The following is a 62,007-nucleotide window of genomic DNA, read 5'->3' as shown; positions in this document are numbered from 1 at the left end:
CATTCACAACTCTTACAGTAGCAAGCATGCAAACTGTGATCACCCAGGGCAAAAGTTCATTGGGTTAAATTGGGGTTCAACGATATAAAAAGACGCACTGCCAAATGATAATTCTTATTGAACAGGATATGATTACAAAGCAATATCTCAGTTTTAAGAAATTTAAGTGCATTTAAACCAGAAATATTTCATTCGTGATAATGACGAATTTGACATGAAAATTGAATCCTTTACCAAAAATAAATCATTTTTAATGCAAATCTGCAAAAAGTCTGTTTTGAGTATAGCAATGAAAAATTTGGAGGACAAAAGAATTTCTTTTGCAGATGACACTTTGATTACAAATTGAGATCTTGCGACAAACATCGCTGTAAATATGCAGAAACCTTCAACATAGTTTTGAAAGCTTTGCAAGAAACATTCCATAGAATCAGTTTTTTAGAGCAAGATATCAAGAAGCATTGAATAAAGTTTTAACTGAAAATTTTGGAGAAGTTTGTAACAGCAGCAATTAAGTCAAATAGGTATCCAGGCTACTTTTGCAGGCCATTTCAAATATATCGGAATGCCACGAAAATAGGGTTTTGTTCTACAATTATTAATTATTATTCTTTTACAGCCATAAAGTACTTAAATTTTATTTTAATATATTACGTTTTTTTGAAAGATGACCATTTTCGCATATTTAAGGTCATTGTCTGTAACAAAAAAATTCATTCCGATTCTAAGCTTTTTTCACGGTGAAAGATTTAATATTTGGACAAAACAATTGCAGTTTCTGATTTATGCATATTTTGTAACAAAAAATGATTGCATGCTAGAAATCATGCTTGCTATCATTTTTAATTTGCAGGATAAAATATTAATAAAACAAATGTTGCATCACATAACAGGTTACTACTAATAACAGCTTTCGAGAGATTTCGTAACCATTAAAGTCTCTTTCAAGCCATTTCTTCAACTTATAACTTTCGTTTTAATCTCTCCTTCATGTTATTTAATCCTCAGTTATTTGATGTTCATATTTTAAAATCAATGAGTAATTGATTATATGTGTTCAAATACATTTATTTATGGAAAAAAAAACCAAAAACCCATATTTTGATGTATGAAATGACAATATCTTGAAAACAAATCAAATCGCGATGAATACGATGTATTCAATTCTATTTATCAATTCTATTTCAAATGAAATAGTTTCATAAGAAAAAAACAAAAGATTATAAGTTGAAGAATGCATGGTTTGAAATATTCTTAATGGTTACGAAATCCCTCGAAAGCTGTTATCAGTAAATACTAGTATTCACCAATCTGTTATGCAATGCAACATTTTTTTCACACTTAATCCTGCAAATGAAAAATAAAAGTGCAACGAACTCCTAAAAGACAGTAAAAGAATGAGAGTTTCATGAACAAAGCTAATGAATGTTGAACGGAAAATTAATGATCAGTCTCGGTAAATTCAAGAAGTTATAATGCTAAAATACTATTCATCATAAAGAAAAATAAATTGTATGATCTTGTTAGGAATCTTAAAATGTATCAAATATTAGCATACTTGAACTAAAAATCGGACATTTTGTTTATAAACACGTACATTTAGTAGTTTTTGAACTTTCGAAATTGTTTTCAACGAATTTTCCCTCCTTTCCTTTTCGCAGAAAATAAATTCATTTAAAGAGGAAGAGGTGTAGTAGCATTTACTTCACTATAAATTTTATAACAAGAATGCTTATATAAAGTGAACGTGAAAAAAGCTTGCATCCTATTCCAAAAGGTAAAACCTTTGTATTTTTTGTTTAAAATCGTTCAAACTTAGTCCAACATCGCTGCTACCTAAAAAATTTAAACTGACATGAAATTTAAAAGAAACAGATTTGCTGCCATCATAATAAGTCCAAAAACATAACTGTGTGTAGATTAAATTAAGTGAAATAAACAACTTACATATAAATAGTGTTTTTTACATTGTTCAAATCATTCCTTCTGTTTAATAGAGTTTGCTTTGTACAAGTACTTTTTCGTACTGTAGCATTGAGCACAGGCTTGAACAGATATTTTATAGTTGATTTATAAATCCAAGACGTTCCAGTGACAGTATACAATTAACGTGTACAATTGAGGGAGTCAACAAGATTCCAGTTCCCAGAAAGGATGTCTATTATAGGCTTGCTTATGGGTAACTGGAATCTTACTGACTCCCTCAAGGGTCTACTTTAACTGTTTTATTATACCTATGCAAACAATTAATCAATAAAAGTTTATATAAATATAATTGTAATTATGCTTGTGTCTAACAATTTATAATTACATCTACCGAGTAAGATTCCATCTGTTTCAAATGAAAACTTATAATAAATTCTTAGCTTCATAGAAACAGCCAGACTGAAATCTACATGTCCAATGTATCGATGGGTCGAGACCTACAGCGAATTAAGAAAAATCACGGACAGCACGAAATAATTATGATGATGTCAGACTAAAATTCCGATAGGAAACGAATTGCACGAATCTCCAAAGATAGCATTTTATTGTTTAATTAAAGAATTAAATTGTTAAGTTTCCGAATATGGTGTATTAGTTAATCTAACTAACGCACCTTTGGCAAGGATTCAGTTTGTTTTGCAGGAAAATAATCTGTTTGCGGTAATTTTCAAAAAATCAGCAAAATTAATTGAATTACTCTTATAAAGTGTAAAATAAGTAAAGGTTTAATAAAGACGAATGTTTGTTCCCATTGGGTAAAAAGTTTAATTGTTTTCTGAATTGTTTGTACGAACCGTCATTTATGACGTCATATACTAGTAGTACTATGAGCGCTAATTTTTGAAAAACTATGAAAGTAAATAGATATTTTATTACTTTTGCTCGAATGTCATATGAACGTCCTTTTGATACACTTTCTCATAGGTGTTTTTTTGTGTGTACTAGTATGACATCTTTATTTATGCTTGTAGTAAATATACATGTATACACGTGGTATTGTTGTTTCAAAAATTGTCCATGCGTTATGTATCTTTAGACGACTAACTATATAATGTCTACTGTCACACTGTCTACTTTTCTATTCAAAATTTTTTAAACAATTTAGAGATATTAATTTACGTTGAAGAATTTGTTTATCAATCGTTGTAAAATAAATGAAGTTCAGCTTCAGGGTTCTTTTGAGCAATGTGGCGAAGAGGACTAACATGAAAGTACACACTGTTTGATCTTTCAAACTTACTTTTCATAGAGCATGACATGAAGGTCTTCTTTTTAAATGATAAACGTAACTATGATATTTGTGGCAACCCTTTTCAGTGGTTTAGTAGATATTTGTGTAAAAGTTACCAGAAAGTGAATTATAAAGATGTATCATCATCTAGCTTAAGTGTTAATGCTGAACTGCAAAAAGGATATGTACTTTGACCCCTTCTGTTTTTAATTTATTACAATGATGTTGCACAAAATAAGTTGCCCTTTTGTAGATTATACGCAGTTGATATATCAAATCAATCCAGGATACGGATAAAAACTTAGGAAATATAAATATAGCGTTTTCAATCAAGACCTTAAAGGGGCATGGTTACGATTTTGGTCAAATTCTATCTTTATATTTTTTATTATTTACAATGCTTTGGAAATGCATTCATAATGATCAAATAAAATTTGAGAGTCGATCGTAGAGGTAAAAGCGAGATTCAAGGCTCAAAATTCTTCGTTATGTAAACAAGGCTCGTGCCTTGTTTTTGTTTACATAGGTTCAATATACAAGTAAAAATCTTTCCCCAGCATATTTGTCTATCTTTTTATTTATTTTAAGCATAGATAAACAGTTCCTAACGTTTAACAAATTCGTTTTAGGTTTAAAACAGAAATTTTTACTTCAACGTTCAAAATGTAAACAAACGGTTTGTGTACATAGCAAAGAATTTCAAGCATTGTAACTCGCTTAAAACTCAACAAATGACACTCAAATTTTGGTTGCCTATTAAACATGCCTTTCTCAGGCATTGTAAATATTAAAATCGGAAAAATAATTTTTGACCAAAATCGTGACCATGCCCCTTTAAGATATTGGAAAACCGGTCTGATGATTGGTTACTTAAAAATCCTAATAAAACCAAAGTTGTTATTTTTTAACAAATCAAAACGTAATGAAATCCAATAATTGTTTTTTTTAAAAGATATTCAAATTAATTTTTTTCTTATAAACATCAAGTCTTACGTTGGCTGATCATGATGATTTGAAATGGTATGTGTACATCAATTATATAATATAGTAAAAAACAAGGACTACTCATGAAAACTTTTTTTTTTAGACAGAGACAAATTATCAGAATTGTATCTTACTTTTGTAATACCAATATTGAATAAGCTTCTGTCGTAAGGGGTGGTTGCTCTTCCACAGAAATTGAAAAGATTACACCACTTTTACTGATCGATGCATCCACGCCACAAGAAGATGAATATGTATTTGGGTTTTTTGGGGTGGCTGAGATCTAGAGATTTAGCGATGTTACTAAATGCGCTAATCTAAATGCAAAAATTTATTGCACCTTAATAATGTGTTCAATACATGTAGCTGTGAAATCTGTCCATTTGTCTAAAATGCCTCTAAGCTTAGAAGGTCGATCACCGTAAACGAACTCTCGCATGGAATGGGATGTTTTGCAAGTACATAAACTTAAGGTGAACTGTTTTATATTCATCGTACTAAAACCAAATGATGCTTTCTTTGTTTTCTTGTGTGCGTATGTAGCGTCATTTCTGCCTTAAGGTAGGGTACACATACTACCATGCGTTCCATTTAAAAACAAGTATTTTCACTATCATGTTTAATGGTCACAACACTTTTTAATATGATTATTTCTACATGCAATATAATTTATCAATTTGTTTTAGAAGCAGTATTAAAAAATTACAACCCATACACATTTGCTATTAAATAACAGAAAAGAAGAACTGCCAACATAAGATCATCAGTACAATGTGTAACAGCTTTTCATTAATCGTAATTTGATTTCAATTTAAAACAAAGAACTACAAATGTATATATGATATGAGTTGAATTTGGCCCCCATAATTCGCCAATTTTTAAGTATTTCGGGAACAATAAAATGTTATGTTATTTTTTAGAAGAGTTGATATAAAATATATTTTCCACCTATTTATTTGATTTATCTGCACTCACTTGCAGGATATGACCTCAGAAGTGACGCTATTTCTATAATTCAATCAAAATCAGTCAAAATTTGACATTTTTGTTATCTATTAAACCCCTGTCACACCGGAGCTGCGTCCTCACTGCGATCCCGCTGCGTCCTTAAATAATGTAAAACGCCAATGTAAACGCAGTAGAGTCTCTTACAGCGCCGTAACAACGCAACGGCATCTTCGTCCGTCGCGGTGAGATCGCCTTGAACATTTTAGAACGCCATGAGACGGCGTGCACTTTGAACATGCACAAAGTACGCGCCGTGGCTCTGCGTTCTGATAAACACGCCGTAGAAGCGTAGTGAGGTCGCCGTGACAGCGCCGTAAGCGCGCTCAAGGAACGCAGCTAATCGCAATGTAGACGCAGTGATAAGTCACTTGCGCGGGCACGGAGACCTCACGGAGTCCTTTGGGATCTCACTGCGTCTCTATCGCGCTCTCACTGCGCATCCACAACGTTTTTGATTTGACTACGTTCACACAGCGACCCCAAAGAGCTGTTGCTGCATTCATTGCGCTCTCGTGACGTTTCTTCTGCGTTTATACCGCGCTCCCGTGGCGTTACTAGTGCGTTGTCATCAAGACCACAAAAACTCGAACAATGGCTGTTGTATAATAGCAAGCGATGTAATAATTATCAAACTGGATGTAGATGACTATGTAAAAAGTAGCATTTGCTAATATATTAAGACCTATCGATGGACGTAGATGGAATTCATGCCATTTAGTGTTGATGTTTTCACATCTTTTCAATGTTTTTCTAACAACTAATAGCGGATCTTTTTTGTAGACCTGACTACTAAGAGTTGTGTCCTAGTCCTTCACAAATTGTTTAGAAGTAGTTATGTTTCATTACAATGTACCTGTTCATAAAATCAAAACAATTTTTTTAATCATTTATTTACTAGTTGTAAATTCTTGTTTGTTCCCCATACAATTGTACAAATTGATATTAAACAACCAAGAAGTAAAGAACATCTTGTGCACACAGTCAGCGCGCAGAGCACGCCATGGACGCGCGGTAAAAACTCCTAGCACGTCATGAGCGCTCGGCAGAGACTCAGCGAGAGCGCAGTTAATCGCCAAGTAGAACTCCTTGGAAACGCAGTTACACGCCGTGGGAGCTCCGTAAGAACGCTTCGGTCGCCGTCAGGACGCCGTGACTTCTCCATTTTTAAATTTTTCAAATAAAACTACATTTTTTCTGAACTTTCCCTGCGATCCTACAGCGATTCCATGAATTTTACAACGCCGTAAACACGCCGTGGGGATGCAGCTTGGTGAGACAGGGCCTTTACGAATGGGAAATATAGAGCGCATGCTTGAACAAGGAAAATTTTTTAGTTTGTAATTAATTTTGGCCAGTTACATATCTAATTAAAAAATTTTGTTTGTTGAAGCATGCTAGTTTTATGCTAAAAATGTAAAAATGGCGGGAAAAGGTTGTCTTCATGATATCATATTTCTAAACTGTGGGCACTTGAATCAAAATGAACAGAATGTAAAAACATCATATATATATATATATATATATATATATATATATATATATATATATATATATATATATATATATATGATGTTCATTTTAGGGACTATTTTAGGCCAATATTATATATAGTCCTTTTTTAAAAAGTGTTATTTCTGAAACACCCACCTCACTTCGTAAAAATAAAGCCTATGCAATGGAGATGATATGATAAAATTCATGTTTTAATTTCCCTAATGATCTTATAATTACTCTGAAAAGTGGTGCAGATCAAAGCTGTTTGACAACGGAGTTGGAAATATTTCAGTATACGTTTCTGTCCTGGATATTGGAAGAAATGCATTGTATAAAGTGATTTCTCAAATCCTAGAATACCCGATTCTATTATATGTTGAAGTTTTTCAAAAGTATGTATAATTTGAAAACAATATTATATGCTGTACCACATATAAATATTATAATACTAAAGATAAAGATAAAAAAAAATGCACAACATGAACAAATGCTTACCAAGCACTAATAGTTGTTTTACTCATTGTATATTTAAACTATTTTAAAAAATGACTGCTATGAGTAACAAATGCATGAACAGCTTACAGTTTGGAACCGTTAATCTTTCATTATTCCGTGGTCTACTTGCCATTATCGATACTTAAATGTAACCATTATGGATTGGTGGTTCCAACTCTGTAAACATTAACGATAAAATCCAGACAAATCCTACTCTATATACTAAGTTTAATGCCATGGCAAGTGACTGAGCGGCTATTACGACCCCTGTCTTGTTAAGTCTGCGGATGTCCCTTAACTGACTTTATGTGTCAACCCAGTGCTTCGCGGCAGCCTGCTTCCCGTGGGCATCGTCGAAACATCCTTTTCACGTTTCCTGTAGAGATTTTCTGAGAAAAAAATGTTCGAGTAAACGATGGAAAATTTACTCCATAAATAACACTAAATATATTACAGAAACACCATGCATTGGTGTCTCCATCATTCAGACAGTGAATCTTAGTAAAATTAATGTACTATTTCCATGATGTGGTTTCATAAGAATAGCTAATAAAGTGAACGCAAGAAAATGAATTACTTCATTTGCGTTTGTTTTTAAATATGATCGATTTCACTATATTTACTGATGATAATTGAATGTTGAAAATTGTCATAACCATGTCAAAATAATTGCCACAAAATAGATCCATTTAACGTGCAACAGATTGTATCAAAGCTCAAAAAACCAATTTATTAACAAGTTTGTATGAAATAAAAAAAATGTTTTTGTACCATGGAAAAACGTGAAGTATTTTTAAGATAACAAACCAATTATTGCCCAGGAAATGGTTTTGTAATCACTCAAAGCGAGAGATTGTTCAGACAGACAAATTGCATGATGTGTCGTTACGTTCAAATTTATCTTTTTTTCCTTACATCAACGAACTTCTGCAATTGTATCTGACCGTTATTGGCTTAATAAAAACTTTTCCCCTATTTTAGGCCTCTTTCTTAAATGATGCATTTGTACGTATGAATTATAACCAAATGATAGTAAAGGAGAGAAGATGAAGGAATTGATAAAGATGTCAAGCACTATATTTGTGACAGGCAACATTAATGCAATTGATAGTTGGAACTATTTTTGTTTGAGGAATGGTAACCTCGATCTATTTGAAAAATCAAAACTTGAACTTTTAACGTCATCTTCACTTAACATTGTTCCTTTAGCTATTTTTTATTTTTAACATTTTATAATGATCATTGACAAAAATTTTCTATTTAGACATTTAGGAGGTATTTTGTATCTATTTGAAGACAAAAAAGTGCGTCAAAATTGGGCAAATAAGACTGTTTATTTTTATTTGGCATTGATGAATATGGAAGATATATTCCACAAATCTAAATAGTGTTCAAATCACTGGACAATTCATGTAAAGTTTGATAATGTAGACAGTATTATGAATCAAATAATGAAATCTGTAATATCAACGAACAGATTATTAAGATAAATAGATTTCGGGAAATGATACAGTATCTCTCTCTCTCTCTCTCTCTCTCTCTCTCTCTCTCTTTCTCTCTCTCTCTCTCTCCCTCTCTCTCTCTCAAAGGAAAGCGGCTAGACAGAACCCATTTGTTGGCAAATCCTATTAATGCGTCTTAAGACAAATAACATTAATGACACATTTTATAATATGATTATACACACCATAAAAACATATGACATTGGATCTAATTTATTGCTCAAGACCATTGCAGACAACAGATGCTGAAGTTGACATCACGATGGAATAACGCCCAATAAATGCAATGAATAAACCATTCTTTTGTCTTTATATTCATGATTCATGTTAAACGAAATCAAACATTTATTCCACATTATTGAAAGCTTTTTGTGCAAAGAAAACATTTGTGACCATACGAAAAGTTATAACTACAAACGGATTCCTAAGTCAATTTGATATTTTGATTAATTTGATATCAAAAGATGAAACTTTAACTGTTATAAGTTGTTAAAACTAGTATACTAACTATATGAGAGTATTTTTAATATGACTACAAAAAGTGTATGATAAATAAAAGAATCGATACAAACATTTAATTAAAACCTTGAATTATGGCCAATACCTAACATAACAGTTTTCAACTTCGTTATGTAAAAATCGGCGTCCTTGGTATCGATAATGTTTTATGTTGGTTTAATAGAAAACCTATTAGCCGCACCAGCATACAGTGCTCGTTAATTCAACAAAAAGCAAGATATGAGGCCGAAAAGGTTGCGATATCTTAGAAATGGTCTGATCTTAGGATAGGCGAATGTCAATAAATTCATCATGAATACATTCATTTGTTATGTATTCTGGTGATCCTTAAAGAAATCAATACAAAAGACATAGTCAAAGAGTTTTCAGCATTCGTGTAGATTTACTTGTCTTTGGAGATTACAACACATCAATCTAGAGAGGTAATCCAACGTTAAACTTAATGTCTTATAATGTATCTCAAAGGGCGGAATTTTCTAACCTCCATTATATACATGTATCAGTCGCCTTTGGCGGTTTTTTTTAAAATTATGTTCTCGATAATTATAAAAAAAATACAAGAAAGCATACAGTATCCCTTAAGTCATTTATCACCGATGATTTAGTTGTATGATGCTAGGTTGTTTTTTGTTATCAAATTTGGAAGATGAAATTGGCAATACAAATGGCGTATACAAGCGCACAAATTGTAACGATAAACATTACATGTATAATTACATTCAACATATTCACATTTCCATTTATTTAGTAACTAGATTATGAGTAAGGTACTTCAAAGAAGAAAACACGTTCAGTTGGATGAAACATCATTTATGTTTTCTCCTTCAATTTTTTTTTCTGTGTCTGTGAAGGTTGAAAAATGTTAAATCTTGTGTTTTTGTCGATTTAAGATACTTAAATGAATATTTTGATTAAACTTTGTCTTTCTTTAATGTTTTTGGTAAGGAATCAGAAACTTGATGAACTACAGATAAACTTCCCCGTTTAATTTTCAAAACGTATGAGCACCAGTAAACGTCATCTTGTGTTTTGAATAAATATTATTATTGTAAAATTGTATGGAAGTTCCAACTTTAAAAGAAAATCAATTGATATGTACTTCATAAAAAGGTTAAATCATATTCATTCGATCTCATGAAACAGTGTTCCCGGCAGAGTTTCTTTAACTATATTTTAAGCACGGAAGCGTTAAAATAACATGTTTTATGGCTGTTCCATCTAAATTCATATCTATAACAAAATGACAAAGAGCGTATATCACAGTTTTAAAGCGATATTACAAAATATTTCATACAAATAAACATCAATATGAATATAAATATAAGCATTGAACGTTTATTTTCAGATGTCGTCGGCCCTATAACACACCCAAGACCATCCAGACAAATTATTATAATATTGCGTTGACGCGTGGGATTTACTTTATCTGCGCAGCCTTGGTGTGTTGTTATAAAATCGACGATATCCAAAACTAAAAGCATTCAATGCTTAAATACTGCTAATGATAAAACTTATTTTAAATTTAATCTAGATAACAATCATGTGTTTACGTTTCATAAAGGGCCTTTGTTGTATATCTTTTTAACAAGTATCCGCGCTATACTTCTGAACACTTAACGTTTAAACGTTTTTAATTCGCAACAACACAACTTGTATTCTAATTTTTCATTCTTACATAACTATAGTCCATTAAATCGTCGTTTTGATCCTTGACACATTAAATAAAGCTTTGTTAATACTACGCAAGGAAATGATTGCAAGTAACATTTATTTTGTGATCCGACCAAGCAGCAGAAACTAGATGAGGCATTAAACATTGATTGACTTATATAATGTCAAGTTAAATAGGGCTTTAATAATCAACAAGACTATATATATATATATATATATATATATATATATATATATATATATATATATATATATATATATATTCCAGAAATAAAGTATATCGTTTCACCGGAAGGAAAATCTTGATCAGAATCTCTACTTACATGATACACGTCCCTTCAAATTCAAATAATGGTATACGTCGTATTGGTTGTATTCTTAACATAACAATCTTAGTAGTATAAATAAGGAAGTAAAATGAATTCGTTTTAATTACAGTAGTTATGTTGGAGTTTCAGGTGCCAGAGGCAAATTAGTTTTGGACCCATGCTGCTCTTGTTAATTAATAGGAAAATAGACTGTTTCATTACCGACTGTAGACTTTTTGTGCGCCGGTAGCAAACACGTGTAACATGTCACATAGAGAACCGTCTAGTCATTTTGCCTACACATAAGATACTTGTAAGATAGTTTCGGATAAAATCTAAAACAAAATTATAAACCTTTTGACCTTACGTTGCTTGTATTCATAAAAATATCAAACAAACATCATAGCAATAAAGGTTAGGAAAATAACTATAATATTTTTGCACGTAGCTTTAGAAAAATAAAAGAGAGCTTGTAAATCCATAGTAGCCCCCCCCCCCCCCCCCTTATCACACAATGAATGAAATATTTAATAATTATTTACTTGTACTTAAGTAATATCACCATAAATACATAACGTCGAATAAAAAGAGATCTTGACATTTCTTTTTAGATAATATCAAATAATCATAATTGTATATGACTTAGTCTGATTATTCATCCCTTTGATAAAACAATCATTTAAACATAGAAATTATGCTATTTCGGTAATGAGAAGAAAAGAAAAAATGGTCGACTCTTAATTACTGAAAGGTTATTTCCACTCCTTTGTTTACAAAACATTATCTAGAAATACGGGTTTCCTTTAAAAAAAATGCATTTCCAATAGGATTTTTTTTCTCGACTGCATGCAAATTTCACTTCGTTAGCTGAATAATAAGAAGTCCTCGTTCATTTTACTTTCTGAGTCATATGCGTAATATCTTCCGCCAGCAATGATAATAGGGTTGATAAGTTTTTAAAAGCCTCAGGAAACAAGTATTTGAAGCCTACAAATGGAACATGTACTGTCTGGGTCACTTGGTGTACAGTTATAATTTGATATCTCTTTTAGTTTGTTTTTAATTACGCAGTACAGTTAAGGCGGCCAATAAAAATGTCGGCAAATTTTCGTGATGAAAACACGTATACTTTAATTCAACTGGCATGTCCTTTTTAAAATCAATTACAGTTACTGAAATGCAATATATTTCTAAAATATATATATAACAGTACAATATTTTATGTTCATAGTGATCACGTGATATGGCAGTCGCATGGTACAAGCATATGTATTTGTGGTTTTGAGGTCATTTAAAAAATTCAATATTGCAAGGGCATAATCATGTCAAAATTTACAACTGAATTATAAAATAACTTGATGTTATATCGTAGATTTTGAAACACGGTGCAAACTTTATAAGATAAGAATATTTGTTAGTAGAAACCGTAATTTATATTGCATATGTTAAATAATTTTGAAGGTCACAAGGTTAATTTCATTAACAAATAATTAATTTGTAAGATTTTACAAAGATCGTAGAAGTTTTTAAGTTACATAGCATATTTCAAATTCACATGTGAAAGTTTTTTAGGATCATGTAAATGTATGCCCTTGCAATGAAGCGATTTATTTAGGTACTTAGCTTAAAGATATACGATATTTTATACAAAACCGAGGTTACTTCTTTATACGATGCATACTTTTAACAAAATGAAAATAAGACTATATAGGTAGCATTCTACTAAAATAATGTTCAACAAAATATCCATTTATAAGTTTCCGTTTATCTATGAAATTTATTTTTCTTCGCTATAAAACTGCATGATAGACTTCAATAACTTAACTTATTATGTCATTTTGAAGCATATGACGTCATATTTTGTAGTTCAGCGAGAAAGACATCTCGCTTATTTTTCAGTGTTTACGATATAACGGACATCAAAATTGTAAGTAATAGCATTTGTTGTTCTCAATTAAAAGATAAGTATAAGTTAAATTTGCTAATAAATAGATTAATAAGTACTTTCGAGGTTTGTAATATACTGTGATGTCATAATGCACATTTCCCGTAGTTTTTGTCAAAACGGAGTTTATTGACAGCCTTAACTGTGCTGCGTAAACAATGAACTTTCAGTCATACAAACACTAACGCTTGGGTCTTATACAAACAAACCTGCCATTTAAGAAAACATTCCTGTATTAACATAATTTTAATATAGTGGATTTTTTTTTTAAAATGATGATTGTAGAGGGACTCAATAAGACATTTTAAAATATTGCCCTTCAGTTCCCACCTTTAAAAGGTTCTGATGTCTCCTTAATTAAAGCACAGTTATTTCCGGGCCTAAAAGCACTTAAAAACTTTTTAACCATACACGGCAGAAACATTGGACCATTTCAAAATCAGAAGTTCGAAGGTCAAGGTCAATTAAAAAGAATATTACTAGATCTTTTGACATTATGTTTTCATAAAGTCATGCAAGCAAGCTTTTCATCAATTATATCGAAAAAAAAGTATTTTAAAGATAAAAGAAATAGCAAGGTGGAAAGACCCCAAGATTTTCAAAAACAATTAGTCCACTTGTTTCTTTCTTCTTGTTCTTAAAAATGCTTCTTATCGCTTATTCTCTGAAACCACAAGCGATGGAGACTTGAAACTTTTACAAATGTGTTAAGTTCACTTAGAAGCTCCTTTTATCTATTTGCAAAGGACCCGAAGCCCTCTTCTAATAGTTATTGCCCCTGAAATTTTTGGAAATTCAATAAAAACACTAACAACTTTTTAACATACGTTGTAGAGTCATCGGACCACTTGGAGTTGAAGCGTCTACCTTTTCTAATCAAAATGACATACTAGTAAATGTCAAAGTCAAGGTCATTTGAAAATCTGTGTATTAAGGAGTTTTCACATTTCTTTTGTACATAGTGCCACTGTAAAACTTTTTTATGTATGAAGTAAGACTTCTTAACACATTTCAAAGATTGTAACCCTTCAGCCCCTACCTTGAATAAATTATGGAGTGATTGTCCCTATTGTACAAAATGCTTGTTAACAATACTCTCTTAAATCGTTAGAGGTAGAAACTTGAAACTTTAACCGATGTATTTTCTTAAGTTCACATAGAGGCTCCTACAACCTAATTATAATACTGAAATGACCCGAGGCACACTTATAGCATTTATTCTCCATGAAAGTTTCTAACATTCAATATAACACCTTCAACTTTTTTACCATACGTCGTAGGGACATTGGGTCACTTGGAATTGAAGCGTCTACCTTGGTCAATAAAAGTGACACAAAAATCAAAGGTCAAGGTCATTCGACAGCCTTCGTATTTTAAAATGAGTTTTAAAATTGCTTTTGTTTAGAAAGGAATAAAGAACCTTCTTTTTAATGGATGTAGAAGGTTTTTATAAGACATTTTGAAATATTACCCTTCAGCCACCACCAGTTATTGCCCCGTTTGTACAAAATGTTTTCGCTACTCCTCTGAAACCGTTAGAGATAAGAGATTGAAACTTTTACCAATGTCTTTGGTTGGCCTTAAGAACTTTTCAATCTATTCATACCAAAAGGATCATAAAGCAGTTACTTTCCCTAAAAGGTTCCTAATTTTGTTTTTAAAACTTACAACTTTTGAACAAGACATGATAAAGACATCGGACCACTGAAAAGTTTACCTTAGCCAATCAAAATGGGATAAGGTCAAAGGTCAGGGCAATAAAAAAAATCAATCTGATTAAATTCAGATCGATGTACGTGAGCGGATCAAAGGATCTGATTTTAATCAGATTTTAAAAAAATACTACTAAATCTAATGACTTTTTTTCATGAAGCAACGCAAGGAAAGCTTTTCATCAATTCTATCGAAGCAATTAGTCTATTAGTTATGTACTTATTTTGCTTACTAGTATTTCAAAACAAATTCAGTGAAGAAATAAAACCAACAAAAAAACTGATTTCTAAATGTTGAAGGACTTTTTACTTAAGATGATTCTGCAATGTACAAGCTGTGTAAAGCTCATGGTGTTTGTCTTTTCTACTTCATTAAATAAAAACGAAATAAGGAAAAAAAATTAAACCGCAGGGATATTAGCAAATCAGAACTGACTGTGTTTAAGTTTAATGTACGTCCTTTTTCAGTTAACAAGCTAATGTTGTGGATCATTCACGTCAGAACAGACGTTTACTGACAGACACCAATACTATACATGTATTGTAAGAAGTACAAAAGCTGATGTCAACATCTGAGACTTTCCTGACTTTGAGAGTCTCAAACATTTATTGTTTTAAAAGTCCCTTTAAAATGTATTTAAATCGAAGGATCCATACCTCTGATTCAACATCTCTCCAGGTGATAAATTTACAATATCCGGTCGCAACCCATCCTACACACAGCAAATGTCCATAGTTTTTGCTCAGATATGTTCTATTTACAGACAACATTTTGTCGATGTATCCTGTTCCATTGCATAAGAATGTCTGCTCTTGGTTTAAATCTAAAGAAAATGAAAAGAAATATTAAGTGAATGATTATATTTCAACTTGCGTAGGATTTTCATAATTTCTTCTTTTTTTTTTTTTTTTTTAGAATTTCTTGACGTTTTTAATTTTTTTCCCTAACAGGGTCTTTTTTAAGAATGAAGCATTACAAAACACGCATGTTACTGTTAGTTAACATAGATCACAAATTGGTATATTTTTGTCCATCGTATATTGTTATTTGTGAATCAAAAATTGAATATTTGTTTTAAGTAGAGGTACTGTGAGCAAGTTCACAAATGATAATCTTCCCCCTCCCCCACCGGTAAAATGATATAATTACTTTTAAATTAGTATTTCTCTTTTGACAAAAAATAAGTGCATCATTTTATTTCCACTGATCTTAAACTTGCAATGTCCAGGGTCATAATTTATTTTTAAGTAACATGTAGAGACAGTTTTTGTGTTAAGTTTTCTCTTCTAGCCATTTTTTAAAATTAAAAATTGTATTATAGACCGGAATTATGCATTTTTTTACAATGTCAATGAAGATCGTTATATGACCTGATCAGGATCATGACTCACCCTCAGGTCACAAGCAATCTTTACGTAAATTAGCAACATCCAATTTTCTTAATCAGAAAAGTATAGAACAGACACAAATTATGAACTTTTTCTTCCGGTGAGCTTGAACTTGAACCAATGACCTTGGATCAAGATCATGGCATACCGCCAGTTCACAAGCATCTATGTGTGAAGAAGGGAACTCCAATGTTTCTCTAAAAAGATATAAAGCAGACACAATTTATGCACTTTTCCTTATGACCTTAAACTTGCTTAAATAAATTTAGGTCAAAATAATGACACACCCTCAAGTCATAAGCAATCTCGGTATAAAGTAGGACTCTCCATGAGAAAGAAATAGAACAGACACAAACTATGAACTTTTTTTTCTAGTGCCCAAGTCAAAAGCAATCTTTGTGTAAAGTTGAAAGGTCCAATGTTTCTCTATAAGAAGATATAAAACGGACAAGAATTATTCATTTTTCCTTTTAGTGACCTTGAACTTGCCCAAATGACCTTAGTCATAATTATGACACATTCGCAATCTTTGTATGAAATAGGATCTTCAAATGTTTCTCAATAAAGAAGATATAGACCGGACACGAATTATGAACTTTTCCTTCTTTTGACCTTGAACATGCCCAAATGCACTTGGGTCCAAAATCAGGACACATCCCGAGGTCAAAGACAAACTGTGTGTGACTTCAAATGTTCATTGATAAGAAAGATATAGATTGGAAACGATTGCACAGAAAAACAGACGTACGGTCGAGGTGATTCCTATACACCTCCGAAACTTTGTTCGCGGGGGATGTTTGGTATAATAAAACAATACGATTAAACTTTTTTTTTTTATCTATTTGTAAAATTTGTTGAGAAAGAAGAATATTGTTGTTTTGGTAAACAAATAGGCTTTTAAAGAAATTGAAAATGAATGATTCCTTGGTCAAGGACGGTGCTTTAATCTAGTTATATGGCGAAAATGTATGGGTTTTTTTATAATTCATGGCATTGAGTGGATATAGCTTATTTATACGGTTGTTATGGAGACTTCTATCAAGTTTGTAAAATTGCATCTCAAATATTCCATTCCCTGCATAAAACCAAGGTTTCCATTTCCAATTTAAAAGTGAAGTTGACACTTTTAATTGCATATACTTTTAATCCACAAAAAGATGCATAAGATTACACTATTGAAGTTGCATTAGTATTTTTATCACCTTATACAAAAACCTTTTATTTAGCATATTTGGAAAAGAACATATGTTCACTCATATTATCCGACGAAAACTTATTAAACCATTCCTGTTAAATTAACAACAAGTTCAAATCTTAGAAGGGCATGTAATAACTGAATAAATTTTTGTGTATTTTGCAAAAGAATAAATGTATTCAATAATTTCTATTCTTGTAAAAGGACAAATAATGACAATCACATCTGTTGAAAGCTTAATATGCATATGAATAGACTTTAGAGGACAAATTTAGAACATTTTCATTACGGTATTAAAATATTTTTCAAAATTCTTTCGCTGATTGCGTAACGCTCTTTGGATGTTTTGTTGATAAAAATTTCATTTAGGTGCCATTCAAAACCAGCAGGAAATAATTACCATCAAAAACAATTATTGGAGAAATAGCTGCTTTTCAATCAAAATAGAATGTAAGTGTAAACACGACACACATTAACTATAAGAATTGTTGATCTTTTTTAAAATTTTTCCTGACCATGACTTGGTCGATATTTGTAACCCATTTAAAAGGTATCTCGATATTGATAAGATATTTTTGTTTTAGTTCATCATTTGCATATGAAGTTTTAGTTCCCAGTTAATTCGATACGCAAGGGCATGCTCTACGTATAAACATTTTCAAAGACGAGACAAGCTACTGTCAAGTTGATAAAACAGGACTATCAACAGTCTCGATTAAACTCATCTTTCATGGCAACTGATCCGACCTCTTTTTTTTTAGAGGTCCGTGTTTGCTCTGCTCCTGTATTTTTTGTGTCCTTATGAGGCATCCGGCAAATGCTTCCACTTGCGCACACATTCCGCTTGCATAAGTAGTTCTTATAAAAACTTGAAGTTTAGTTTAGTATTTATATAACATTTTACTCAGCTTTATTTCAATTCATTTACCTTAAGAGATGCAAACATACATCAAATACAGTTCGACCTGTTAATTCAAGAATGCACATTTTGTCTCACGCGTAAGAATTTCGATCGAAAGATTCATTCAGTAATGCAGTTGACCTCGATGAACTGACCTCAATCATAAGAAGATGCTCCATGAACTGACCTCGATCTATTGATGTTGCATAATAGTAGCTGGGAAGACGGCTTGATTTATAAACAAGGTTACGTTATAATACGTTATAAACCTCAAAAGCAAGTTATGATGGCATTCAATGTTTTTCAGTCGCATTAAATTATTTTAATATACAACTCTTTCTTTGTTTAGGTGTTAATGCTCTTTGAAGAGCCCTACTCAGTATGCTGAAGAGGAAGATACATTAACATTTAATAATTAAGTTAATGATATAAAACTATACGGAGTTTACGAACTGCTTTCCGCAAATTTATTTCAAAATTAAATTTGTTGACGGTTTATAATGATGAAATTATAGTGTACAGATTCAAAATATTCTTTATTTTGTAAAAATACAGTACTTTTTTAATTATTTTAAATCAAACTGATCATGTTGATTGCTTCTAGCTATCAATATATCATTATTGCCGATCATTCCTTTAAAAGGAATACTTGTTTACCTTTGTACTTTTGATTTTGAACACTATTCGTTATCACCACATGTCATTTTTTCTATGGTCGAAACAACGACCTTTTCGGCAAATACAATCTTTCGCTGTGTCGCATGCTGACTAGCGTTTTTCATACTTATTGGTAGACTAAATTAATCACCTAATGGTCTACGGATTTCCCCTTTTTTAACAAATACGACAAAGAGCACTCGGTAGATGTGACCGGTTTGTAGAGGATACCCACTCCTCCATAGCACCTGTTCATACTCTAATTTTTTAGAGGTCCATGTTTGCTCTGCTCTTGTTTTTTTTTTCCTTTGTACTTTTGATTTTGAACACTATTCGTTATCACCACATGTCATTTTTTCTATGGTCGAAACAACGACCTTTTCGGCAAATACAATCTTTCGCTGTGTCGCATGCTGACTAGCGTTTTTCATACTTATTGGTAGACTAAATTAATCACCTAATGGTCTACGGATTTCCCCTTTTTTAACAAATACGACAAAGAGCACTCGGTAGATGTGACCGGTTTGTAGAGGATACCCACTCCTCCATAGCACCTGTTCATACTCTAATTTTTTAGAGGTCCATGTTTGCTCTGCTCTTGTTTTTTTTTTCCTTTGTACTTTTGATTTTGAACACTGTTCGTTTTCACCTTTTGAACTCTGTTCGTTATCACCTTTTGAACACTGTTCGTTATCATCTAATGTCATTATTAAAGATTAAAACCATACCTTTTTAAGTCAGCTGAAGGTAAAGTTCTTATATTTATGAACGCATGAACAATCCAACATCGAATAATTTACAGAGCAACGTACATCAAACTTTGGATACAAGATTCAACTTTTTAGCTCACCTGCGCCAAAGGCTCAAATGAGCTTTTCTGATCACAATTTGTCCGTTGTCTGTCGTTGTCGTCGTCGTTGTCGTCGTCGTTGTTGTAAACTTTTCACATTTTCATCTTCTTCTCAAGAACCACTGGGCAGATTTCAACCAAATTTGGCACAAAGCACCACTAGGTGAAGGGGATACAAGTTTGTTCAAATGAAGGACCACTCCCTCTTTAAAGGGAAGATAATTGAGAATGTTGGTATTTTTCAAAAATCTTCTTCTCAAAAACTATTCGCCCTGAAAAGCTTAAACTTGTGTGGAGTCATCCTCAGGTAGTGTAGATGCAAGTTTGTTCAAATCATGGTCCACGGGGGTAGGGTGGGGCCACAATTTGGGGATCAAGTTTTACATAGGAATATATAGAGAAAATCTTTAAAAGTCTTCTTCTCAAAAACTATTCGGCCAGAAAAGCTCAAATTAAAGTGGAAGCATCCTCAGGTAGTGTAGATTCAAGTTTGTTCAAATCATAGTCCCTTGTGGTATGGTGGGGCCACAATGGGGGAATGGATTTTTACATAGAAAAATGTCGAGAAAATCTTTAAAGTTTGTTCAAATCATGGTCCCCGGGGGTAGGGGAGGCCAAAAGAGGGGGATCAAGTTTACTATAGGAATATATAGAGAAAATCTTTAAAAATCTTCTTCTCAAAAACTATTAGGCCAGGAAAACTCAAATTAAAATGGAAGCATCCTCAGGTAGTGTAGATTCAAGTTTGTTCAAATCATGGTCCCCGGGGGTAGGGTGAAGCCACAGTTGGGGGATAAATTTTTATACAGGAATATATAGAGAAATTATTAAAAACGTTTCTTTTAAAAACTATTTGACCAAGAAAGCTCAAATTGGCGTGTAACCATCCTCAGATAATGTAGATTCAAGTTTGTTCAAATGATGGTCCCTGTGGGTAGGGCGGGATGGCGATTTGAATTTTTACATAGGAATATATAGAGAAAATCTTTTAAAATATTCTGGGAAAGTTTTCGGTCCAAAACTCAGTACTTAGTGTGAAAGCACAGGTTATGCAGATTTAAGTTTGATGAAACCATGATTCCCTAGAGAAAAGTGGGGCCACGAAATGGGGGGGGGGGGGTAGATAGGAATAGAGAAAAATCTTCTTACAGGTACAACAATAAAAGGGGCTTGGTATTTACCAAAAAAAAGAGGTGGATAAAAATTGGCAGATTTTCAATTTTTTTAGCAAGATATACTGTACTTAGTTGTCAAGATGTTTTGATACTGTAATGCTAATTTGATCAGAATTAAGGCAATTGTTGCTCTGGTGAGAGATGTGGCCCCTGGGCCTCTTGTTTATCTTTGCAATCGTTGGAGACAGCAGCAATGGGCAACACAAAGACCACAATGTTGTGACGTCTTATTTCTGTAACTTTTTGAAAATCACGTATAACACGAGGACAGTGCAAACATTGGTACAGGAAATCTTTGAAATCATTAAAATGACTGTAGTACTAGTATCAGTGGAAGATAATGTCTGTGTGACCAGGGTTTAGCGATATTATTCAGTATTTTTACGAATTTTACAAAATGTCATGTTTCGATTTTCTTTAAAATTAAAAAAAAATTATCAAGTGCGGTAAAGAATAGTAGTTTGGTTTCCAATTTATGCGCTATGCTTATAAGCTTTTCGCCCAGATTTTTATTAGGTTGGTGTTAACGTTTCCGGCCGTTGAGATTACAATTCCTATCTTTATACAGAAAACAGAATAATATTCAATGTTTATGATATAATAGTTAGCCATAGTTTTCGCTATGTTGCATTTCATTTCTTCACGGAAAAGAAAAAAAAAACGGACATAAAACCACGTCCGTCACCGGAAACCAAGCTGTTTTAATCATTAACTTGACTTTTGTTGCCATGATAAGAAATATTTGCGATTAAAATACTATAGTGCCTCGAGTTAAACACGCTCAGTTGCATTAGCAAGTTTCTGTGCGGGTATCAGCTTTAAAGCCTCTAGTCCGTTTGATTTTCAGTTCTGTCATTACCAGGTATTATCTTGAAAAAGATATTTTCCAATTGTTTTTATTTCCACAAATGTGTTTAGCTATTGTACCTGTCAGTGACTATAATATTTCAAGCTAAAATGTAGTATTTTCTACAAATTCATGTACGAAAGTGACTACCTGCTTTCAATTTTTTTAAAAATAATGTCCCATTTCATCTTTAGATAATAAATGTGTAATTCATAAGTAAACAAATGTTACGATGTTTTAAAACGCTATTAAAATCAAAGCTTCCATGTAAAAGTCTCTGGCCGACAGAAAAGAAAAGTGGACGTGTATTTAAATTTCAGTGTGAATTGTTTAGATCAATGATACATGCGTGTTCAAAATGTTTTCATTAATAGTATAATCATGTATATCTTTTCATATCAAGCAAACATTTTGTTTTATTCGAAAAATCATAAGGAGTACTTTTTATTAGTCCATATGAAAGCTGTTTTCAAAAGAAATAATAGTTTCTGAATATCAATTAATGTTTAGTGTTCAAAGGTTATCTGACTCTGAAATTCAGATCAATACCATGCAGTAATCTTTGGGTACAATGCTGGAAAAATAACAATTATGTCTGTAATCAATATATCAATACTTAAATGTGTAGTGGATATGACACTTAATACTTGCGAGCTAAGAAAACATTGATCACACTCATAAATTTTTCAACATAAGAGTAACCCTTTGCCAAAAACATTTACAAGCGCTAGTAAGTCCTTTTATGGTTAAAAAATTAACCAAACAATGATTACAAAAAAACACACAAATTTGACGTGACATAACACGAATCAGTTCCCAGATGCATTAAAGAAGAAGACAGCATAAATATGCTTTGGATTTTTATTTCAACCTAACAAGTAAGTAAATAATGACATTTAGTTTTACATGTACTTATCTAATTCACTTAACAAGAACCATTATTTTTTTTTAAAAACAAACATAACCCAGAGAATCAATATGAGAAATAAGTATCTTAAAGTTCTCATCCACAAAGCCAATATCGAAAAGGTTCAGTGCGATCCATATAATATTGATGTTTATTGTAGCAATGAGGTAAGATCATACAGGAAGAGTTGTGAGCGACTTGTAAAAATTATACAATTGACACATGAAAAGATATTTTGATGTCAGTGTTATCATTATCAAGCCTTAACAATTCGTATGAATGAACTTTTAAAAAATGCTGAAAAATTTATGTCGACCAGTACGAAAAAAAGTTTTCATGAGGACACCCTTTCCTCTCGATGCTAACAGGGAATTAAAACATAGGAAATTATAGAAGCTATTAACCAAAATTACGGATCAACAAAGAATGGTGTCAGACGTCTAAATCTATGGTAAGTGGACGAAGAGTTAAAATCCCTATAGCATAAAACAAGAAACAAACTGACAAAAGCGTAAAAGACACAAGCCGAAAACTGTAGTTTTTAACGTTTCTCCGCAACGTGTAATCGATGTATGCATACAAAAAGAGTCACAAGAACTCCTCCTCTTACTATGTTACTTGTAAATATTTGTTACAGACACATGAACAAAGTAAGGTTCGGTTGAAATAGATCTCGTTACGATCGATGTCAACCGACCTTGTCTCTTTTGTGTGCCGAGCACCCAACCAAGATATTGTGGCAATAAGTTGACGTTGGCGTTGCTTAATTTACAAACACAAAACCCAGATTAAAAAATTCCCAAAGAACTAAGGCAGTATGTAACTGTAGAATGGCTTTGAGGCCAAGATTCTATTGAAAACTAAGTGAAAACCACACGCTTTCTGTGTCTTTTATCGAAAAAAAATTACTCGATTGACGTAACCGTTTATTATCCATGATCTCGCCTTGCAACACAGGTAATATGATTGCTATATTTCTGGCCAGTAAGTATAACAACATGTAAAACTATTTCAGAAAAATAACATTTGAGTATAATTCTTTATTGCTTTTGCCATAGTCAATTATAGTTTTTCTATAAACGTGCAATAGCGAAGCAATCCAAAGGAATATAAAATAAGAGAATGATTTTTCATTGCCGTTCGAACTCTTTAAAATATATCATCCAATTGAGATTGTTCCCGAAAACAACAGAAACGTTTTATAATAACAGCTATAAACCACTAACAGGATGGTGACAAAATGATATGGAGAAAGCGGGAACTGGTGATAAATGGCATCGTTGTCTCTCGCGAAAAGATCCGGTTGTACAAACGTTAGTTAAAAACTTGCTGATACGGTCAATATTTAGTTGATGACTTAATGGGGTCTTTTGGTGCTAGACCCATTAGGACGTCATAACTGATATGATATGTATATTGGCCCCGATAGTTATCGGGATTATAAAAATAATTATGTAGCATTTTCTTGACATTTCATTTGAGGTAATGTGAAAAGTAATCCGGATATATGTGTTTAATTTCAAATTAATTAAAAGATGTCAGGAACATATCAATACAGTTAAGAATGTAGGCGTTTAAGATTCATGTACATTTCAGTCGTGAGAAATGTGAAACACTCCGAGAGTTCGAGCTGATTTTTTATAGTTAAAAAATACTCTTCAAACACGTTATTCTTATCATATCTATTTAAGTTCGGATAAACAATATTTAACTAAGATTTTGTTGTTATGAAGCATCATCAAAATTATCCAAATCTCTAATTTCGCGTGAGCTCCTTTCGTTATATTAGATTTTGACCTGAAATTGACGTTGATTTAACGCTAAATTGAAAATAAAACATAAGTATACGTCAGCCACAAGTTGGAGTGGATTTTCATGAAGAAAACTACTAGTATCGTTAAATAGAAGACAGCTATCTCATTGTAGCAAGGACCTTTGCCCTCGAGTCTCCCCCCTGCAAACAAACAGTTACTGAATTGATTCAATTAGAATATTCACGTTTTTATTACGTTATTCTAAGATAAACGCTTAGAGTATTCGTATGACAAAATCCAGTACATTGTTTTCATCGTCACTGCCAATGTCAGTCGATACGTGAAATGCGCGTGTGTGCAGACGGTTTTTCCGATGAATTATAAGCAAGAGTTCCTTTTATAGAAATGATCGGCATGTAATATCTTTGGTCAGCTCTGTTAATGTAATACAAAAGCATTACCTTACATGCAATAAACTGTATATAGCACCGTTTTGTTGATTTCTAAAATAGCATGGCATGAATAGGCTTTTACTTTTAGAAGGCGAATTATACTTCCGATAAAGATTCTTACGCATATGTGAAGAAAAATGGGATTTGAATAATTATGTATATAAGTGTATAAATGTTTCATTTTCAAAGCAAACGGATAAGAGTAACGTTTTAGGTAATCTACAACATGTAATTAAAGTTTTAGATGAGGTTGTCATTGCATAGTCAGTAAAGTAGTGCAAGGCGCAATGCGTACGCTAATAGTAAATTTGCCGGATGTCTTAAATAGACCCAACTGTGATCGACCGAAGCCGATCACAATAACTAATCAGTTTCCCTCTATTGTTTGATGTAGTTAACTAGAAGACATTTAACGAGATTTTTGTCTCTCAATATTGACTATCATTATTAGTTAGGTGATTAGCCATTTAAACGTTTACAGTCTTAAGCTTCGGATACTTGTGAACTAACGTTTACAAGTGCTGCTTAATCCAACATTTATAGTTTCTATTATCAATGTCAAATGCAATCGTATTTTTAAAAATAAATGTTGATTCTACAATATCTATCATGATGGGAGGCTTCTGTGGAAGAACCAAACACAGAATATTTTTCGTACTTTTCATAGCGACAGTTAAAACCAACACTTACATGCATATCTGTTAAGGAAGACCATATTAATGTAACAAAATAGACATACCTTTATTAAATGATCTACTTTAGATACAAATTGTACAAATTTAATTAATTATTGATTAATTTGAACAAATATATTCAGTATATGAGAAAAAAACCCAAGTTGCTTATTGCGCTGAGTCGATTTTCATAAGGAAGCCGTTTTTCCTTTAGGGAACATTGTCTAAGTTGTTAATCCAGTCACGCAGAACATACCTACAGATTTATTAAACACTAAACATGACGTGTGAAATTGATTTTGTGAAACAAACAACCCTAGGGATATTAAAACATTTGCTGGAATATATACTGCGTACCATTACATTAATTAGTTTTAACATTGCATGTGAAATGCAATAACAAGTGTAGGTATGTTTGCTTTTTGGAAAGCCTTATTTTCAGTCATACAGGGAAACATGAATTTAGATTTTTTTCAGATGATATTTATGATTGGCTTTTTTTTCAAAACATTCCAAAATCAATTTGAAGAATCATGTTTTGGACTACTCTTATTTTAAAAACATCATACAAAAGGCATGCACGTAGGATTTTTCCTTCTTTAAGGTCTTGTAAACATGCATTTGATCTGACTAATCTTGGATATTCATTTTTTTTTTAAATTAAGAGCTTCTTTTATCAGGGTAATAAAAAGGTCATGAATATGTTTTTTAAACACATGCACCGTAAATGAGAGAGAGAGAGAGAGAGAGAGAGAGAGAGAGAGAGAGAGAGAGAGAGAGAGAGAGCGAGCATCTCGTTACGAAAAACGAATAAACACTCCTTACGAAAAACGAGTAAACATTGTCTGATTCTTTATGATGTAATTTTATCGTGAGTGGCACGCTCGTTAGTCTAAGAATTCTTTCAAAGATTTTTTAAATATTTTGTTTACTATAATTGGAGTTTTTAGGAATTCATTAACATTGTAATACTATAACAAAGACGTTTGAGTCCAAACAACAAAGGAAAAGTACGTGTAGAACTTATTTTACATTCATTTACAAGTTGTTTATTAAAATACAAATTAATCAAAGACAATCAAATGTTGGTGTTTGTTTACGCATACATGTATATCAATTTACGGGCCCCACCAAGCTTCCGGCCATTTTGTGCCAGATAATACGAATTTTTGAATTTTTTTCATCCTTGAAAATTTAACTTTATTCCTTCAAAAGGACCTCGTTATGACGTTATCCCCAAACAGGGAATGTCGTTAACGAAAAAATGTCAACCTCTTTTTTGGGATTGTTCGGCTAGAATTTATGGTTACATAATATTATTCGTTAGATCTTCTGTTCCGCGATGTCAATCCATGATATCTAATGCTTTAGAGGGGGTAAAATCGAAAGTTTGGCCATTATGCCCCTTTTAATTCTATTGATTATGAATACACACAATTAAAATTATAACATTGCTACAAACCGTTACATATAAGATATGTACTTGTACAAGTCCTACTGTAATGCATTTTAAAATATTGGCTCTAGCCATTATACACACGTTTGTTTCTTCCATGTGCTATTGACCGAGAGATCGACATTGCAAATATAAAACGGAAATAAAATGTTACTCCTAGCAATAACGGTTTTAATGTGTGAAAATGAAATGAGATAAATAAGACTTCATTATCATATTTCATTAATATTTATATCAAAGTGGGACCAGAATATTGAATAGATTTTGAAGGTACAATGATAATACCCTTATGTCCTATTATTTCAGCAGATGTATCTTTAAATAATTATTGATGATTGCTTGGAGCAATTTCAGACTTTCAATGTGAGGCATCTATCTGCATTATGCAAGAAAAGAACTATATAGCTTACGTACCAGCTGTGTATAATTATATTTTTTCATTTTTGTACTCAAGAGGAACTGCATACATTGCATATTATATATTTGAAGGTGTGAATTGCCCATAAAATAAACAATCGGATGAAGAAGCTTTTCTTTGCGCCATTTTGTCCAATCCTAGTTGTATAAGTGTAATGTACTTATCAAGTCTTGACCCGAAACCCATTCAGTACCTAGCTGGAGGCTTTCTTGAGGTTTTTTTTCTCCTATAACATCTTCAGATTTGTCACGTACGTCTTGTGATGTGTCGTCTGCATACATTGTGACCGAAGAGAGTTTGAGACATTTTGAATAGCCATTGACATATAGAATGAAAAACAATTGTCCTTAAATTGACCCATGAAGAACTCCTACAGATATATCTTTTTCACGAGATGACACATCTCTCCAACTAATACATTGCTTTCCATTTGCAAGATAATGCTGAAACCATTTAAAAGTATTTTGACAAAATTTCAAAAGACTTAAGCTTGTGTAGAGGGACTTTATGATTAACTGTATTAAAAGCCTTGCACAGAGCTAAACTGTTGTCTAACAAACATTCAAAGAAACCTTGAATTGTGTTGGAATTTCTTTGATCCCTGTCTTTGTATCTATTGTGGTTTTCTACTAGGACCTGAACAACGTCATTAGAAAGACAGTCGATGATTCCTTGTTCTGATACTTAACTATTAATTCTCCATTAGAAATTATTTGGCACAATATGTTGTCCTAAACCCGCTGTATTTAGTTGATTGAAGGGGATATGGGCCCGTTATGTCGGATGAGTATCAAGATGGCTCCTCTATCTGTTTTTAGAACCATTTTAACAAGAACTTGGACTTGAGTAGTTGGTTTCAAACAGCATTGTGACGAAGGCCTGTTTATTTCATTGCTAGCCACTCAGTCAATACTCTTTGAAATCAACAAGATTTGTCTGGCTTTTGAGCCAACCTGCAATCGTTGTATATATCACTTGAAACCAGCGCCATTTTCAACTTGTTTTGACGCAAGCAATAGATAGTTATGTCCTACTGAAAGTCCAAGGCCTTGTTAAAATGGTTTTAATCTTGTCAAAATGAATAAAAAGTGATTTCTCAAAAATGAAATTTTCAAGTTCAATAATTACATTCCAATAGAAAATATTACATACATAATTTACTCAGTAAAAAAACTATTTTCCCATAAGTGTTTTACATGAACTTCATAGGTGAATACATGAATAACAAAAGTGGTTTTATACTCGGTAGACAATGGACGCTTATAAGAGTATCTGCTTTTTAAAAAAAATGAATGTTCTATAAACAAATGTAAACTCTTACCATATTGTCTTTTTTGATAATGATATGTTTATTTTGCACAGCGTGATATGTGTAAAGACAATGAACATTTTAATTAGAAATACAAAATAAATCGATTGTCTGTTTGAAACAAATTGCGATTTTAAATATATGTGTAGACATTTGATATATTACATGTAGGTATCCAAATGTCTTATGTCAGTTCTGAAGGTTGGTAGAGTTATAAATGAGTGGTCTGAGATGCTGCATGATATAAAAGGCGCTAAATTTGGTCACAATTGCCCTTGTTCATATGTAGTTGATGAGAAGATGAAACTGTTTTAGAGTTTACGACCGAAGCAGAAGGCCCGTTTTAACAAAATGACACAAACAACGAAATTAAACAAGGCGCAATAGACAAAAAATAGCCCCTGTTACAAAATCGTTTAAAAGTCGTTGTTTTGTAAAAGACGGTGTTTTACAACAATGTTTGGTTTAAAACATCTCTACGTCCGGTTGCTTCGTTGCTGTAAGTGTTTTGGATTATAACCAGCATGTAAAACTGTTTCCACTTGGCAACTTAAAGTTGTTTTCAATCGGAAACAATTCTATTTCAGGATGGTTATGGAACTGGTTTTGTTTTCTATAGCCCGGACACTATGAGACAGACATTTTAAAATAACACTACACATAAGCTCTGGTATATATCATTATTCCAAGATGACTTTTTTTTCCGTGTAATGGTTATTACAGGCGAAGGTTGACATAAGGTGGTGTATTAATTATAGAAACGATTATATAGTATCCAGCTCTTTCTTCTTTTTTTATCAATCGACATTAATTTGCATACTAGTATAATACTTAAAATGACATGGTGACTCAAAAACATTTCTATTTAAAATTTTTGGCAATGATAACGGAAATAAAAGAAATGTACGAAATTTCATCATACAGAAGGTTTCAGGTATCTTAAGTCGGCACCTACAGATTTACAACTCACTTAAAACTCATCCGGAACGAAGCGAGTTTTGGGGCCATTAATTCGATTGTCATTTGATTGCAATTGTTGTCTAAAACAGTATCAATGGGATCGGTAATGACACACTGAGATAAGAATTTAAAAGTCATTCGATGGCTATAGTAAAAAATATGCATTCACAGAGAGTGCATCTGAATAAATATATAGTTCTTAAAGACACCAGGTTTTAATGGGAGGCCGCTGATTCGTGATAAATGCCAGGCTGCAGTATTTACACCCCCCCCCCCTTGCGCTTGCTTGGCTATTAAAAAAGAGAAACTCAGTACTTTTGTGTTGGCTTAATTCTTAGTTCTATTTTTCTCTTTAATGTTCGATTTATTTTGATGGAACTCCGTAATTTTTCAAACGTTCATTTTTTCATATAATACTAGGATATAAAATATCTGGAAATCTTGTTAAAATTTGATATTTGGTAAACCATGGTTTTGTGCGTCTCCTTGTCTCTTTTTAAACAATGCAATGCAAAACAACTTTTGATTTCACGAATTAGAGTTTGCAAAAATTAAAGATATATCAATAATACTTGAATTTACTTAAAGGGGCATGGTCACGATTTTGGTCAAAAATTATTTTTCTAGTTTTAATATTTACAATGCTTCAGAAAGGCTTTTTTAATAGGCAACCGAATTTTGAGTGTCATTTGTTGAGTTATAAGCAAGTTACAGATTTTGAAATTCTTCGCTATGTAAATACAGCGTTTGTTTACATTTTGAACGTTGAACTAAAAATTCCAGTTTCAATCCTAAAACGAATGTCTTAAATGTTAGGAATTGCTTATCTTTGCTTAAAATTAATAAAAAGATAGACAAATAAGCTATAAAAAGATTTTTTATAGGTATATTGAACCTATGTCAACAAAAACAGGGCACAAGCCTTGTTTACATGACAGGGAACTGTGAGCCCCGTATCTTGCTTATAACTCTACGAATGACTATCAAATTTTATTTGATCATTAGAAATGCATTTCAAAAGCATTGTAAATACTGAAAACATAAAAATAGATTTTGACCAAAATCGTGACCATGCCCCTTTAAACTTTGATAATGAGGAAAAAAAATCACATTTTCTTGCAAATATGTAACATCATCACATGTAAGTCCTGTATACATGTTACTACAAAGAATCTTGAAATTCTGTTCAGTGGTTGATGGGGAGCTGCACTGATAAACTGTTTCAGTTTAATATTCATTATCGGCCAAACTTCTGACTTCAAAAAAGTATCATTTCCCAAGAAGAAAATCCCGTAAAAATCCCTGCAAATAAGCATATTTATATGCATATATAATGTCCATAATAACTACCTTAAATAGTTATTTCATGTCAAGACTTACGTTTATTGTCAAAGCTCTCAGTGAAACACATTTTTAATTGACCTCAAAATAATCCACCGAGAGACAACCTTTAATGTATGAGATAACTTAGACAATGGCAAGATAAAAACACCTGGCTCCACTTATATTGCGTTTGAAAGCAGTTTAAAAAATAAAATAAAAAAAAATACAGGGAAATGAGGGAGAAAACATTGAGCAGATGCAAATAGATTACATGAAATCGAGTGCAGCATGAATGGAGGATGATACTTTTGTAAAATGAACTATTATAGTTGTACACAAAACAGTTTCTTTGAGAGTTTGGATGAAATGTATTGTTATGGTAAATACAAGTAAACATGCAGTTTATAAAAAGCGCCCCTTGAATCGATTATTTTTATGCGCTTTTTGGTTCAGTACAAATACAGTCGTCTTCAATACCTCTCAAGTATAGCTATCTATCCTTGTATTTGTAGACCATCATGAATTCACACGATATTGATTGGAATCTAACGCCAGGATTTATATTCAGTTTATAGTTTTGTGAGACCTACACTAATGAAGTAAGTTACTTTATTGTCTTATTTATTTTGTGTTATTTTCTAACTCGATATGTAAATATTTCTTTTAACAATATACAGTGTATTATATATACTTTGTAATATTGTATTTGCATTTTTGTTTTCAAAGTCTTTCTTTTAAAACAAAAATGGTAGGCAAATGTAAAGCGTTTCAAAAACAAAACACACGTCAACATGTGCAATTCACTATATGGTTTGCGTACGTTTTGGTGAAGGGAGAAGCAACCACAGTATGACAAGTAAGCAAAGATCTGTACCAAAACTATATTATTAATATCTGAAAAATTCCAACGGTTGCCGGTATATTTAATTTTATATTTCACTTCAGTTACCAATCCAATCGACTGGCTAATACATGTACCTTTAATTTGATTAAGACTATCATGTAAGGCATTATATTTAAAGTATTTTATGTTCATATGGGTTTGCCTTATTATTATACAATAATGAAGTATACAAAATATATTAGAAAATATTACGCAAAATTTTAGTTTCTTCTAGAACATATGTAAATGAAAAGTCATATTAAGAACACTGATATCTTCAAAAGTTTAAATGAATATTTATTAGCCGGTGAATCGCCGCTCGATTGTCGAACGTTGAGTCACCCTTTTTAATTTTTATGGTCGGTTGATTTCTTTAAAAAATTCACAATTGCTGAACATTCACCTATAACCTCTTGGGCAGGCATTGCTTCAATCTATTGACGAAAAAGTCTGAAGTGAAGCGTCGTCCACCTGACCGCCGCTTATCGACCGATAGACGGTAGATATTTAACGTAATCTGTATACGGTCGGTTTTCCATCAGCCGATTTATCAAAATCGACTGATAAACCAGTCGACCATCGGCCGATTTTTGGTCATCAATTGGTGTCTGCCGGCCGACGTTTAAGAAAAATGTCAACTGACCGATGACGGACATAACAAACTGACGATGATCGAGGGTTGCTCGACTGATTATCGGTATTCAGCGACACAAAAAGTCGGCCGACGCAAAAAAGAGGTTGATATCGGCCAAAACAACGGCTAATGAACTGCTGACTGTCGCCCGAATTTTTTGCCTCTAAAACCTTTTTTTTTTAAATATGACTGGGGAATTACTCAACATTGCATTCACGAAAGGAAAGAGTTACAGATTTTTATCCTTATATCATTTACACAATATGATGACAGGTATTTGTAGTATGATTTTAACGTTTACAGCTACCAAGTATGTACTTTAAGTTTATTCCGTAAATGCATCTTTTACGAGCGATTTCTTGTTAAATAGTAATTCGATTACTGTATTACAAAGCATCTAGGTTTTCGTAAATAATAGCCATGAAAAATAATCAGTTGCCAATATCTAACTACATCGGAAATGTGTTTTCTTTGGTTATGCTTGAGGCGGCTACTGTAATGCAATATCGCACTCAATTAGACCGCAAAATCGAGTCCCTCATCTAAGAAATGCTATCTATTGAACGGGTTATAGTGGATGCGCTTATCGGACTGAAATTTTCCAGGTTTCTCGAAAGTTTAGCTTTGCTTTTAACTTTATTAGTTGTTTTGAGAAACATTTACACTGACAATTTTACGATTTTATTTAATTGTTTACGGTTTCCAGTTGGAAGCAATAATTTTTAACGAACTAAAAGTATACTTTTGAGCTGAAATTTAATCTTAGTCGGTATTCCTGTCAGAATTGTTTTAACCTTTTCACACAAGTATTACAAAATATTTTTTTTTTAAATTTATGAATTTAACATAATACCAAACAAACCAAGGAAACAATCTCTTTAATGGGACCGACAAATATCGACATTTTATTGACAGTTATTTACAGTTATTTACAGTGCAGTAAGATAACTGTCGGAAACATGTTAACTCATATCGACATACATTTATTAATTCATATAAACGAAGAATATTTTTTATGTCAATGAAAGAAATGTTGACGAAATTAGTATATAGCGAGTCATTTCAAATACATCGTCGACTGCATTTCAAAGTTATGTGTACTTTGTTGACCTCGATATAACATCTAAGATATACTTTTTTCCATGGTCTTTCAGAAAAACAAGAATTTTACTGCATATTTAGACCATTCATCAAGATAAACCACCGTTTACTATAATTACACATTACGTTTACGTGACCCAGTAACTTTCAGTAATTACACTACTGAATTAACTTTGTAATGTGTGTAATTACTTAACGATGGTAATTGGGCTTTATTTCAACTTAATTAAATGAATTCACGGTACACTCCCTAGCCTGTAACATGATACAATCCTCGTACATATTAATCTACTTGTATTAATGAGACAAGAAATTACACACACTCGAGCTTATTTGTAAACAAACCGGAGACCAGTCTTGCATCAATATATTACTGTGGGTTCATGAATATTAGTTGAATGCGAATTCTTTCTAGGATTTAGTTGTATTAGTCGAATAGAAAATATAAATTCTCATTAAATGGCAATGAATTAAAACATACTGTATTGAGAAAGTCATTGACCACGAATTCACATGTCTTTGATAGTAAATTATTTTTTGCTAAATCCACGAAATTGATGTCACAGATAATTAGTAATCCACTGAATCATGGGTTTGACGAAAACACATCTATTAGTTACTTATAACTAAATAAAATTGGAAATAGTATATATAGGTATATCCTTAACACACAGTTATGTAAAAAATGTTTTATCAATAATAGTTCGTACATATATCATATATTTATATAAACGACTTTTTCATACAAAAAATGTAGAGAAATCTTTGTGTTATTGAAATAGAACAGTTTTGAAAGAAGCTTGGAGGTTGGGTAGTTGTGTCAAACAGCAATATGACGTAGGCCTGTCTATTTCTTTGCTGGACATTCAGCTATGGCTCTTTGAAATCAACCAGATTGGTCTTGCTCTTGGGCAAAGAGTACTGAATCTGTGTATATTTCACTTGAAACCAGCGTCATTTTCAACTTGTTTTAACGCAAGAGAAAGCTTAAGATAGTTACATCCTACCGAAAGTCCAAGGTCTTGTTAAAATGGTTCTAAAAACGCTGATATTCGGGCACTTCTAAAGCACGATTGTTATCCTTAATTGACGGATTATTTATGGGGAATTGGGGGCGAAATGTATAGAAAATGGCCTAAAAAAGTACGTCTTTTAAAAATAATCACTTTTATTTATTGCAAATTTTACGACAAACGTACTCGACAGGCACGTAACATCGTTTTTTAAAGTGTGTGTGTGGGGGGGGGGGGGGCAGATCCATCCTAAACTATCTTGACAAGCAAAAAAAAAAAGGAAAACTGTTACTTTCCTAAATCCTGAAAATCCTAATCCGTTAGGGGGAGGGGGGGGGAGTATTATTCAATTTCACTGATTAATTACATGTACTTATTTTCAATTCAATTTTTTACATGGTCCCATAAATTAATTCAATTATCTGTATGTAAATTTAAGAAACATCTTTGTTGCGCAAAAAAGGGGGGGGCAGCCCCCTTTGCCCCCCCCCCCCCATCCGATTCTACGTGCCTGCTCGATATAAGTAAAAGGATCACCACCAGTTCAATTAGAAGACATAATTGTCAGTTGTATGTTTGTGCGACTCTGACGTAAATGAGTGTTGTGGACGGGGTGTTGATAATCATATATTATGACATTATAGTATATCCTTATAATTATTGCTATATACATTGTGTAATACATGTATGTGAGGGGTTTTTTTTAACCAAGAAGTAAAAAGTATGTTAATTTTCATTTTACAATGCAATTTTACTCGTGAATTTAGCATGGCTCACTACAGAATTACTTGTCCCTATAAATACAGATCATCAAGTAAAACAATAATACTACTTCTCCTTCGGAGCGGGGGTATAATTAACTGTAGTAGTAAATGTAAAACGGACAACCAATCACCAATAAAGGGTTGTTAAGTACACATCTGATGCAACGTATAAATAGTGTTTAATGGTCAATGGAATTGACAAGAAGAAGCCCAGACATCAGGCCCAACGCCATTGAGCCTAATAGGGATCACATTCAATTTTGTTAACATTCACATTTCATAAATATCAATACAAGAATGATTATTATAATAATGGCTTTAGAGCCATGAGTCAAATCTTCATAGTGTGTAACATTCACAGTGTTAATGTTTCCAATGATCTTTGCTAATGAATATTTAATAGTAACGAGTCTTAATGTTACTTGTATCTAGCAGTGGGGAAAAACATATATATAACATTAATTGAACAACGCACTTTCACCGATTGTAAAGCCTGCTATTAAAGAAACACCATTTTCCATTTCATTTCATATGCATGAGTTTTTTGGTTATCCAATTTTCTTTTATACGCATGGGATTTGAAATATGAATAGTGTGTAAGGCTTAGGATTGATTAAATTACTATAAACAAATTGAATTTGCGTTTTAATTTGTTCATCTGAGTTTTTATATACATGTACATATGTACTAGTAGTAAATTTTTTTTTAACTTTTATTTCTTTTTCAGGATTAATTCCTTTTGTGCATAAAAGAGTTTTGATAAATATTTTCAATTCTGTGAATTGATCGTTCTTATCCATGAAAATATTTCATGGATAAGAACGATCAATTCACAGAATTATTTTATCATCTAGTCGACAGCAGGTTGGGTTATTGAAAAAGAAAATGATTATTCATGATATCGTAGTTGAACATAGACGATTCAATATACTTCAATTGTTGCAAAAATCAAAAAAAAAAATCAGTGAAGTTTACCTTCTGTTTTATTGTGTCATCAAATGCAACACGACTGGAGATAAAATCAATTTTCTGATGCGCAGTTGTTAAAAACTTAATCAATTAAAGCGAAATTGTATTATAAGGGAGCATCAAACGAAAATATGGATACTTTACATGGACAAAAAGATAATAATCAATGTTTTGCATGCATGCAGTGGAGCATTATTCACAGAAAATGGGGATTTATTTATCTGATGGGTACCGTTAAATATCTGTTTAGAGTAGCATGTCTCAAGGACGATGATATGAACATTTTTATCTTTGCATCTGCGACAACCCAGACCTTATTGTGCTTCCAGTGAGCGTTCAGTTTCAGTTCAGTTTGTGTTCAACACAAAGCTCTTGATTATAATAACCAGTATGTTTTCACTTGCACTTTGAAACATGTTGAACATGTCCAATGCTCAAGGTCAAAAATCTCCTACACCACTAATGTTTCTGCAGATATATCGGTTACCTTGATGGTTTAAAATTCAGATGGCTTAATTGGTTATAATGTGATCTTAGCTATCACATTTATATGGTTCTTGTTAAATGTAATTGCCGGAGATAAATTGGTCTGTGTTACCTTTCTATGTACACGATGCTAAAGTAGCTCGGGGTTACTGTATGAACGTTTATTGATTGATTTCTTTACGCTTTCCTCTTAATCTTTTTCTTTTGTTCTATTATTGTTGGCAATGTACATTTAACTTTTGAAAATTATCGTTTATTGGAATCAGACCTTTGGTGCCGATGCAACACAGACTCATTTAAAATAATTTATTATATTTCAAGGACGTATTGAATTTTATAGGCTATATGAGTCTGGGTTTACAGATAATCCCGATTAGTCGGCGACAGCGCCCCCTTAAAACTTGACAAGATAGGACATTATAGTTAATTTAAAATCTACTCCCTCCAAATGAAAAACATAGCATACTCAAGTAGAAAAAACTGGTAGGTCTGATTTTAAGTTTATATACGTATAAAAATAAAACATGCGCGGATCGACAAACTGTGTGTGTTGGGGGGGGGGGGGTCCCTTCCCTTGGACAATTCAAATTTTATAAACTTACTTAGTAAAATTTTTAAAAAATTCTGGATCTGTGCATATATTCTTAAAGTTTATAAAATAGCAAGAGATCGGTAATAGCATAGTTTAATTGGACTACGTTACACAAGACATTTAAGATAAAAAAAAAATTATCATTTTCAATATTTCATGTCGATTCATTGCATTTTTACAGATTACGTTTCGTTTCAGTTTTGCCCATTCACCGTTGTTTTAAGCAGACATCTTTGGGATTATGACCATTTAAAAGAACCCTGCTTTTAAGAAAGAACAGTAATTAAAGTATAACTTGAAGGAAGTTCTAACAAATTGATTTTGAAGGAAAAAAAACATTGTACCATTGGGCATGCATTGTAGGGGTAAGGTGTGAGCCTCATTTCGTCAAGAGGAAACAAAATATGCCCTGGACAAATGAATCGGACAGACAGACAGACAGACGGGAAATGTTCTTTCAGTGTCACTGCATACATTTTACAAAATATGATCCGACAAGTATGATTATGAACAAAACACAGAGGTTATTTGACCTTGAGTTTTTTTTAGAAAGTATGTGTTCAAGGTCAATGCACACCCTCTACCAAGGTCAACCTATGGGTTAAGCTTAATAATAAAATGGACCAAGTTAAGTGGCCGAAAGAATATGTTTTAAACAATGATTTTTACAAACTTATTCGATCTTGACCTTTTAAGCCGCTTGAAAACTATGAAAGCATTTCAATCATGATATTAGGTTTGCTCGGAATATTGCTTAGTGTTCTGTTCTCATGAATGGTCGGATGAACATTTTTATCAAGACATTTCGGTTGGTAAAGTTTTCTTTGGCTTAAATATGTATTGACTTTAAGGATTGAGTATTCTGTGCTGCTGTTGATCAATTTCCATTACAGAAAGGTTCAAACGTGGGTTTGTTTGATTTCCATGTTTCGGTCACCATTTACAAATTTGTTTGCTCTATTGTGACCAACCGAAAAAAAAACTCGAAATAAGATTTGTTATCTGTTTTATTAATGCATAACTTGAATAGGATATTTGAAATAGTTTCCCCACCTACAGATACTCATAGAGTTGGAAAGACAACAAAATTAATTGCTTGAAGGTAACCTTGACTTTATAGTTTTAATACGTACATTTTAACAATAATATTACAACGTGAGAAACATGTATAACACATAACAATTCTTCTGTACCCCATCTTAGTGAAACCGACACAAATTCAAAAGAGTATTCGGTGTCCATATATTCAAATAATTAAGTAGACATTTTTGTCGTCGAGTAATATTCTATCATTTAGACTTCTAGATTATATTGGAAAACAGTCTTCAACAGAAACAGTTGCCTTCATTGACACGTTCTACAATTACGTGAGCAGATTCATACTGAGAGCATAACATTTTTACTATGTAACTTTACCCCAATATTATATCAATGGTCTAACACCACATTAATAAATGCATACACAATAAAGTTTAACAAGTTGAACAATTTTAAAGAAAGCCCGAAAATTGAAAAACAAAAAAAAAAAAGAAAAATGTCTTTGATACATTCATTAAAAACACTACAGAAGTTTTCTCTTTCCTTAGATTAAAATAATTTGTACAAAAATTACTAAATAATATTGTAAAATGTTGAATTGTCACAATAAAACATGAAAAAACAACTAAAATGAATGTACGCAATTGTTCACAAACTTTTTGGACAACCCTCCTAAATGACTTAATGAAAAGTCAGAGCAGGGGATGCAGTGAAATACTTGATTGTCCCATTATACAGTATGAAGTTTTATCTTCCGTGAAAGAACTAAAATACAACAAATTATCCTAGAGTTTTGCATGATGTTAAAAGTTTTAGCGTTATTTTTTTATTTTCCATACTCTGTATGAGAAACTTCTTATATGGGATTCCCCTGGAATAATTTCGGAAGAATGATGGATTGTTATTAATATTTAAAACCAAACAAACGGGATCTAATGCAATCCAAAAACTATCGGTCGATTACCTTTTTAAGCTACCCTTCTAGTGAAACTCTTACCTAGTATTTCGAGAAACCTATATAGGGACATATGTAGAAAGTATTAACTTTATTAACGATTTTTACTGATTTTTAATTTCTTGACCTAAGCACATATAAAGCAGATTTGTTACAAAAAAACGGTAAAATGGAGAACTCAAATGGCACGCGGAGGAAGGGGAATCGCATGATAAACGCGTACCATTCACTAAACAGATCAACTGCTTATTAGTCCCCTACCGGTTATCACCGGAGGGACTATAATAGCTTTCCTCTGCGTCCGTCCATCCGTCCGTCCGTATGTCCCACTTCAGTTTTCCATACTTTTTTTCTTTATGCGTTTGAGGAATAATATGAAATTTGCTGAACAGCTTCAAAATGTCAAACTACAGATTAAGTTTACACTTTTGTAGCGTCTGGTTGACATATTTTCGAGAAAATTAATTTTTTTAATGTCCGGGGTCGATATTCTGCATAACAGTGCATTGTTTTCTCAATTTCCACAAACCGGTAGGGGACGTGTATTGCTTATGCAATACTCTCAGAATGCTTGTTAACTTATAGGGTTTGAAAGGTGTCTGAATGGCAGAGCTATGTCGTTCACTAAATTACAGAGTTTCCCTTTGTGAAACCAATGATTTGTATTTATAACTGGGTGTTGGCTTTTATGAGCTGGCAAGAAAACAGAAAAATGCATAACGGACATTCTGAGTTACAGAGAAAATTATAAGAGTTAGAGTATTATTCAATGTTCTTAGTATGCGTATTTCCTTCTTGAACTAACTTTATATTTAAGTTCAATGTGCCAAAGGCTCTAGCAATAAAGCTCACATGATTCATCTCTCAAAAGCAAAATTAAAATTCTATTATAATAATAGATACTACATGTATTAGCTATAGAAGAGTAAAAAGCTCACATGATTCATCTCGCAAAATTAAAATTCTATTATAATAATGCATACTATTAGCTATAGAAGAGTACATGCATATCATAAGTACTATTACATAAACCAATAAACATTCAATTTTTTTAAATAGCATAATAGTTATAACTTTGATACATGAATTTGTTTTTAAAAAAAATACAATTTACGTAATGACATGAAGATATTTATTCGACAACTTATTTTTTCTTCATTCAAAATAGATCCAGTATACTTTATTCGAAAATATGACTATAAAGTATTCAGAGGGATTTTCAACATAAATTCTTTTAATGTCATGGATACCATAGTTATATGTTTTGAATTGCAAATCAAATGCATTGTGAATATAGTCATAACTGAGCTACTGAAACAGTAGAAAACACTTTAAAGGGGCATGGTCACGATTTGGTCAAAAATTCTTTTTTCGATTTTAATGTTTACAATGCTTTAGTAAGGCATTTTAATAAGCAACTAAAATGTTAATGTCATTTGTTGAGTTATAAGCGAGTTAAAGAGCTTACAATTCTTCGCTTAGTAAACAAAGCTTTTGTTTATATTTTGAGTGTTGAAGAAAAAATTCCAGTTTTAGACCTAAAATGAATGAGTTAATCGTTAGGAACTGTTTTTTATGCTTAAAAGAAGCAAGAAGATAGACAAATCAGCTTGAAAAAGATTTTTTTACTGGTATATTGAACCTATGTAAACAAAAACAGGGCACGAGCCTTATTTACATGACGAAGAATTGTGAACCCTGTATCTTGCTTAAAACTCATCGATTGGCACCCAAATTTCATTTGATCATTAGAAATACATTGCTAAAGCATTGTAAATAATAAAAACAGGAAAAAAAATTGACCAAAATCGTGACCATGCCCCTTTAAATGAATAACAAAAACAGCAAAGATAACATTCATGTAATTAAACAACTTTATACATGTGTGATTATTCCCTTATCAAAGAATCAACGTAATGGGTGGTGTATTATCCTATTCATTATATACACGTTCTACGCACTGATTTAATTTTTCTACTTTCAGCTAAGTTTGTTTATGCTTTTTTTTTTTTAGTTCAGGCCGACTGTTAACAAAAGAGTGTCGAGATTATAGCAGTTACATTGCAGTTTATATTGCAAAACGTAATAATAACGGCCACTACCCTTTACATTATCCATCGTAATCAACGTGACCCGAGAAATCATGTCAAGGTCATAGTAATAAATTTGCACTTTTTTGGAATATCTGTGTCACTATCAGTTGTTTCCTTTTGGAGGGGTTCAACAGCTGTGACAACCCGCGTCCGGTCTGTCCCATTATCGTCCCTCGACAGACACCGGCAGTGGTTTTTATTCATCCAAACTGTTGCGTCCGTCAGTCTGTGCTTGATGAATTCTAAACTTAAACAAAGAGTGGTGCAATGAAATTCCAGCCAACAAAGAGATTGCTTTTCACAATAAAAAAGATATCGGATGACTGGGTATGTGCGTAGTATTATAAAGTTATAAAGTGCATTAATTTGACGCACATTTGAACAGTTTATTGTGTACCATGCTTGTACTAAGTTTTCATATCTTAATTTTTTTTAGTAGTTAACTGTTAATAGGAATTTAGTTCATCAAACAAGGTATGTCATTGATTTACAGTGCAAAATATCTAATAACTATATAATTTGAAAATATCTTTTTTATTTATTCCTTATTGACGATCAAGTTTGTTTAAAGTATTTTTGCATGGAAAATATTAATATTAAACTTTGAGTTGAATAACGTTTTAAGTCTTAGAGGGACTTTTGAAACCATATGTATTAAATTGATAAGAGCTGTGCATTTAGGTTGTTTTTGTTATTATGATGTTTATATATAATCATTTAAGTTACAAAGTGCAAACGAATTCAAGGGAGGAGGGAAACAATCGTTTTACGGTTATTGGGCCGAAAATAATTTATTTTTAATAATACCTGACTTGTAAACTGGAGAATCAAGTGCAAAGTAACAATCCGTTAAATATCTAAAAAAAAAACAAAAAAAAAACAACAACCGATTTATAATAATATATTATACAGACTATAGGCAACTGCTGTAGTTTTAAGGAGACTGGAAGTTCGACAAATCAGACAAATCAGATCTACCTTATAACTTTGGATATGATTAATTACGCCACAAATCATGATCCAGGAAAGAAACAAGAGGTTTAAAGGCCTTGACGGTCACTTAAGCACATGTACATGCACAATTACTCATAGGAGTGGCATGTTTACAATCTAAACTTCAGGCGCCTTAAATAGTCAAATTTTTAAAATATTCACAGTTTTATTTACTATGCACACATCATGCATACAGTTTATTGCTACAAGCATACAATGCACAGGATATTATAGTAGATTTCCTAAAATAGAGCACATTTAATTTAGTATTGCAAAGTGATAATTTACCTTGTAGTTTTCAAGATAGAGTTAAAAATGCTAAAATTGTAAACGGAGATGCACGATCAACGGCAATAGATTACCCGAGGAACTCGATTGTACTAAAAAGTAGATGTTTACAATATGGTCATATTTGTCAATCCCCACCCGCCCACACCCAGAATAAAAGACTCCTGTCCCATAGGCAGGGAATTTAACAGTTTAGGAAGAGGACATTATTGTCAAAATCACAGTGCTTTTAGTTTATCTGCCACAACTGAGAAAGAACAGAAGAAAATATAATTTTATACATTTTCATTATTAGGCCACATTGATTCCACTCAGAGGTCTAGTCCTCTGACCCAGGGGCCATGAGTGTCACAAGTTGGGTAGAGGGCTTCAGGGACATCATAATCGTTCATTTTCTAAGATTTCGTAAATTTTCTAATGACGTGAACCCCGGACCTAATTATAAAATTCAATACATTTGGATTATATGGCCATATTAGCCGCAATTTAGGGTCTGAACTGCTGACCCTGAGGGTATGAATTTCACAATTTTGGTAAAAGCATCCCTGCTCATCATAACCATTAACTTTAGTTTCTTTGTTAAATGTCCAGTAGTAGAGAAGAAGATTTAAATTTGGGCCAATTCTTAGTTTTTACCCAACATTTATAGGTCTTGGGAGAGGGTGATCATGATATTCACTCTTGATATTACCTTTTTAACTATTATATTGACATGACATTTTTAAAAAATTGTATATATTTGTAAAGTATCCACGCTATAATTTTTACAAATTAAAGCTTTTATCCGCACTTTAAACGGTGTTAACATCGATTTGTTAAAGGTTGCTCGTTTTGTTAGCATGGCCTACATCTTTATTAATAGTATCGTTAACTAATTTTTTTTATAAATTAAGTATACTTTATCTAATTTGATATTATAAAATTCAGTAAACGACAATAGTTATAGCATTGGGCATTTGTAATCAGATAAAATAAAAAAACACTACTGCACCAAGTCCCCGTCTGTGGTATAAATTAGGTTGGATTCGTGTTGAACAATTTTCTTTTGATATCATGTCACTTTGTTACAAATTATTTTTTATCCAACATTTGGGATAAAACTGCTTCCTTGTTTTCTCCCATACCGAGTAACTCAACCCCCCGATAAGGTCAATGCTACGTGTAGGTGTAGATAATTACATCCGCAAAAACAGCTTATATTTCAGAATATCGAAATGCGATGTTTCTTTACCTTTATTGAATTGAGAACCAGAGGTAAAAAAAATACAACAGTACTTAAATGATATATCAAAGTTATGAGCATTTTATCAGTTGGATTAGAAGCATAATCAAATAAGGTACATTATATGCACTTTTTCCCAAAGGCAAATTTTAGGTGTGTTGATGGAAAACTAATTTTATCACATAGAAATACGTGTGCCTAACCTAAAGCTGATCTCGTTATAGCTAATGTCTCTTTTTCGCTTCACTCTATATGCATATGGATAAAACGGCAAATTACAGTTATTAAGATTTTTAACTATTCCCCTAGAATCAGTGTACCGAGATAAGCGTCCAGAAATTCTCGACTAGGCCATTAAGACTGAATGATTCCACGCAGTAATTGTACGTTATGAGCATCGAGAATTGACTATTTGTTTTCCACACGGAAAGTATTTCCTTATGAGTTTATGCACATGGTCCAAGACTTATTTGATAGTTGGACAAAACATGTATGCATAAGAAAAAAAAAACTAACTGAATGGTATATTAGTAAGTAATAAAAGTAAATAGATAAAAAAAATCAATTTGTAGCAACTAACATATTACGCTAAATTTACACATATAAAGAAATTCATAGTTCATAAGTTAATAAATCTTAAAGTATTTTTAGGTCACCTGAGTGACTCAGGTGTTCTTCGAATCGATTTGTCCATCGTCATGCATTTTCCGTAAACAATGTTACATTTTTAACTTCATGAAAACCACAAGGCCATGCAGATAGAGAGATATATAAATTGTAAAATTTATGACCAAACTCAGGGCCTCATGGGCGGGGCAAAATAAGCATATTAAGGCCAATTTTATTTTCAAAATGTTCTTATCTACTCCAACACATGTAAAAAAACAAACAAATACATGGTTATGATATCCATGATGCCCTCTACCTTAATTGTGAAATCCAGGGTCCCCAGGTTCAGGCCCTAGTGCAAGACGATTATGGTCTAATAGTGAAAATGTATCAAATCTTCTATTCCACTCCCATATAGTTTTTTAAAAAATGAATGCATGGTTATGATTTCTATGAGGCCCTCTACTTTAACTGTAAAACTCATAGTCCCTGAGTCGGGGTTTTAGGCCCAAGGGCGGGACAAATTTGGCCATATCGTTAAAATGTATTTAATCTTATAAAATCCTCTTCTCAACTCACATACACATTTGAGATAAACTGAATGCATGATTGTGATGTTTTAGGAAGCTCTCTACCTAAATTGTGAAATTCATGCCCCTGGTTCGGGGGTTCGGGCCCGAGGGCGGGGCCAATTTTGCCAACTAGTGAATATGAATTAAATATGAATTAAATATAAAAATCTTCTTCTCAGCTTCACAGTTGGGTGAGGGAAAGTCATAGAATACATCGGTACATTTTATTGTATGATGTTCATGAGCCCCTCCTCCAAAATTGTAAAATTCATGTCTCCTGGGGCTCAGGCCCTTGGGTGGGGCCAAAATGACCAAATAGTAAAAATGTATTTCATATTAGAAAATCTTCCTCTCTACATCCACAGCTGGGGGAAAATAAACTGAATGCATCATCTGATGTTCATGGACCTCTCCACTTAAATTGTAAAAACTCATGGCTCAGGGCAGGGGTTCAAGCCCATGGGCAAGGCCAACATATGTAAATGGTAAAAAATGTATTCATTTTTTATAATATTCTCTTATGTACTTTCACAGTCACAATACATTTTTTGGCAAGACTTGACTAAAATAAGTTAACATCATACCATATTTCATTTGAACACACATTAAAAATCATTTGCTCCCGCAACTCGTTGCAGATGTGACTTAAAATCGAGTCTTGTTTTTGTTCACATTTGGATCAATCAACATTTCTTTAATGAAAAAAAAATCATAAATAAAATAAAAATTAGCTTTGACAAATACTTCAAATGTTTAACTGTTTACATGAGTCTACATTTTCTGGTGTCTTTGTGATAATATTACAAATTCAAATGTAACGTTTAGTTAAATTATATATTTCATCAATGACGCAAAGGGCGTCATTTTGGGGCGCTTGCATGGTTTGCATATAAGATATTGCATATTCTTATAAGAAATCGAAATAAATTAAAAATGTCAATTACTTCATATTTAATCGTACAATTGCTGAATATCATGTACATATAAGTAACAGGGAAATATCAGAGATTGAATATTAACACTGTGTCGGATAAGTACATGTATGCTAGTGCCAAGGTGGCATTTTTGCACCTGCTTAAGATACAAATGGTTGACCTTTGTCTCTTAAGTTTATAACCGATTTTGTTTTTAGTGTGTTTCACCTGACAGGCGAGATATTTACCTTTAAAAATTAATACCCCATAGGAAAATAATAATTCCCATCAGTGAAATGATTCCCCTACAGAAAATATAAACAATTCTATAGGGGTTTTCTAAAAACCTGCCGGAACTATACTTCATACACGAGAAAGGTATTTCCTATAGGAATTTTATTCAGACAGGTAAATTTCGTATTAGAAATAAAGATATCACATCGGATTTTCTCAATCCTCTCGAAATTTTAATTTTTATAGGAAGTCCTTGTTTTTCGATAGAAAATTTCAAATTTCCCATAGGAGTATTGATTTTCCTAAGGAAAATATTTTTTTCTGTAGGAATATATTTTTGAAAGATTCATACACATGTATCTCACCTGACAGGTGATATACAATAATAACAAAGGAGGATATAAACTCCTTAAGCAGAGTCTATCATATGGCATATTCGAAATTTTCGATATATGCAGCTTAGACGGGAGCAAAAACCACCTTGGCACTAGCATTATTATCCGGCACAGCGTTCATTACGGGGTTTATTTTGATTTGATCATGCCCCGACCATAATAATCAGTTAGCTCATGATATTGAAAAATGATTCCGCATCCCTTATTTAAAATTTGCGGTTAAAATGCTTAAACATATGCTAACAGAATATGACAAGAGCTTTGTAAGCATAACATAGAATGACGATTTTAAAATCTCTTTAAAGAAAATGCACATCATAAAATTAATTCGTGCATAGTAAATGCAGAATAATGACGAGCTTTCTGAAACTTAAGAATGAGGCCTGTATCCTTCTCATCAATCAAACACTGTCAGTGATAGGTTTATAGAGTTAATCCATTTTTCCCAAGCATGCATCTGACGAAGATAGAACACGTTGCTGCTGGTGACTGGATCAATGTTCATACAGAAATTCTAGAACGTTTCAAGAAAAATTGTGCCTGGATGTGAAGCAAAATTTTGTTTTGTACGAGTAGTGGGAGGACAGAGATGCAATATACATATATTTCTTTTACTTACTCTGATTTGTGCAAAAAATGAACAGATAATTAGTAAAATATGAGACCATCACATTTCAGATGTAGCACTCAGTATTAATAATTCAAAATACATGTAAAATGATGTTTGTAGATTTCAAATAAACAACAAAAGGTAATTCGTATTCTTTGTGGAATTTCTAACCGCTATTTTTAATATTATTGCTCTAGAAATCTTTTTATCTCGTGAATTTTTTTAATCTTAAATCAAATCTAGATGAAACATTTACAATTGTTCGGTATATGCTGTCAGAGGGATAATAAAACTAAGACCCATTGTCAAAATTAGAAAGCTGATCAATGCACTTTGTGTGTTTATTTATGTTATCCAACATAAAGTATTCGAACTCATAACAATAAATTAACACATTGAATGCAAGTAAAAGTAGACAACCTTAAAATTATTTTTATTAAAAAAACACCGATCCAGGGACATTTTTCAAGTTAACATTGTTTGTAAAAAAAAAAAAAAAAAGCATCATTCTTAGATGAGATCCAAAATCTTCCTCCATAAACTATGTTTCGTAATGAATATATGAATATGCTCTGTGTTATTCACATTTTGGTAATAACATTTTAACTCTGTTAAAATGTAATGTGTCTCACTTACGTCAGCACCAGTGATGCTCTCGCTTAGATGTTTAGAGATATATGAGCAAGATAATAATTTTAACAATATGGCAGCCCATGGATTGCAAGAATTTGTAATAATTCTCAATAGCAAATCTTCTGAATGAGGAAAGCAGTGTCTAAATGGTTTTCTGATATCATTATATGTATGAACCTGACAAATTTGAATCCTTAATTGGATTTCTAATCTTCTCTTCCGTTAATATGTAAATCAACGACAACTGGATCTAAATTAAAGAAATTTTATAAAATTACTTGTATGGCTGATTCAAGTTCAGGGAGTTGTTTGCCTCTACATTTATGGGATGAATAATACTTAACATAATATTATAAAATAATATAATAGCAGTCAGCTTGAGATAAAAACCCCCAATAGGTACACATTTTGAAATTAAAAAAAATTCAAGTACAGACAGATTTGAATCCCCCCTGGTGTTTCGTCCTGTTATGAGCGACCAAGCTGTCTTTGTGACAGCTAGATATGCAGATGATAAATACAAAATTATATAAAAATGGTATGTAGCAATTTTTCGGATGCGATAGTATCATATATGTGCCCATTGTACGAAATGTTGATAATTACCGGTTCGGATAGAAAGAAATGATATGAAAGTAGTGAGGGCTGCGGCCTGTATATTACACTATTAGGCTTAGTTAGGGACATTAATCCCGATTAGTTACCCTAGAGCTTAGACAGCAAACATTAATCGGCGCCGTTATGTTAATTAAGTATAAACATTTGGTTTTCTTTATAGTATGCAAATTAAAATCATTCCGTAAGTATTTTTTTTTCAAGCTGATAAATGCATCAGTATGGATGATTTTAATTTCTTTCCGATGTAGTTTTTTTCATATTCTTGTGGGTCTTTAACGCATTTTTGTTATACTTTATTACATATAATTGTCAGAGCTAACAAAATACCACGATAATATTTTATTTGGTGCAAGAAGGTTGTTTGCACTAAGTTATAACACCACAAGGCTACAGAATAGAAACCCCCCACAGCTACTTAAGGAATAAGGAATCATTCTTTGAATGTTATGAGGTGATAGTTTGGTCGGGGCGTGATCAAATCCAATAAAGCCCGACGGGCTTTATGAAAGATTTGATCACGCCCCGACCAAAAGTATCACCTCATAGTAATCAAAAAATGATTCTATATCACTTAAATTAATATCATTTTCAGCAATTGTACGATTTTCAAATATTTGAATATAAATAAGCAAACCTCGCTTGCGCTCAAAATTGTACGTCGTTAGAATTTATTGAACTGAATAGTACAAAACCGATACGTAGTCACAGGCAAAGAAAAATGTAAATATATAAGCTCAAAATGACCCTTAGTATTTTAATGGCAATGGATAGAGCAAATGACTTATAATACTCTGTATGCTTCTTGCTTGATTGAATTAATCCACTGCTGCGTAAGTTATAGATATTATTTAAACTGCATTAAAGTACATTTCTGTCATTTCTTCTTATTTTATCATCCCACTGAAAAAATGATTTCGAAAGTCCTAGTTTAAATAACCTGTCATATAAATTCTTTTATAAGATTAAAGGGGCAAACCGATCGATGATGAATGCATGAAAATGCTTGCACTGTGTACAAAAGCTCCGACAATTTTTTGTCTTACAAGGCATTAACAACACGTGCAATGAATCAATATGACATCTTTCTAGGGTTCGCTGGGTTTTTTTTTGTCTTTTAAGTACATTTATATGAAAGCAATTGTAGAATGAAATATGCAATTGTTCTCATCAGCACTATCCTAGTTTTTTCAAGTGTATACTCTTTGTTGTACTGTGACAATATAACACAATTATACACGTAAATAAGTAATCTAAATTCATTAAAGCAATTTATGGACACTATTTAATCTTTGAAATGGAAATTGTTTCAAATGAATCAGATTCTGTTTAGTGAATATGAGAATGTCACACAACATAACATGCCGCCAAATATAAAAAGACAATATACCATCAAAGGCTGATGGTCTTTAGATAATAGAAATTATGCTTGTGTTTTTAAATCAGAATCTATCTAATAAGAATAGATATAATCAAGTTTCTTTAAACGCAACTACATGTATGTATATGGGCACATAAGCATAACGTCTGTCGAGTAATATAAAATTACAACAGTTTCTGTTTTACATCCGTCAAATCGCGATCAGAAAAAATAAAAATCTTAATTCTTTATTTGTGCGACATTAAATCTAACTTTATTTGTTTTATCTGTGATGTCAGATGACATCAAATTAGCTCTCAGGAGTATTTCTAACATATTTAACAGATTTTATCTTTAACACAAAAAGTGCGTGTGACCTCGGAAGTTGAAGATTTGAAAAAAAAAATCGAGTCTCCTTGATTTCTTGTTAAGTGCAGAAACATGGGAAAAAAATTTCCAGAACAGGATTTTGAAAATATCCCACCATTTTTATGCCTCCAAGGAGACATTGTAATGCTTCTAATGGATTTTAAAAGGAGCGTTACATGAAATAAAGCCGTGAAACCTTAAAACTGTATGACATTGTCATCTTTATGAACATTTCGACTATATATTTTTGCTATCAAGTGCACTCACTGAATAAAATATGAAAAAAAGCTATCTAAACTAATGGAGGACAATAAGACATATTTTGGACGCTGTAAAACAGCAGTTTTATTTTCATTTATTTTTTATTTTTATGTGTATTGCGTTAACCGATACAGCATTATTTAGATAAATCTTGTATTTGCCAATTATGTAACATTGCAAGGGGGTCTTTTGAAAGTTAAAAAACAACAAGATCAAATGTTTGTTCACGGATCTGCATGTCTATAATCACATGTTTAAACAACCTTTCATCTTTTAGCCTGAAAATCAACTGAATTCAATGATAGTCTTTGACAACCTTTGGGTAATAGTTGATATTGACAGTTTTTTTCAAGCAAAGAGCTCACACGATATTGATTAGATAATTTAGCACAATTTTTAACTGGCATTCTGAAAAACTTTTAAAATAAATGACCACAATGACAAAATCAATAAGGGTTACATACTTGGTACTGGCCACATCTAATACAAAATGGACGTCAAAGAAAAAGCTTAAAAATATTTCATTAAGCAAGACTTTAAATATGATGGTCTTTACCGTCTGGCCTGAAAATCAATAGATACATCAGTTGATTAACCAATTATTTTTGACAACGATCTCTACCTACATTGCACGAACCAACAGGGAAAACATCGTACTGCCGTTTCCCTCTTTCTGATTCTCTCTTTAGTTATTTTATAAAGTGAGTAAAAGTACGTACAAAATCGTTTCTGTCTATTTTAACGCTTCCTTACATAAGAAACCGCCACTTCATCTCTATATGGAAGGTTGCATGTACTATAGTTGGTACAAAACATTCACAAACTATTAACGTAAGCGTCGGAGACGCCCCTTTAATATTAATAATAGACAATGCATTATGCAATAATATTTGAAATTAATGAGAAGCAACTCAATTTTGCATTTATTTTTTTACATCCATAGATTTTTATTCCATTTGATGTGTTTTTCAGAGTTCTGCGGTGAAAGGTTAGTGAAAACTTGTAATTGAGTACTACTTTCTAAACATTTATGTAGATGACCATTGCCTGTTGTTCACAGTGCATTTAGTTACATGTAATACATTAATCTTGATGTAAGAAATAGAGTCTGTACGCTGACTTTTTATTTAGATCATGCATCTGCAACCTCGTAGTCTCTAATCAAAGGATGGGCGTTGGTATGGTAAGATTACATTGTCCTGCTCATTATGAGATTGTTGTCAAAGCCAGTAACATGGTTTCAGAAGATTGGTTTCAACTTTTTTTTAAATCAAAGAATATTACTATCTCTTTTGCACTTAATTTGAAAAAAAAATAAAACTAACCCGGATTCTTGCTTTTTTCCTTTTAGAGGAATCTTTTATTGTTGATGAATGAAAAAAGAAAGGGAGCGGGTTTTGTTTTTTTAATTTTGATTTCGATGTTACGTTCTGACATTATATAAATCAAGCAGCATCAAAATACGGAAAACATCGATATTTGTTGACTTGTTTACGTTGGTTGATTAAAAATTCTTCGCCACAGTAATGGTAACAATGTTTAATATGTGAAAGAAATATAACTCTTGGAAAACTTAATTTGAATTTTGCGTCGCAAAATTTCAAACAGAAAAGTTTTGATTGAAAGCCTGAGGGGGGATGGATTAAATTGTGTTTGCAATCATCTCACTTTTGAGTTCATTCCATTTTTAAATTGCAGCTCTTTTAGAATTGTTTTTGTAAAAACCGAACTTTTTGAAATGCTGTAAAGTACTTTCTACTTCTGGGTTCCGGGTTTTGAAATTATAGTAGGTGGAAAAACGTTATTACTTCAAACAAAATAGGCCAAGAATATTGTGTTATATTGTCTTTACTGAACAGTTCATATGAGTTATTATTTCCATTACAAATTACAAATGATCTAGTTTAAGTGTTTCATTACGAACCGTTGTTTGGTTAAAGTTGCTGAAGGATCGTTCATTTAACAATAGCGAAATAGAAAAATCTTTAAAAACAAAACAAAACATTCATCAAATACATGTTAAAGCAATATGAGCTGCAATTTTTATGCTGAACATTTTTTGTCATTTTAGTAGAAAATAACATGCAAATGTTATTTTCTACTAAAATGACAAAAAATATCATGGTTTTTAAATTTCTGTTAGCCCTATTTTTGTGGGAAAAGCCATTAAGAAGCCTTAATTGAAGCAAAATTGAATTATTATCGTCCAGTACAAAAATTGAACTGCTATATATTTCTTGGAAGATAAATCTTTCTAATGACAAAAATTAATGAATTTTTCAAATCTTATTTATCATAAAAGTTTAAATTACATATTGACTTAGCATACTAGCAGGTTTTTGCAGCAAAATAAAATTCTAGAAAATACAGCTCATATTGCTTTAAAAAGAGTACAATAGAAAAAATGTTATATAAGTGCATTGTTAATCATATAATGCAAGTTAAAGAGTCCATGTAAATTGATATTTTCTTTAAATAGTATTGTAAGACGACTTTCTTAATGCGTGTTATGATATTCATCTTTATCTGAACGGACAATGCCAGTGAACCAATTTGTTACCAAAGAGTGTATTGGGAACTCGCTGTTAACTCATACATCGATTTTTAGTAAAAGCAAACTGCAAAAATAATTATCGTAAGAGATCTGAATCAAACATGACGTAATTTGCATGTAGCAATTCGCTCACTAAAGTGTGCGGGCAAAGTCACGCAGCTTATAACGCACAGTTGTTTTAATTTAATTTATTTAGTATATACGAAATATAAACATGTTTGCGCAAGAGTTAAAAAAGTTACACTTAGCAATTTTCTTCATTCAAGTGGAAAATTAATTGTTGGTGTCAATAAAGGATGGTAAACCTTGGTATATATTGCTTCACATTGCAACAAGATACATAACATAGCATACCATAACAATGAATGTTTGCAATCTCAAGAGTCTATTTTAACTGCAAGTTTTATTTCATTTTCAGAGTGATGAACTTTTCGGACGATGCCATGACTTTACATTATAACAATCTGTACAAAATTCTTCGAAAAGACTCCATAAACAGCAGTCAAAATTCGAGTATTAACGAATGGATTGGTGACATCGGGACAGAAGCTTCGTTTCTGAAAAGCGCACGGATATTTTACGCTTACTTTACCCCCGTGATTCTCATGGTGGGATTTCTGGGGAACCTGTTATCCCTGTACGTCTTCTTATCCAGAAATATGCGTGGTATCTCCGCCAGCACCTACTTAGCCTCCCTGTCGACATCAGATCTTTTGACGTTGATATTCTACGTAACGGTGGAATGGATAAGAAGGGGACTAGTTTACATCAGACCTGACCTAAAGTTAACGTTTATTGATGTGGAGGGATTATGTCAGTTTCAGCTTTATATGTCCTATGTGTCCAGATTCCTCTCAGCTTGGCTTGTGGTGGCATTCACAGGGGAGAGATACATCGGTGTGTGTCATCCATTAAGGAGGAGGGATATATGCACAAAAAGTGGTACGCGGCGAATTGTGGGCTCTATCTTCGTAATCTCCATTGTGATTGCTCTTTATAAGCCAATACTCAGTGCTATATACGTGGGAACCGACGGGAAACATTACTGTACGACAGATAGAGATTACGACTTTGCGTCTTTTGTTTTGGATAGTATTTATGCCGTTCTCATCACGCTGGTACCATTCGTAATTATCACGGTGTTGAACATTTTAATCATGCGAAGACTAATTATTCGCAACAAACGCAAAAGGGAATGTAAAATCATCACCGAGGAAAGCATCATTCGACTTGAATTCACAATCATTCTACTGGCAATCTCATTCTGCTTCATCGGCTTAAATATTCCGTTTTTCGCCGTATGGCTTCGAAATTTCCTTCATTCGAAGTTCATTTCAAAAATGGATGTTATGGAACATTTTGAAGGCCATAAGGCTTTTTCTAACTTTGAATTCTGGCAAGGCGTTCTGTATATCACTAGAACTATTTTTTACCTGAACTACTGTATTAATTTTTTCCTATACAGCATTACAGGGGCATATTTCCGAAGAGAGGTAAAGATGTTGTTCACGTATCACTCTCTAAAGCGAGACTCCTACAGCAGGTGTTCCCTAAGGACATCGCGGTCCAACTCTCAAACCCCACAATCGTACTTGTGATAGAATGTTTTACTTCTCTGAGTTGAATCACTGACAGATATTTTCTTCGACATGATACAGCATGGCAATTATCGACAGTGGACATTAATCTTATATACATTGTAGTTGTTTTCACACAATTATTCTCTATCATACAAACAATACATGTATATCAAAACAAGTTTTATTTTTACTATACATTATACGAAAAAATATGTTTTATATTTAGTAAATGTGTGTATATGTGCTGGATATTTATAGATTGACTGCTCAACATTTTGTTTCTTTGTAAATGTTGTTACATATATGTAATTTATGCCAGTCACACCTTACCGGTTTACGCAAAGTATAACCAAAGTCTAACAAAAAAATGGCGTCATGACGTAATCTGTTAGTTGCCGACCAATCGTTGTTAAGGGTTCTGTCCTCTCTGACATATATTATTTTTCAAATAATATCTGCGAGTAGTCATATTGCAGATATTATTTGAAAAATTATATATGTCAGAAAGTACATTTCCCTTAATCAGTGCATGAAAACTTATAAGAAACGGATTTGTTTTGGTCATTACACGATTGCAGGTATAAGGACCTGTCAACTAGCGGGCCTCGCCGTTTGAGTGACGAGCAATTAACGGTAAAAACGATAACGTAACGTCTTATAAACTGTGAAACGGTTGTCGAACTTTAGACTACGGCTGTTTATTAGTTTTGTTAGAGTCAGTCCAGTTTATTCTTTTCACAGCCGTAGTTTTTTGCATGCAAATTTCTCGGGTCCAACGGACATCAACAAATGTTAACGGAAGCAGACTGCTCAACTACACTAAAAGAATTACATGTCATTGATTAAATCACAAAACGTATGCAAACGCATAGCTTGCGTACTCCTTAGTTTGATCGTAACCTTTCCAAGAACATGTTCAAACTTTCTGCTGGAAAGAATAGAATTCACCGGACTCCTTTATATTTGATTGTAATTGCCAATCAAGATAAGGACGAGAATGCAACGCATGCAAACCACAGACGAAGGATTGAAAATACAACCGTTGTACATGTATGTACGGTAGCGTAATTCGGTAAGGTGTAACTGTTCACGCAATCTTCGAAGCAATGTTACTTTTCTCAGCGTATTTTTCCGTCAACATTAAAATTGTTTTAATTTCCATCATACAAATGTATGTTATTCTTATGTTTTAAGAAATGTATATTTATAAGATAATGTATACTAGTATTAAATATTTATACATTGGAATTCTTTTCTCTTACCTTGCAACTGTTGTCATTCAGTTCTTTATTAACTTTAAGCTGTACAGCTTATAAGTACTACAAATATAAACAATATACACATAAAGGTAGGTTAACAGGAGAATGTTGCAGAAGTGTACATATGATATCAACATCTAATTTGCATTAAGTAAATCTTGTCTTATTTTCAAACTTTGTTGAATAAATTTACCCAAATTACATACTAGTAGTTCTTTTACATTTTCAACATTAAAAAGCTGCAAAAGTTTACACATTGAAGGATTTTTCCAGTAATAAGGCTAAATGTATTTTTTGCGATAGCCTTCGTATATGGGACATATTAAAATGAAATGAAATTCGTATTGTGTCTTTCAATATTATAAAATCGACCTGTTTCTATTGACAATTGATGCGAAGACAACCATAATCTTGAAAAACACTTTTGATATTTGTTTGGAATAGGTTTCCTTAAATAAAATTGTAAATCATGGGTTGCAATTAAGTATTTGAAAAAAGAGCATTTACTAGAAATATCTAGTTGAGAAAAAATATACTGTGCAGCTTGGTCAAAAACACGTTGTTTGACAACAGTGAGGTCTGCACTGTTATTTTTTTGTTTTCCCCACAATTTAAACATACTCAGATTGCATAAAAAATCTTTAAATGATACAACCGTTTTTTGCATTATGGTTTTTGACACAGTCATATAAGTGTATAATAGCAATGTTGAATAATACAATTATTATGGTACAGTATTTTTTTCCAGAACTTAACTATGTTGAACATTCTTTGGTACAGCAGAGGACAGCGTCCTAATTCAAAATAAACTTCTACATAACTAGTTGACCTTTTAACTCCCAAGATACGTTTACACAAATCAAGATGAAGTTACTCAATATTATGTGCTTTGAGTGAACCCCATATCTCAGAGGCATAGTTAATGACACTGCCAATAAAACAATAAAACAATGATTGCAAAGTATTATGTTTAAAAAACATGTTTCTAATATTTTTTTCAATACAAATACTGGTAATGTCTTTTTACCTTGCTCAGCAAGTTGTTTCTCGGCTCTAGAGAATTTATTATTGTAGTAAAACATAATGCCAAGATAAGCAAACTGATAGAAATTGCACATTAATGTATTCAAATCAAAGATTGCTGTTTTTAGAAAAGGTGGAAGGGTAAAAGAATGTGAAAAATGGTATATTTATTGTATATGTGCTACAATAATATGTTAATTGATCCAAAAGAGATTGAAGACCAGCAATTGTCTCTGAAAAAATCACCATGTCATCAGCATACATCAGAAGGAGAAGATTCAGTGATGAAATTTCAAATGATACACAATCCGAATTAAAAAACTGATTTCAAATTCATTAACATACAAATTGAATAAAATGGGTAAAAGTATGTCACCTTGTATTAAACCAAGATTGCTGTTGAAAAAATCACTCAAAAATCCATCAGAAGTCACACATGCTTTAACATTTTAATACAACCCTGTCATAACACGTAGAAGTTTTCCTTGGATACCAATTTTTGACAATTTCATCCAAAGTTTAGACCTATCAACTGAATCAAACATTCAAAAGCTACAGTAACACATTATGCCTCTATTTAAGGAATAAGGAATGATTCTTTGAGTATTATGAGGTGATACTTTCGGTCGGGGCGTGATCAAATCCAATAAATCCCAAAGGGCTTATGATAGATTTGATCACGCCCCGACCGAAATTATCACCTCATAATAATCATGGCAAAGAATGATTATTATTTATTTATTTATTACTTATATTTATATAATTTTAAGCCATCGTACGATTTAAATATTTTAATATATATAAGCAAACCCCGCTGGCGCCTCAATTTGGGGTCATTTGAAGTTATGAGTTATATGGTACAAAATCGATACGTAGTGTTATCACAAGCAAAGACGCTGGGAAATGTAAATATTATTTAACATCGCTTTTTTGGAAGACAGTATACGGGGTTGAAATATTCTACACTCTTCGAACTGCGCACTTCCCTTCCTTAGAGTTTACAGAATTGTATGTATGGTGGCAGGGGATAGTTTTTTTGGTCGCGGAAATGTGAGGCAGATAGTGCTTATTTTTCAGTGGATTTTTAGATTTGCTTAAATTGGTTTGCGTGCAGGGGACACATGGTCCTGACTCTTGAGAATTTTTAAACATTTCAGAATAAAACAAATACAACTTACATTTAGCACTACATAGAATAGCCAGGGACGGTCTCAAAATTTTCTGAAAAATTGCCCTTTTTTCACATTTTCACGGGTCCAGCACCACGCTTCAGTCCCGAGCAACTGCCATAAACTACCACAGGATTGGCAGCTTAATGTTTACCCATGCAAACACAGGGGCCAAGCCCGGTTTAACATTAATTTCAATGTAACCATAAATAAAGAAGGGGTCGAACTCTGACCCGGATAAAAAACTACCAGCTCGCTTCAAAAGCCTAATAAATCAATTAATATTTGAAAAGTAATGTCCGAGATACACTATAGTGTGCGTTTAATGTAAGATTTTAAAAGATTAGTGCGAATGTTTCTCGACTTGTTGCAATACTGCTGCTGTCATAGGCAAAATCCCATCATGAGCCCTGGACTGGTAAATGTCCGAATAAAAATAAACTGGCGACTTCGAGAGAATAATAACGTATATCTCCGCTATTTTAAGATCCATCAACTTAAAATTCGGCATGAGTGTATCTCAGACATTACATTTCTGAAAAATACATGCATATTACGATTGTTTCAAATATTAATTGATTTATTAGGCTTTTGAAGCGAGCTGGTAGTTTTTTTATTTGGGTCAGAGTTCGACCCCTTTCTTTATTAATGGTTACATTGAAATTAATGATAAAACGGGCTTGGCCCCTGTGCATGCAAATAATCACCAACTCATGGGGGGTCAATCACCTTCCTTTCGAGTGACATTTCGTGTTCTGAACCCACCCTATTTTTCAAGCACAAAACCGAAAGTGAAAATTTTGGCCACAGTTTCGCATTTTCATTCAATATCTGATGAAAAGTGCTACCAGTATTAAAGTGTCATATATCAATGAAATTGACATGAACTCCTCTATCCACAAAATGAATGCAATAAAAATTCTAGCAATTTATACCCCTCAAATAACCAGCCAAACCTCAGGTTTTCCCTTTATTTCAAAATTTTGACGGGTCTTTCCTTCGAAACTATCCCCTGCCACCTAGAAGCGGCTGTCACCCCAACACTCATGCCGTGAAGCCTTTCATAATCCAATCTGTAAATCCGAAATGTTTGGTGCACATTATGGACTATATATATCAGATACTCTATGGGATTGTCATGCAGGAAAGATCAATTGATTCATAAAAGAGGTAGCACATGTAGCTTGAACATTCAATGTATTTGTGTAAATGAATAAACATCATTTGTTTTTAAAAATGTTTGTTTTAATTACTTCTATCGCCCTCCCTTGTAGGTTTGGTATTTTAAAGTGACGCTGGGCGTAGAATTTACGGGGGAGGGGGGGGGGGGGGCTAATTTCTCCCTTATACAACACGTACACGTACTTATCAGTGTTAAACAGTGTTAAAAATAACTTCACTTGCCACCATGCACCAACTTTTACCGAGCTTCGATCATTTGAACTGCATGATGGTACAATCACTTTCCTTTAAATTCATGAAAGATCCTGTCTGTATATATCGACAAATGTTGACCATGCTTTACATAAGGAAAGGAAAGTGATTTAAAGGGTAAGAAGTCCACAGAATCCATGCTGAAGACTTCTTATGGGTGATTTGCATACAGACAGGGCTTTCATCAGAGTGAAAACTAAGAAACCAAAGATGAATTTTTGTGTGTCAGGAATGACAAACCGATGGCGGGTCTCAGGCGTCGTCATAAATATAAAAGTATTCACCATGCGTGTTAATTTGATAAAGTTTTTATTCCATGTAGATTTTTTCATAGAAATTGCGATACATCTACCACCAAGCCTTTCAATTCTAATGTTACCACTGACAGTTCTGATTCCCAAAGCGAATGTTTCAGAGCGCAAACAATTTTTCCTTCTTTTCTTTTTTTTTTGTATTTGATAACCTTTTCTTTCACAGTTTGATATCCTCAGAGTTTTTTTTTTTTTTTAATTATTTTTGAATTTTTCTAGAAATCAATTTTTCTCAGCGTGTCTTACAAACTGACTGACAATCCCGTGACAGTCTTTTTAATTACGTTATCCTACATGTATAAACAAGATGCAGAATCAATCAATGCAGTCTTGTCACGTGATTTCGATCCGATGGATCGGTGTCATCTGCAACAAGAGTTAACAATCTCCGGTTTCCTGTTGTCGTCTGATACATGCTAGGGTCACGCATTGAATGTCAGATTGTTATTATCATTAAAACATGATAAGTTGTGGAAAGTTCTGCTGGAGACAATTGTATCCATCCTAATGATAATAATACATGTAAAAATACTTAATAAACATCTCAATGATGGAAAATCGATGTTGTTGAATTGGCCTTTTAGATCTTTTGAGAAAAAAATAATTCAGTTCTCAAATTCAATCTTTGTATATATATTTTTATTCGTATAACGGGTGATCTGTAAGTGAATTAGGGTTGATAAACCGGAGTTTCAATCCCTTACATTAAAAAAAAACCCTTGCAATTAAGGTGCAAAAACTTTGCAATTTAAGGTTCCCAATTTCCCTAAACTGAAAAACTGAAGGTGTTCCCAAATTTCCTACATGGAAACACATTCAATTTATGGTACAGAAAAAAGCGCTATTTTTTTTACTTGCTCTCTGACTCACGTACAAATCACTTTCTTTCATTTCCCCAGCGGGATTCGAACTTATGACTTATAGATTCGTAGTGAACCCTCTAGCCCACTGCGCTTCGCTGTTATGTGATATTTACGGAAAAGAAACTTGATTTTATTGCCTATTACGATAAATTAAGTACGTCACAACATGGAGGTGTCTCATACCACCTTAAACTCTTTACTTTCAAAATGTGCCTCATCATATTGTGTTATGGTTTTATGCTCGATTATTTAAATGCATATACTTTCATGGAAAAGATTGTTTATTTTATGTTTTTGTCTTTTATATTTTTAAGACTATACAATCATCAACATTTTACAATTCGTTATTTGTTCAATATATGTGCAACGCATTATTTTTTAACATCTTTGTTTCGAACGTATATTAGGAAAAAAATGCATGGAAAATTGAAATCTCAAAAGGTATTGTCGTAAAATCAAGTACATGTCTATCAGTTTACCGATAATAAATTAGCATCGAATTACCTCGTAAAGTTACAGTAATGGTTTTTGCTGGGCTAAGTACATTGTAGTTATTTTGCAATTGAAGTTGGTTAATTTGATTATCTTGACCCAAATAAACAGAACAATTTTTGTCATTTATGTTTATCTGGGTCGAATTTAGTACAATGCACCCCTTATCTTGAATGAGAATAAAAATGATACTTTTCAATTTTAAAATGTCAGTATTTTCTCCCATTTTTTAAAAAAAACATTAGAAAATTTAAAAACAAACTGAACTTTGGTTTTTTGTTTTTTTTTAAAAGCATACTTATGCTGATCTTTATAAAGTGGCAGAAATGGTGTTTAATTTAATACGGATAGACACATAAACAAAGTTTTCGGTTTTTTGTTCTTGGTTTTTTGGGGGTTTTGTGTTAATGTACAGTAACCACATTGGAAAAAGTTCTAATACAAGTCAGTAAGATCCAGCATTAGTGCAGAAATGGGGGAATGCTTGACGGAAAAGTCGTTGTTTATCGGCGAAATAATTGCGATAGCTGAACTTTATATCTGCCAAATCTCTGTTAGGAGAGGTCAAATACGTTCAAAATCAGTCGAGATAACGTA

The 62,007-nt window shown here is 32.5% G+C and overlaps 1 protein-coding gene across 4 annotated transcripts; it reads left to right on the top strand.

Moving 5' to 3' along the window:
* Positions 1–31,580: 31,580 nt before the first annotated feature.
* Positions 31,581–56,323, top strand: LOC136275511 (P2Y purinoceptor 1-like). 4 transcript variants are annotated; one of them, XM_066084935.1, is made up of 3 exons: positions 41,726–41,977; positions 42,087–42,124; positions 53,698–56,323. In XM_066084935.1, the coding sequence occupies exon 3, from the start codon at positions 53,702–53,704 to the stop codon at positions 54,875–54,877; it is 1,176 nt and encodes a 391-aa protein (XP_065941007.1). In that variant the 5' UTR covers positions 41,726–41,977; positions 42,087–42,124; positions 53,698–53,701; the 3' UTR covers positions 54,878–56,323. The 4 variants fall into 4 exon arrangements, with proteins under 4 accessions (XP_065941006.1, XP_065941007.1, XP_065941005.1 ...); XM_066084937.1 differs by lacking the exon at positions 41,726–41,977 and adding an exon at positions 45,700–45,819 and having other exon boundaries at positions 42,105–42,124; XM_066084934.1 differs by lacking the exons at positions 41,726–41,977; positions 42,087–42,124 and adding an exon at positions 31,581–31,721.
* Positions 56,324–62,007: the final 5,684 nt, after the last annotated feature.

This window comes from Magallana gigas, chromosome 5 (genome assembly GCF_963853765.1).
Source record: "Magallana gigas chromosome 5, xbMagGiga1.1, whole genome shotgun sequence".
Lineage (NCBI taxonomy): Eukaryota > Metazoa > Mollusca > Bivalvia > Ostreida > Ostreidae > Magallana > Magallana gigas.
The sequence above is the reverse complement of the archived record's forward strand: the minus strand, read 5'-3'. Positions and strand labels throughout refer to the sequence as shown.